The following is a 60,948-nucleotide window of genomic DNA, read 5'->3' as shown; positions in this document are numbered from 1 at the left end:
ACGGGCTTTGGAGTCAGAGGGCATGGGTTCGAACCCCGGCTCTGCCACTTGTCAGCTTTGGGCAAGTCACTTCACTTCTCGGTGCCTCAGTTCCCTCATCTGGAAAATGGGGATGAAGACTGGGAGCCCCACGTGGGACAACCTGATTCCCCTGTGTCTACCCCAGCGCTTAGAACAGCGCTCGGCACATAGTAAGCGCTTAACAAATACCACCATTATTATTATTATTATTAATAAATACGACTGAATGAATGAAGGGATGACTGAATGAAGGGGCGCCCCGCGGCTCGCGCCCCGTCCGCCGCTCGCGCCCCGCCCCCGCCCGCCAGCCAATGGCAGGCGCCGTTCGGCCTCGGGGGCGGGGTCTCCTCGGGGGGGGCGGGGCCAAGGCTTTAAAAGCGCGTGCGGGCCCCGCGCGCCGGGCAGGGGGGCGGGTGTCGCGCGGGGCCCGGGCGCGTGCGGAGGCCGGTGGCGCGTGCGCAGAGAAGGGCGCGCTGTCGGCGGCGCGTGCGGCGGGCGGGCGCGCGGGCGCGCGGGCGCGGAGAAGGCGGCGCTATAGGCGGGGCCGGGCGGGGCGATGCTGCGGGTGCGGTGCCTGCGCGGGGGCAGCCGCGGCGCCGAGGCCGTGCACTACATCGCATCGCGGGTGCGTATCCTCCCCCCGCCCCAGCTTCCCCAAGGCGGCGCGGGCCTGGCTTCCAATGCAATCCCACCCCACCGCTGGGCGACCCAGCCGGGTTTATCCATGCATTCATCCATTCGGTAGTATCTATTGAGCGCCCCCTGCGTGCAGAGCCCGGGACGAAGCGCTTGGACTGAACAAGTCGGCCGCAGATAGAGACGGTGCCTGCCGTTTGACGGGCTGAGCGGGGGAGGGTTGGGTGGGCGCCCACTACGCGCGGAGCGGCCGCCGGGTTGGTGCCCGCGTCTGGGGAGAGCGACCGTGGGCTGACGACGACGGGTGCGGAGCACTGGGCTGAGCGCCGGGGAAGCGCAGTGGCCCAGCAGTGCAGCGGGGCTCGGTGGAAACAGCCCCGGCTTGGGGGTCACGGGGCGTGGGTTCGAGTCCCGGCCCCGCCGCTTGCCAGCTGGGTGACTTTGGGCCGGTCGCTGCACTGCTCTGGGCCTCAGTGGCCTCATCTGGAAAAGGGGGATGAAGCCTGGGAGCCCCACCTGATCACCTTGTATCTATCCCCCAGCGCTTAGAACCGTGCTCTGCACCTAGTAGGCGCTTGACAAATAGCGATATTATCATCATCGCCTTGTATCCCCCCAGCGCTTAGAACGGTGCTCTGCACGTAGTAAGCGCTTAGCAAATATCGACATTAGTATTATTATCACCTTGTATCCCCCCAGCGCTTAGGACGGTGCCCTGCACCTAGTAAGCGATTAACAATTACCGACATTATTAGTACTATCACCTTGTATTTCCCCCCCCCCCCAGCGCTTAGAACAGTGCTTGGCACATAGTAAGCGCTTCATAAATGCCACCATTATGGTGATCATTACTTCTCTGGCCTTCAGTGGCCTCATCTGCTAAACGGGGGATCGAGACCGTGAGCCACCGTCGGGACTGTATCCAACCCAATTTGCTTGTATCCCCCCCGCCCGGCGCTTAGTATAGTGCCTGGCACATAGTAAGCGCCTAACAAATGCCACAGCGATTGTTAAAGCCAATCAGACGTCGGCCAGGGACCGTTCAGTGGGGTCACCAGCGTCTTGGCATAGAGCTCCTGCAGTGGTTTTTTTATAGGGTATCCGGTAAGCGCTTACTACGTTCGGGACACTGTACCGAGCGCGGGTCGGTACAGGGTAGGTGGGTTGGACACCGTCCCTGCCCCTCAGAGGGCTCCCACTCGAAGGAGCAGGGAGAAGAGGAGACCGTAAGCTTATCGAAGGCAGGGAACGTGTCCGCTGATTCTGTTGCACTGTATTCTGCCGAGCGCTTAGCACAGTGCTCTGCATATAACGCTCAATCAGTCAGATATTTACTGAGTGCCTACTACGTGGGCTTGGCTCACAGTAAGCGCTTAACGAATTCCACCATCCTCATCACGTACAGAGCGCTGTACCGAGCGCTTGGGACACGGCGCCAGCAGGCACGTCCCCTGCTCCCAGCGGGCTTGACCGATCGACTAACTGAGGCCCGGAGAAGTCGGGTGGCTCGCCCGTGGTCACGCGGCGAGCGATTGGCCGAGGGAGGATTCGAACCCGGGGCCGGGCTGCGAAGCGAGAAAGCGGCACCCGAAGAGCAAGGCCCGGCTGGTTGTAGGATAGATCGCTCCCTGGGGTCTTGGGCTTTGGAGAGCGGGGGGCCCCCCCCGCCCCGTCCTCCTCGGGGGCGGACGTTGCGTTTCAAGTGGCCCGGGCTAGGGTTTTGGCCGCTCAGCGGGTAAGTGCTTAGTACAGCGCTCTGCACGCAGTAAGCGCTCAATAAATACGATGGAATGAACGGATCTTCGGTTTCTGGCCATCGGGCCAGCCGGCTCTGCCTACGCAGGCCAGCCCGGGATAATAATTGTGGTATTCAAGTGCTTACTATCTGTCAGACACTGTACTGAGCGCTGGGGTAGACAGATCGAGGCAAATCGGCTTGGGCCCGGCCCACCTGGGGCTCCCAGTCTTAATCCCCATTTTCCAGATGAGGTCTCTGAGGTCCAGAGAATAATCATAATAATAATAATGTTGGTATCCGTTAAGCGCTTACTATGTGCCGAGCACCGTTCTGAGCGCTGGGGGAGATACAGGGTGATCAGGTTGTCCCACGGGAGGCTCACAGTTAATCCCCATCTTCCAGATGAGGTAACTGAGGCCCGGAGAAGTGACTTGCCCACAGTCACACAGCTGGCAAGGGGCAGAGCCGGGATTCGAACCCACGACCTCCGACTCCCAAGCGCGGGCTCTTTCCCCTGAGCCGCGCTGCTTCTCACAGAGAAGTGAAGCGACCTGCTGCGGCCGCAGACGAGTGGCGGAGGCGGGATTGGAACCCAGATCCTTCCGACTCCCGGGCCCGGGCTCTCTCCACTAGGCCACGGAGGGCGGGGACTGTGCTTGTCTCATGTATTCGCCCAAGGGCTCTGCGCGCGGTAAGCGCTCAATAAATGCCAAACGTTCCAGTTGATTCTAACCTCGTCGGAGGGCCAGGTGTCTACGGGTTGGGGGGTATTTTCTTAGGGAAGCAGCGCGGCTCGGTGGAAGGAGCGCGGGCTTGGGAGTCAGAGGTCGTGGGTTCGAATCCCGGCTCCGCCACTCGGCAGCTGTTTGCGGGCAAGTCACTTCACTCCTCTGGACCTCAGTTCCCTCCTCTGTCAAATGGGGATGAAGACTGCGAGCCCCCCGCGGGACAACCTGATGACCCTGTATCTCCCCCGGCGCTCAGAACAGTGCTCTGCGCGTAGTGAGCGCTTAACAGATACCAACGTGAATATTATTATTTCCTCCTCTTCTTTTTTTCCGTCTCCAGCTCGGAAGAGCGTTCACCGGCCGGGTGCAACGAACTTTCCAGAGCACCCAGGCGGCTGCAGCCACCCCCGACCCCTGCGCTGCAGCCGACAAGGCCCCGGACCCCGTCCCCAAAGATTGCCCCGTCTCCTCCTACAACGAGTGGGACCCCCTGGAGGAAGTCATCGTGGGGAGGGCCGAGAACGCCTGTGTCCCGCCGTTCACCGTGGAGGTTAAGGTAAGGGCCTCTTTGCGCCGCAGGACGAGACGCGGGGAGGCGGTCTGGGGGAGGAGCGGGACGAGGCGCGGATGCCCTCGATGGCAGGGAACGTCTGTTTACTGTCCGTTGTCCCGGGTGCTCGGCGCAGCGCTTTGCACACGCCAAGCACTCGGTACGATCGAACGGATGAGCCTCACGCCACTTCCGGCTCACGAGCGGCGATCGCGTCCGCTAATTCCGTCGGATGGTACTCTCCCGGGCCCTTAGAGAAGCAGCGTGGCTCAGTGGAAAGAGCCCGGGCTTAGGTTCGAATCCCGAATCCGCCACCTGGCAGCTGGGTGACTGAGGCAAGTCTTCATCCCCATTCTACAGATGAGATGACTGAGACGCAGAGAGGTAAAGGGACTCGTCCGAGGTCACACGGCAGACAAGTGGCGGAGCCGCGTGTGTAATCTCTAATGATGATTGTGGCGTTCGTTAAGCGCTTACTCTGTGCCAGGCACTGTACTAAGCGCTGGGGTGGATGCTGGCAAATGGGTCGGACACGGTCCCGGTCCCGTGTGGGGTTCACGGTCTCAGTCCCCGCTTTACAAGTGAGGTAACTGAAGCACAGAGAAGTGAAGTGACTTGCTCCAGGCCACACAGCAGACGAGTGGTGGAGCCGGGATTAGAACCCAGGTCCTTCCGACTCCTAAACCCGGGCTTTTCCCTTGCATGCCTTGGTTGTTTAGTAGCTGCTATCCCTAAAGGTTGGATGTTGTTCCAAACCCAAGACGATGAAACCCAAGCCGACCTAATCCCGGCCCCACCACTCGTCTGCTCGGTCACCTTGGGCAAATCACTTCACTTCTCCGTGCCTCGGTTACCTCACCCGGAAAGCGAGGATTGAGACTGTGAGTCCCGTGTGCGTCCAACCTGATTAGCTTGTATCTACCCCGGCGCTTAAAACATAGTAAGTACTTAACAGATACCCCCAAAAAAACCCCCCGAAAAGTTTGCCTTTGAGGGAGGCCAGTGGGGAGATGAAGCGTTAACTGCCCTGCTCAGCAAAAGCCGTTCCCTGCCAACTCCTCACGTTTCGGAAAATTTTCCTCCAAAGACTTTGAAATAATAACTGCCGTGATTTTCCAAGCCGCAACCGGCAAATGCCTGCTTGTCGAAGGATAAGCTTTGCCTACACGTAGAGTGGGATATTTGTATGTATTCCAAGCGCTTAGTACAGTGCTCTGCACATAGTAAGCGCTCAATAAATACGAATGAATGAATTACCCTATTTATTTTGTTAATGAGATGTACATCCCCGTGATTCTATTTATTGCTATCGTTTTTGTCCGTCCGTCTCCCCCGATGAGACCGTGAGCCCGTCGGTGGGCGGGGATTGTGTCTATCTGTTGTCGAATTGTACATTCCAAGCGCTTAGTACAGTGCTCTGCACATAGTAAGCGCTCAATAAATACTGCTGAATGAATCCGTTGGGATTTTTAGCTACTCACAGAGCAGATTTTATCAGTAATCCCAATTCTCCCTTTCAACTGTGAGTTCCTTGTGGGCAGGGAGCGTGTTTACCAGCCCTGTTATTTTGTACTCTCCCAACTGCTTAGTACAGTGCTCTGCACACAGTAAGCGCTCTATAAATACCATTGATCTGAACACAGACCGTCTACTTTCCAGGTCCCTTTCTGGGTCTTGAAAGCGAGCCGAGACTCGATAACCTTTCGAGACTATGTTTTATGGCGTGTCTGACGGGTTTTATGTTGGTAAGAGTTGGAAAAAGAAATTTACCCTCAACTTTTTCTTGTTTCTCTGAAGAATTAGCTCGCTTCTCCCTAAATCAGTCACAGTAAAAGCCAGTCCTCGAAGGGGCGGAAATTCTTTTCCCCTACTCGTCTTCCTCCTTCGTACTCTCTGATCTGCCGTTTTGCCCTCCCACACCCAAACCTTTTTTTTTAAAATAGTATTTAAGCACTTACTATAGGCCAGGTGCTGGGGTAGATACCAGTTAATCAGGTTAGACACGGTGGGGATCAGTCTTAATCCCCATTTTCCAGCTGAGGTAACTGAGGCCCAGTGAAGTGACCTGTCCGAGGTCTCACGGCAAACAGGTGGCGAAACCGGGATTAGAGCCCAGGATTAGAATACTTAATATAATAAGGCGGCGAGCACGGACCTTGCCTGTTGATTAAAAAAAACAAATTTAGCCCTGAGAGGAGAGTCGGGGAAGTTCTGTGGACAAAATTTCTGAAAATACCACGCCTCGTTTGCAAAACCTTGTAGCCGTACCGAATTCCTTGGCTGAATATTTCCAGTAATGAAGGTATTTAAATATTTTCATTTAAAAGGATTCTTGATTTGCATATGTGTGTGAGAGAGAAAACGTGGGCGGAATAGAAATGGAGACCTCTAGGGCCTGAGAGTTCTGTTTTGAGGAACAGACTTGGGTGTGGCGAAGGCAGTCTGATTTATACTGACCTGGTTACACCGTTATCTTAATAATTAAGTAGCATATGAACTTTATACTTTTTCGAAAGTAAAATAGGGCTTACGGTTTTTATTGTCTTCACCGTTCATCTCGTTGGGTACGCTCGGAGAAGCAGCCTGGCTCAGCGGAAAGAGCCCGGGCTTGGGAGTCGGAGGTCGTGGGTTCTAATCCCGGCTCCGCCCCGATCAGCTGTGTGACTTTGGGCGAGTCGCTTCACTTCTCTGTGTCTCAGTGACCTCATCGGTAAAATGGAGGGCTGCGAGCCCTAAGTGGGACAACCTGATTCCCTTGGGTCCATCCCAGCACATAGAACGGTGCTTGGCACGTAATCCGTGCTTAACAAATGCCAGCGTTATTATTCCCGTGTTTGAAATCTCCCGCTGACTCTACCGTTGGATCAGTCGAGCCGTGTACATCCTCGGAACTCAGCTGGAAGGAAATTTTTACAAAAGTCACTTAACTTCTCGGTGCCTCGGTTCCCTCATCTGCAAAATGGGGATTAAGACTGCGAGCCTCACGTGGGACAACCTGATGACCCTTGTAAATCTCCCCCAGCGCTTAGACCAGTGCTCTGCACATAGTAAGCGCTTAACAAATACCATCATTTCTGCGGAGAAGCAGCGTGGCTCAGTGGAAAGAGCCCGGGCTTGGGAGTCAGTGGTCATGAGTTTGAATCCCGGCTCTGCCACTTGTCAGCTGTGTGACTATGGGCGAGTCACTTCACTTCTCTGGGCCTCAGTTACCTCATCTGTAAAATGGGGATTGAGACTGTGAGCCCCACGTGGGACAACCTGATTCCCCTGTGTCTACCCCAGCGCTTAGAACAGTGCTTGGCACATAGTAAGCGCTTAACAAATACCAACATTATTATTATTATTGTTAAGGACCTGGGTTCTAATCCTGGCTCCGCCACACGTCTGCTGCGTGACCTTGGGCAAGTCACTTAGTACAGTGCTTGGCACATTGCAAGCAGCGTGGCTCAGCGGCAAGAGCCCGGGCTTGGGAGTCAGAGGTCGTGGGTTCGGATCCCGGCTCCGCCCCTTGTCAGCTGTGTGACTGTGGGCAAGTCACTTAACTCTCTGTGCCTCAGTTCCCTCATCTGTAAAATGGGGATTAACTGTGAGCCTCATGTGGGACAGCCTGATGACCCTGTATCTAGCCCAGCCCTTAGAACAGTGCTCTGCACATAGTAAGCGCTTAACAAATACCAACATTATTATTATTATTGTCAGATGTGTGGCCTTGGGCGAGTCACTTCACTTCTCTGGGCCTCAGTGACCTCATGTGGAGAAATGGGGATGAAGACTGTGAGCCCCACGTGGGACAACCTGATCACCTTGTATCGCCCCCAGCGCTTAGAACAGTGCTTGGCACATAGAGAGCGCTCAACCAACGCCATCGTTATTATTAACAAATACCGCTATTATTACTATTATAAAGCATGTGTTCTGATTCCCAACTGGTAAAATGATAAAGGTCGATTAATATGACTTTTGTCGGTCAGAAGGATTTCTAAAATCTCTAAATAATTATGGAGGATGAGGGTCTGGCCCCTTAAGTATACTTTTGGATAGAAAAAAATGACACTGGACTCTACTGGAAACCTTTGTAATAATAATAATAATGAAGGTGTCTGTTACCCACAGTCACACAGCTGGCAAGTGGCAGAGCCGGGATTTGAACTCATGACCTCTGACTCCAAAGCCCGGGCTCTTTCCACTGAGCCACGCTGCTTCTCTAACTCCCAGGCCCGAGCTACGTAATCGAGCGCTTAAGTGAGCACTCAACAAATACCATTTCTTTAAATGGCTAAAAGGGAGTGCTTTTTTTCTATTTAAAATGCCGGATCCCAGCCTAGGTGAAGGAGGAGTCGATTTTATTCTGACTGCCATCAGCCGTCTGTAAGCAAGGCTCCTTTAATGTCTGAGCATTTTCTAGAAAATTACAAGCTGCTGGTCGTTTGGAGCGCTCACTGTGTGCGAAGCACTGTACGAGGTGTCGGGGAAATCCTAAAACCTTCAGAATCGAAACAGTGCTCTGCCAAATAATAATAATAATGTTGGTATTTAAGCGCTTACTATGTGCCGAGCACCGTTCTAAGCGCTGGGGGAGATACAGGGTCATCAGGTCGTCCCACGTGAGGCTCACAGTCGTAATCCCCACTTTTACAGATGAGGCACAGAGCAGTGAAGTGACTTGCCCACAGTCACACAGCTGCCAAGTGGCGCAGCGGGGATTCGAACCCACGACTTCTGACTCCCAAGCCCGGGCTCTTTCCACTGAGCTACGCCAAAGGGGATGACCAAAATTATGGTATTTTTTAAGCACTTCCTCTGTGCCAACCACAGTACCAAGAAGCAGAGAAGCAGCGTGGCTCAGCGGCAAGAGCTTGGGAGTCGGAGGTCGTGGGTTCTAATCCCGGCTCCGCCACTCAGCTGCGGGACTTTGGGCGAGTCACTCAACTTCTCTGTGCCTCAGTTCCCTCATCTGCAAAATGGGGGTTATGACTGTGAGCCGCCCGGGGGACAACCTGATTACCCTGTATCTACTCCAGCGCTGAGAACAGCGCTCGGCGCGTAGTCGACGCTTAACAAATACCACAGTTATTATCATTATTACCAAGAAGCCGCGTGGCTCAATGGAAAAGAGCCCGGGCTTGGGAGTCGGAGGTCCTGGGTTCTAATCCCGGCTCCGCCACTCGTCAGCTGTGTGACTTTGGGCAGGTCACTTCACTCCTCGGTGCCTCGGTTCCCTCATCTGTGGCTGAAGACTGAGCCCCACGAGGGGCAACCCGATGGACCTTGTATCTACCCCGGCGCTTGGCACGTAGTGAGCGCTTAACAGATACCAACATATATATACACCAAGTGCCGAGATAGAGCCAAGGTTGGGGCACAGTCCCACATGGGGTTCACAGTCGGTGTAGGAGGGAGAACCCTAATTCCGTCCCCATTTTAAAGATAAGGAGACCGAGTCCCAGAGAAGCTGAGGGACTTGCCCGAGATCACACAGCGGGTAAGTGACGAAGTTGGGATTTAGAATCCAGGTCCTCTGACTCCTGTGCTCTTTCCACTAGGCTGCACCGCCTGGGAACCCCAGGGAGTTGGTATGCACCGTTTTGCGGGGAAAGAGTCCTGAAATAAATCTGGGCTCTGAGCAGTGCCACCCAGAAGGACCTGGGTTCTAATCCCTGCTCCGCCACGTGTCTGCCGTGTGACCTTGGGCAAGTCACTTCACGTCTCTGGGCCTCAATTACCTCATCTGTCAAACGGGGATTAAGAGCGTGAGCCCCATGTGGGACGGGGACTGCGTCCACATCCACCTCAGCGCTTAGTACAGTGCCTGGCACCTAGTAAGCGCTTAACGAATACCATCATCGTCAGGGAACGCGTCCAATCCGAGTAGCTTGTATCTCCCCCAGCGCTTAAATAAGCGTTTAACACACACCATTTTACAAAAAAGTCCAAGTCAATAAAAGGGAGTGCGTTTTCCTATTTAAAACGCAATGCGTAGACCTTCGCGCGTAATGTTTATTTCTTAAACGCTGTGTGCCAGACACTGTATTAAGAGCCGAAGAGCGGGTGCTTAACGAGTACTGTCGTTATCATCACCCGCACCCTCGTCTCTTCTTTTTCGCTCGTCTCTCCGCGGAAGACCTCGGCTAATCCCCAAGATGGTGGGAAGGCCAAAGCAGGGGAGCCCAAACTTACCTAGCAGGGAGGGGATCCTTCTCTCTGACCGTATCCCTCGAGAGATGTGCCCGGCATAAGAAGGAGGAGAGGATGAATAGCCCGGGAGAAATCCCCGTGGGCCTGAGGAGAATACGAAGAAGGGTTTATTTTCGTTCACAATAGCTGCCATCGCTTTGCTCCCCCAGCGGCTGGAAGACGGGGGCGGTCGTCGTCGCCCCGTGCGGGGAGCGAGAGATGAGGTAACCAGGACCGCTTGGGGACTGTTGCGAACGGGAGGACGAGCGGTGAAGATCGAGTGGCTTGGAGATGTTTTTGGGGGACTTGGATCGGTGACCTTTGGACTTTTGATATCCCCTCCCGCCCCCCCAGCACTTCCATATATATCGTTAAATTCTGTATCATAAAGTATCTCTATTCACGTCTGGCTCCTCCTCCAGACTGTAAGCTCGTTAATAATGACGGGATTTGTTAAGCACTTACTATGCGTCAAGCCCTGTCGAGGTTGGGCCCGGTCCCCGCCCCACGTGGGGCTCACGGTCTCAATCCCCATCTCCCAGATGAGGTCAGGGAAGTGAAGTGACTCTCACAAGGTCACACAGCAGTCCTGTGGCAGAGCAGGACCTCTGACTCCCAGGCCTGTGCTCTTGCCACTGGGGCGTGCTGCTGATCTGCTTGTTTGGGGCGGGGCACGTGTCCAACAACTCTGGACTCTCCCAAGCGCTCAGCACGGTGCTCTGCGCACAGTAAGCGCTCAATAGATACCACTGATTCATTGATTGTGCCTGTGATTGAACCTACACCTCTCTCGCTCTCTCCAATGTTGGTATTTGTTCATTCGATAGTATTTATCGAGCGCTTACTATGTGCAGAGCACTGTACTAAGCGCTTGGAATGGACAAATCGGCAACAGCTAGAGACAGTCCCCGCCCTTTGACGGGCTTACGGTCTAATGGGGGGAGACGGGCAGACAAGAAGGATGGCAATAAATAGAGTCGAGGGGAAGAACATCTCATTAAAACAATGGCAGATAGAATCAGGGTGACGTACATCTCGTTTAACAAAATAAATAGGGTGATGAAGACATATACGGTTGAGCGGACGAGTACGGTGCTGAGGGGAGGGGACGGGAGAGGGGGAGGAGCGGAGGGAAAGGGGGGAGAAGAGGGTTAGCTGGGGAGAGGTGAAGGCAGGGGTAGAGGGAGCAGAGGGAAAAGGGGAGCTCGGTCTGGGAAGGCCTCTCGGAGGAGGTGAGCTGTAAGTAGGGATTTGAAGAGGGGAAGAGAATCAGATCGTCGGAGGTGAGGAGGGAGGGGGTTCCGGGACCGCGGGAGGACGCGGCCCCGGGGGGCGACGGCGGGATGGGCGAGACCGAGGGACGGCGAGGAGGCGGGCGGCGGAGGAGCGGAGCGTGGGGTGGGCGGTGGAAAGAGAGAAGGGAGGAGAGGTGGGAAGGGGCGAGGTGACGGAGAGCCTCGAAGCCTAGAGGGAGGAGTTTTCGTTTCGTGCGGAGGTCGATAGGCAACCCCTGGAGGTTTTTAAGAAGGGGAGTGAAGTTAAGCGCTTACTATGAGCCGAGGACTGTTCCAAGGGCTGGGGTAGGTACAGGGTAATCAGGTTGTCCCACGTGAGGCTCACGGTCTTCATCCCCATTTTCCAGATGAGGTCCCTGAGGCCCAGAGAAGTGAAGTGACTTGCCCACAGTCACACAGCGGACAAGGGGCAGAGCCGGGATTCGAACCCATGACCTCCAACTCCCAAACCCGGGCTCTTTCCACTGAGCCACGCCGCTTCTCGATTACATTGCCGCTTCCTCAATCGGTGGTATTTACTGAGCACTTACTATGTGCAGAGCGCTGTACTAAGCGCTTGGGAGAGGACGACAGAACAGAGTGGGTCGATAGGTACTCCGCCCACCACGAATTTTATAATAATAATAATAATGGTGGTATTTGTTAAGCACTTACCATGTGCAGAGCACTGTTGTAAGCGCTGGGGGATATGCGGTGATCAGGTTGTCCCACTTGGGGCTCCCAGTTTTAATCCCCATTTTCCAGATGAGGTCCCTGAGGCCCAGAGAAGTGAAGTGACTTACCCAGAGTCACCCAGCTGGCAAGCGGCGGAGCCGGGATTAGAACCCGTGACCTCTGGCTCCCAAGCCCGGACCCTTTCCACTAGGCTTCCCCTCCCGCCGTTACCTCCGGACTGGAAGCTCACTGTGGGCGGGGAATGTGTCTGTTTATGGATCTGTCGTACTCTCCAAAGTGCTTGGTACAGTGCTCTGCACACAGTAAGCGCTCAATAAATACCACTGACTTACTGACTCTTCCCCAGACCCGAAGCATCCCATTCGTTCAGTCGTATTTATGAGCGCTCACTGTGCACCGTACTAAACCCTTGGGAGAGTACAACAGTAAACAGACACATTCCCCACCCACAACGAGCTCTCCTTCAAGACCCTCCTCTTCTAAGGAGCCTCGGGGCCCCCCGACTACCACTGCTGATAATAACTGTGGTATTTATTAAGCACTTACTGTACGCCAGGCACTGTACTAAGCGCTGGAGTGGATACAAGTAAATTGGGTCGGACACAGGCCCTGCTCCACGTGGGGTGCGCGGTCTTAATCCCCATTTTGCAGATGAAGTAACCGAGGCAAAGAGGAAGTCAAATGACTTGCCCAGGGTCACCCGGCAGAAGCGTGGCGGAGCCGGGATTAGAACCCAGGTCCTCCTGACTCCCAGGCCCGGGATCTATCCGTTACCGCCCCCGCTGCCGATCCGCCCGCTTGTCGCCTCGACTTTGCGGGGCTTCAGAACCCGTGGTAGTCAGAGGGAGGCGGCAATCTACAGGAGCAGAGAATCGATCGATCGATAAATCGTATCGACTGAGTGCTCACTGTGGGCAGAGCGCTGTGTCGAGTGCTTGGGAGAGGACAGTATGACGATATAACAGACACGTTTCCTCCCCGCCCTGCCCGAGCAAGCTAACGAGATTAAAAGAAAGCAAGCCCTATCGTCTGCCCTCTTTTTATGGTATTTGTTAAGCGCTTACTATGTGCCAGGCACCGTCCTAAGCGCTGGGGTCGATGCACGGTAATCAGGTGGGACACAGTCCCTGTCCCACGTGGTGCTCACAGTCTCTGCCACTCGTCAGCTGAGTGACTGTGGGCAAGTCCCTTCACTTCTCTGTGCCTCAGTTCCCTCATCTGTCAAATGGGGATGAAGACCGGGAGCCTCACGAGGGACAACCTGAGGACCCTGCATCTCCCCCAGCGCTTAGAACAGTGCTCTGCGCGTAGTAAGCGCTTAACAGATACCAACATCATCATTGTTATCATTAGTCCCCGTTTTCCAGATGAGGGGACTGAGGTACAGAGAAGTGAAGCGACTTGTCCAGGGTCACGAGGCAGGCGACTGCTGGGATTAGAACCCAGATCCTTCTGATTCCCGGGCCCGGGCGGCAGCCACCGGGCCACGCTGCTTCTCCATTACCCATAGCCCGTTGAATCGGTGACTTTAATAATAATAATGTTGATATTTGTTAAGCGCTTACTATGTGCAGAGCTCTGTTCTAAGCGCTGGGGTGGACCCAGGGGAATGAGGTCGCCCCACGGGAGGCTCACAGTTAATCCCCATTTTCCAGATGAGGTAACTGAGGCCCAGAGAAGTGAAGTGACTTGCCCACAGTCACACAGCTGCCAAGTGGCGGAGCCGGGAGTCGAACCCATGACCTCTGACTCCCAAGCCCGGGCTCTTTCCACTGAGCCGCGCTGCTTCATTCGGTCGTATCTATTGAGCGCTTACTGTGTCCTAGGCGCTGGGGAGAGGACAACAGAACAGGAGGCGGGCGAGGCCCCGATTAAGTAGTAGGATCTCTTAAATTGCTGATGATTGAGAATGAGGAAGTCTCATTCTCACGTGGGACAAGCTGATGACCCTGTATCTACCCCAGCACTTAGAAGAGTGCTCTGCACATAGTAAGCGCTTAACAAATACCAACATTATTATTAAAGGCAGCTCCGCCACTTGCCTGCTGGGTGACTTTGGGGGCGTCACTTCTCCGGGCCTCAGTTCTCTCACCCACGACGGTGACTGTGAGGCCCCGGCGGGACGGGAGATGTGTCCCACCTTCATAAACTTGTACCTCCCCCAGAGCTCAGAACAGCGTTTGACACGCAGTTAAGCGCTTAACAGATACCATATATTTTATAAAAAGGTGCTCCGTAAATGCAGCCTGCTCCTTGGATAAAAGCTCCTGATACCTGCTGGCATCCGGAAGAGAAGCAGCGTGGCCTAGTGGATAGAAAGCAGGCCTGGGAGGCAGAGGGACTTGGGTTTTAATCCCGGCTCCGCCACCCGTCCGTCGTGTGACCCTGGGCGAGTCACTTGACTTCTCTGTGCCTCGGTTGCCTCATCTGGAAAATAGAGATTGAGCCGCGAGGCCCACGAGAGACAGGGCCTGCGTCTGACCCGAATACCTCGCATCGTACCCCAACGCTCCGTACGGCGCCTGGCGCGTAGTGAGCGCTTAGCAGTTATTTCATAATACGCTCACCCCACAGCGCTTGGGTTTATATCTTCAAATCCTGTATTCTGCGGCATTTATCTATACTGACGTCTGTCTCCCCCTCTAGACCGTAAGCTCAGTGTAAGCAGGGACCTCTGCTCGTGCTCTCCCGAGCGTTTAGCGTAGCGCGCGCGCGGCAGATGTGCTCGATAAATTTCACTGATCGAGGGATTGATTCGTCAGGAGGACTCTTGGAATCCATCGTGTAGGTGCGTTCGATAAGTGTCGAGGACGGTAAGTGGCTGAATGAATGTACGCTTTTTTAACTGTAGGTCACTTTAGTGTGTTCAGATTCCATTCGAAGAATATGGGAAAGTTACCTCGTGATAATTGTAATAATTGGGGCATTTAAGCGTTTATACTGGGTCTCTAAGCTCTGGGGTAGACAGAAAATAATCAGGTCCCACATGGGGGCACAGTCGAGGAGGAGAGAGAACAGGTAGTGAATCCCCATGTTGCGGATGAGAGAACTGAGGCCCAGAGAAGTGACTCCCCCAAAGTCACCCAGCAGGCAAGTGGCGGAGCTGCCTTTAATAATAATGTTGGTGTTAGTTAAGCGCTTACTGTGTGCAGAGCACTCTTCTAAGTGCTGGGGTAGATACAGGGTCATCGGGTTGTCCCGCGTGAGGCTCACGGTCTTAATCCCCATTTGACAGATGAGGGAACTGAGGCACAGAGAAGTGAAGTGACCTGCCCACAGTCACACAGCTGCCAAGCGGCAGAGCCAGAACCCCGGGCCTCAGACTCCCAGCCCAGGCTCTTTCCACTAAGCCACGCCGCTTCTCATTTCCAGGAATCGATTTCGGGAACTTTGACACTTGTGAAAACTCCTGACTCAAGCAAAACAGCTGTTTGCCCAGCCCCTGACCTGCCTCTTTGCAGCTTACGCGTGCAGGAGATCTAAACCGCCGAACTGGATCCTTGTTCCGGAGAGGTGCTATCCCTGCCTCGGGTCACTGCTCCGGCCCGGGCCGGTGGAATAATAATAATTGTTGTTATTATTATTATTATGGTATTTAAGCCCTTACTTGGTGCCAAGTACTGTTCCAAGCTTTGGGATAGATTGAAGGTAATCAGGTTGTCCCACGTGGGGCTCGCGGGCCCCATTTTGCAGATGAGGTAACCGAGGCACAGAGAAGTGACTTGCCCAAGGTCACACGGCAGACAGGCGGCGGAGCTGGGATTAGAACCCACGTCCCGTGACTCCCAAGCCCGGGATCTTGCCACTAGGCCATGCTGAGCCTCTTATTGAGTGAGTCCCGCGGGCAGGCCGGGCTCCCCCAGTTTAAGGCTCGCTGTCCTAGAGCCTTAAGAGGCCTCGCGGATGTACCGGACTCCCCCGGTTTAAGACTCGTCGTCGACCTAGCCCCTCAGAAAGAAGCCCTGCGGGTGATCTGGGTTCCCCCAGTGTTAGGCAGTGAGAAGCAGCGCGGCTCAGCGGAAGGAGCCCGGGTTTGAGAGGCAGAGGTGGCGGGTTCTAATCCCGGCGCCACCATCCGCCAGCTGTGTGACTTTGGGCCAGTCACTTCACTTCTCTGGGCCTCAGTTACCTCATCTTGGGGACTGAGCCCCATGTGGACCGTGAGCCCGTCATCGGGCGGGGATGGTCTCCATCTGTTGGCGAATTCCAAGCGCTTAGTACAGTGCTCTGCGCATAGTAAGCGCTCAATAAATACTGTTGAATGAATGAATACGGGACAACCTGATAACCTCGTATCTACCCCAGTGCTTAGAACGGTGCTGGGCACATAGTAAGCGCTTAATAAATGCCATCATTATTATTACTGTTGTGAAGAAACCCGTGGACGGTCCGGGCTTCCCCAGTGTAGGAGCAGTAGAATCTGCGAACGGGAAAAGAGTTGAGTGGCTTCAGTTCCTAGATCCCCAAATCGTGAAGCCTGAATACACGCCATTGCCGGGGGGGAGGGGATTTGTTAAACGCTTTCTGCGTGTCAAGCCCTGTTCTAAGCGCTGAGGTGAGTACAGGTCAGTCAGGCCGGGCGTAATCCCTGTCGCCCGAAAGGCTCACAGCCTAAGTGGGAGAACTGACATTGAATCCCCATTTTGCAGCTGAGGAAACTGAGGCCCAGAGGAGCAGAGTGACTCGCCCGAGGTCGCACAGCGGGCAGAGGGCGGAGCCGGATCGGAACCCGGGTCCTCTTGCTCCCAGGCCTGTGCTTTATCCGCTAGGCCACGCTGCTTCCCTGAGTGGCCTGGCCCAAGGGGAGGATCGAATGCGCTCTGGTAGGATATGTTCCCCTTTAGTGATATAATCGTGGTGCTTATTAAACGCTTTGTGCCGAGCACCTTTCTAAGCGCCGGGGTAGAACGGGTTGGACACAGTCCCTGTCCCACATTGGGCTCCCACTCTTAATCGCCACTTTTTACAGGTGAGGGAACGGAGGCCCCGCGAAGTTAAGTGACTTGCCCAAGGTCACACGGCAGCCCAGTTGGCAGAGTTGGGATTAGAACCCGCAACCTTTCCGACTCCCAGACCTGTGTTCCGTCCACCGAGCCGTGTCGCTTCTCGGTTTTGACCCGCTCTCTTCCTCTGCTCGAAGGCCAACACGTACGAAAAGTACTGGTCGTTTTACCAGCAGCATGGAGGGCGTCCTTTCCCCCCGGACCACGTGCGGAAAGCTGTGGCTGAGATCGAAGAGATGTGCGATATATTGAAGATGGAGGGGGTGACCGTCAGGAGGCCCGACCCCGTTGACTGGTCGCTGACCTACAAGACCCCCGATTTCGAGTCTTCGGGTAGGTGGGAAAAATAAAGATGGCATCGGTTATTATTATTAATGATGATGATGATGATGATGATAACGGCGTTGGTTAAGCACTTACTCTGTGCCAGGCACCGGACTAAGCGCTGTGGTGGTTACAGGCGAATCGGGGGGGACCCAGTCCCTGTTCCGTGTGCGGCCCGCCGTCTCAATCCCCGTTTTCCGGATGAGAGAACTGAGGCCCAGAGAAGTAAAGTGACTTGGTCAGGCTCCCTCAGCAGACAAGTGGTGGAGCCAGGATGAGACCCCATGGCCTTCTGACACCCAGGCCAGTGCTCTATCCACTGCACCATCCTGCTATCTCTGTTGGTTAAGCGCTTACTACGTGTCAAGCGCTGGGGGAGATAGAAGCTAATCGGGTTGGACCCAGTCCCCATCCCCCGAGGAGCTCGCGTCTTCGTCTCCGTTTTCCAGTTGAGGGAACCGAGGCCCAGAGGAGTGAAGTGACTTACCCGAGGTCACTCAGCAGACAAGGGGCGGGTTTGGCTGCTCTGCTCCCCGCCCCTGCTGGGATATTTGTCCTCGCCCCCCGTCTAGCCCAGTGGCGGGTGAGGATCTTCCGGAGCAGCCTCCCCCGGGGGCCCCATTGCATCGTTGCAGCCCGGCCTAGTGGTCAGAGCCCGGGCCTGGGAATCTGAAGGACCTGGGTTCTAAATCCCTGCCCCACCCCTCGTCTGCCGGGTGACCTTGGCTGAGTCGCTTCACTTCTCCGGGCCCCCGTTCCCTCTTCTGAAGAACGAGGATGAAGATCGGGAGCCCCGTGTGGGACGGGGACTGTGTCCAACCCGATTCGCTTCTCTCCACCCCGGCACTTAGTTCAGCGCCCGGCACCTAGTGAGCATTTAACGAAGACCACGGTGATTATTATTTTGGGCGTCTCTGTATCTGGCTCGGCGTGTGGTAGCCACTTCGGAGTCCCGGCCGGGATCTGGGGCAGCTGCCTTCGTCGATACCCCCCTCTGACCAAGGCAGAAGCCTGGCCTAGTGGATAGAGCCTGGGCCTGGCAGTCAGAGGGACCTGGGTTCAAAATCCGGCTCCGCCACCTGTCTGCCGTGTGACCTCGGGCAACTCACTTAATCCCTCTGCGTCCGTTACCTCATCTGCAAAAGGGGGGTGAAGACCGCGAGCCCCATGGGGGACGGGGGCTGCGCCTCACCCGATTAGGGTCTTTCCACCCCAGCGCTTAGTACAGTGCCTGCCACAGAGCACTGAGGCCCGGAGAAGTGAAGCGACTTGTCCAAGGTCCCACAGCGGACAAGTAGCTGAGCTGAGGTTAGAACCCAGGCCCTTCTGCCTCCCGTGCCCTGTCCACCAGGCCTCGCTGCTCACGGGGGTAGACGCTAGCTTTTGGAGGGGAGAGAAGACGGAGAATACAGGAAAGGAAACGTTTGAGTGGGAGCCCGGTTTTCTGCTTCACCTAAAGCTTTCTTGTGAGGTCCTTTTTTTTTTTATGGTATTTGTTAAGCACTTACTCTGTGCCAGGCACTGTTCCACCACCTGATGTCCCCGGATCTCAATCAAGCGCTGAGAGGCACACCAGGAAAACCAACCGTGTCTGGGCACGGTCCCCGTTCCCCGTGGCCCTCACAGTCCCAGCCATAAAAAAATCGGTTTTACCGGTGTGCCTTTCAGCACGTGATTGAGATCCAGGGACATCGGGTGGTTTTCTGTCAGTTCAGTGGAATCTTTCGGCAAGCACTCAAGATCACTTTTGATCAGCTGACTTGGGGGCAAACTTCACGTCTTCATTGAATAGCATCGAGCTGGCGCGTGAACTGCCTCAACTGTTCTGTTTGTCCGCGAAAAATCGTTGCGTACCGGGAATACTCAGGAGAGTTAGTGATACAGCCGAGACTCCCAACCAGGCACTCTCACCTTATGCTTCTTATTGCAGTGGGGTTCCCGTGACCAGTAATAAGGATGATATTTGTTAAGCGCTTACTGTGTGCCAGGCACCGTTCTGATGGGCTAATCAGGTGGCACACGGTCCCCGTCCCACGTGGGGCTCCCGGTCTTCATCCCCATTCGACAGATGAGGGGACCGAGGCCCAGAGAAGTGAAATGACTTGCCCAGGGGTCTCTCCACCAGGTCCTTCTGACCACCAGGCCCGGGGTCTCTCCACTGGGCCACACCGCTCCTCTTTAAGGCCGTCCGTCTTTAATTGGAGTTTGCGTTGCCCGGGCAGTTCTAGAAGCTCGACGGTTTTCTGATGGGCGTGGCTGGTCTTCCAGGTCTGTATGCGGCGATGCCCCGAGATATCCTCATAGTGGTCGGGAACGAGATCATCGAAGCTCCCATGGCTTGGCGGTCCCGCTTCTTTGAGTATCGAGCCTACAGATCCATCATCAAGGATTACTTCCACCGCGGGGCCAAATGGACGGCCGCCCCTAAGCCCACCATGGCCGACGAACTCTACGATCAGGTACCTCCTCCTCCGGGTCGAGGGATGAGCGTCCCCTGGCCGCTGGGCTTCCTCCGAGACCTCCGGGGCGTCATCACGCTGGTCCCCCAGGATCAGAAGCGGCGCGGTTTAGTGGTTAGAGAGAGACGGTCATGGGTTCCAATCCCCCCTCCGCCGTGTGTCTGCTGGGTGACCTCGGCAAGTGACTTCTCTGGTCACCTCACCCGGAAAACGGGGATTAGGATTGCGAAAACCCCCTGTGGGACAGGGACGGCGCCCAACCCGATTTGCTTGTATCCAGCCCAGTGCTTAGAACGGTGCCTGGCACGTAGTAAGCGCTAAATAAGTACCACGAGTATTATTATTATCATCATCAACCCACTTACCGCCGTCCGGGAGAGTCTCTGGGGAGCGGACCGTTAGATACGGACAAGAGAATGGGACAGTGATACTCTGTGGTATTCGTCGAGCACCACTATGTGCCGGACACTGTACTAAGCGCCGGGGTGGATCCAAGCAGATCGGGCCGGACACAGGTGGGGCTCACAGTCTCAATCCCCATTTGACAGATGAGGGGACTGAGGCCCGGAGAAGCGAAATGACTTGCCCAGGGTCACACAGCGGCAGTCAAGCAGCGGGACCGGGATGAGAACCCAGGTCCCTCTGGCCACCAGGCCCCGGGCTCTCTCCGTTAGGCCACGCTGCCTCCTGTGTTCATGCCTCTGGTTGGTTCCAGAAACCTCTTTGGCTCTGGTTTCCAGTCAAAACCTTGTGACTGGATTGGATTTTATGGAATTTGAGCCCCTTGCCGTGTTCTCGGGTCTCTCGTCGTAATGATTACCATCCACGGGGCTCTGCCAATGCTAGCTCATTTAGATCTGTGCCCTTTCGACTCTACGTCGCTTGCAAACGTCAACATTTTAGCCCGCGGGGTTTTTTTTTTCCGTGAATCCCGGTGTCAGATTGAAGTGTAACTAAACAGCAGGTTGTGATTCTGGAGCGCAGAGATCTGCGGAACCGAGCGAGCTCGGCGGGGGGTTGCTTGGGTTGGTGTCTCTGCTTGCCTTTGAACTTCTCGGGGATGGCGACGATCTAAACAACCGTCGATGCAGAAACGCCCGCCCCGCTCGTCAATCCCCGCGGGGGGTTTCGGTGGGTTCAGTTTTGAGTCAAAGGAAAGAGAGTCGACGGAGATTTTCAGGCGCTTTTTTTCTTTTATGGTATTGAAGCGCTTACTCCGTGCCAGGCACTGCCGGGGTAGGTACAGATTAATCAAGTTGGACACAATCCATGTCCAACATGGGACTCACAGTCTTATTCCCAGAGAAGCAACGTGGCTCAGTGGCAAGAGCACGCGGCCTGGGGCGTCAGAGGTCACGGCCTCAGATCCCGGCTCTGCCGCTTGTCAGCTGTGTGACTGTGGGCAAGTCACTTAACTTCTCCGTGCCTCAGTGACCTCATCTGTAAAAAGGGGATTAAGACTGTGAGCCTCACGTGGGACAACCTGATCACCTTGTGTCCTCCCGAGCGCTTAGAACACTGCTTTGCACGTAGTAAGCGCTTAACAAGCGCCATTAGTAGCATTATTATTATTCCCCATTTTACAGATGAGGTCACTGAGGCACAGAGAAGTGACTTGCCCGAGGGTTAGAAGCCAGGTCCATCTGACGCCCAAGCCCCGGCTCCATCCGCTAGGCCCCGCTGCTTTTGTTCGATCTGAATCTCAGACGTAGTGATCGCCCATAGAGCTGTTTATTTTTTGCCTGCAGCTGATGTGCGCGTGTGTTTCAACTCTTGTGATCTCTAGGACTACCCTATCCGGTCCGTGGACGACAGACACAGGTTGGCTGCTCAGGGAAAATTTGTGACGACCGAATTTGAGCCGTGTTTCGACGCCGCCGACTTCATTCGAGCTGGAAGAGATATATTTGCCCAAAGGAGCCAGGTAGGGAAACGGGGCCTCAGGTTTTCATTTTCACTCTTCACGTCCAGCCCGGCAATGACGATAACAGTAATTGTGGTAGTTGTTAAGCGCTTGCTACGCGCCAAGCACTGTTCTAAGCGCCGGGGTCGATACAGGATAATGAGGTTGTCCCACGTGGGGCTCCCGGTCTTAATCCCCATTTTACAGATGAGGGAACTGAGGCACGGAGAAGTGAAGTGGCTTGCCCAAGGTCACACAGCAGACAAGTGGCGGAGCCGGGATTAGAACCCATGTCCTCTGACTCCCAAGCCCGGGCTCTCCCCACTAAGCCACGCTGCTTCTCGGTAATAATACGTAGCTTGTCGTGGGCAGGGAAGGTGTCTGATTATTGTTATATTGTAATAATAATAACGGTGGTATTTGTCAAGCGCTTACAGTGTGCAAAGCACTGTTCTAAGCGCTGGGGGGATACGAGGTGATCAGGTTGTCCCACGTGGGGCTCGCAACTTTAATCCCCATTTTACACGGAGGCCCAGAGAAATGAAGGGACGGCCCGAAGTCACACAGCTGGCGAGCGCGGAGCTGGGATTAGAACCCATGACCCCTGACTCCCAAGCCCGGGCTCTTTCCACTGAGTCACGCTGCTTCTCTTGTACTCCCCCACGCGCTTAGAACAGTGCTCCGCACACCGTAAGCGCTCAGTGAATACGACCCAACGGCCTGCTGGCCTCCCTCTCCCCGCAGGTAACCAACTACCTGGGGATCGAGTGGATGCGCAGGCATCTGGCCCCGGATTACCGAGTCCACCTCGTCTCCTTCAAAGATCCCAACCCGATGCACATCGACGCCACCTTCAACATCATCGGGCCCGGGCTGGTCCTGTCCAACCCAGACCGGCCCTGCTACCAGGTGAGCCGGGGCCGGGGAGCCGGGGGAAGGTGCCAAGGACCCGCGGGCCGTTGTCCAACGTGGGCAGGTCTCCCCGCTACCTTTCTAATTCACTGCTGCCAGGGATTTAGGGCTCCCTCTCTCTCTCTCTCTCTCTCTCGTGTGCACGCGCTGTTGCTCCCCCTCTCTGCCCTCTCCCTCTTCCTCTCTCCCCTTCTCTCTCTCCCTGCCCTCTATTTCTCCCTCTCTCTTTCTTTCCTTCTCTCTTTCTTCTCCCCTTTTCTTTTTCTCACTCTTTCTCTTTCTCTATCTCCCTCTCCCGCTCCCCCTCTGTCCCTCTCTCTTTCCCTCTTTCTTTTCCCCTCTTTATCTCCCTGTTTCTTTCACCCCTCTCTTTCTTTCTCTCTATCTCCCTCTTGCCCCTCTCTTTTTTCCCTCTTTCTTCCCCTCTTTATGTCTCTCTTCCCCCCCTCTTTCTTCCCCCTCTCTCTTCCCTCCTCTCTCCCCCCCCCTTTTCTCACTTTCTCCCTTTCCCCCCTCTCTTTTTCCCCCCCCTTCTTCCCCCCTCTCTTTCTTCCTTCCTCTCTCTTCCCCCCCTCTCTCTTTTTCTCTTTCTCACTTTCTCTCTCTCCCTTCCCCCTCTCTTTCTCCCCCGTCTCTTTCTTCCTCCTCTCTCTTTCTTCCCTCCTCTCTCTTCCCCCTCTCTTTTTCTCTTTCACTTTTTCTCTATCTCTCTCTCCCTCTCCCACTCTCTCTTTCCCTCTCACTCTCTCACTCTCCCTTCTCTCTCTTTTTCTCTTTCTTCCCTCTCATGCTCTCTCCCTTTCTCTCTCCACACCCCTTCACTTAAACACTGGCCCTCTGGGAGCTTCTTAGATGCCAAGGACCCTATCGTGTGACGTTTGAGTCACGGCGATGATGGCAAGTGGAAGGGCTGCTTCCTGGGGAGCCCCTTACCACTTTGACTCTGGGGTTTGGGGTTTTTTAATGGTATTTGTTAAGGGCTTATTAGGTGCCAGACACTGATCTAAGCCCTGGGATAAACACAAGCTAATCAGGTTGGACACAGTCCCTTGTCCCCCATGGGGCTCGCAGTCTTCACCCCCGTTTTCCAGACGAGGGCGTTGAGGCCCAGAGAAGCGAAGCGACTTACCCGAGGTCACACACAGCAGACAAGTGGTGGAGTCGGGATTAGAACCCAGGTCCTTCTGACTCCTAGGCCCGGGCCCTAGCCATTAGACCACCTTGCCTCTCTTCTCCCTACCCCCTCGGGCACAGCCCCGCCCCGTAGGGGAGGAGAGAACAACTCCAGCCCAGCTGAAGCGGCAGCAACCGGTTCCTTCTGTGACCTCCTCCTCCTGCTCTCCTTCCCCGGGCGGCCACGTGGCTGGGTGAATGTTCTTCTATTCCCTGTGAGCTACGCTCAGCGTGAACCTCTCAGCAATCTGTGGCGCGTTCCTACTTGTTTCCGGTCGGGGCTTTTCTGGGACCGAGGTCCCCGTTTGTTATCGAGAAGCAGCGCCAGAGGTCGCGGGTTCTAATCCCGGCTCCGCCACTTGTCAGCTGTGTGACTTTGGGCAAGTCACTTCGCTTCTGAGCCTCAGTGACCTCATCTCTAAAATGGGAATGAAGACTGTGAGCCCCAGATGGGACAACCTGATTACGTTGTATCTCCCCCAGCGCTTAGAACAGTGCTCGGCACACAGTAAGCACTTAACGAATACCATCATCATCAGTATTATTATTATTGTCCTGAATCTTTTTTTGGTTTCATTCACCCAAGTAAACGCTGGTGAAAATAAAGCAAGTTCTAGACTGTAATCTCTAGAGGGGGAGACGGACGTTAATGGAAATAATCCATGGTGTTTCTTGAGCGCTTATGGTCTGCAGAGCGCTGTACTAAGCACTTGGGAGAGTACAGGGCAACAGAGTCAGTGGACCCGACCCCTGCCCACAAGGAGCATACGGTCTTGAGGAGGAGACGGACATTAATAGAATTGATCAGTGGTATTTATTGAACGCTTATGATCTGCGGTCTCGCCTATCCCGCCGTCGACCCCCGGACCAAGTCCTCCCACGGTCCTGGAACGCTCTCCCTCCTCACCTCCGACGATCTGATTCTCTTCCCCTCTTCAAATCCCTACTTAAAGCTCACCTCCTCCAAGAGGCCTTCCCAGACTGAGCTCCCCCCTTTTTCCCTCTGCTCCCTCTACCCCCCTTTCACCTCTCCGCAGCTAAACCCTCTTCTCCCCCCTCTCCCTCTCCTCCTCCCCCTCTCCCGTCCCACCCCCTCAGCACCGTACTCGTCCGCTCAACTGTATATATCTTCATCACCCTATTGATTTTGTTTAATGAGATGTACATCGCCCTGATTCTATTTAGTTACCATTGTTTTTATGAGATATTCTTCCCCTCGTCTCTATTTATCGCCATCGTTCTTGTCTGCCCGTCTCCCCCGATTAGACCATCAGCCCGTCAGAGGGCAGGGACTGTCTCTATCTGTTGCCGATGTGTACATTCCAAGCGCTTAGTACAGTGCTCTGCATATAGTAAGCGCTCAATAAATACTATTCAATGAATGAACGAATCTGCAGAGCATTGTACTAAGTGCTTGGGAGAGTATAATGCAAAAGAGTCAGCAGACTCACTCCCTGCCCACAATGAGCTTACATTCTAGAGGAATTACGATCTGGCAGGAAAACGGAGTGGCCCAGTAGCCCTTAGGGTGGCTTGCGGTGTGGTTATGGCTTCCTCTCTAGTGACATCTTCGCAAACGAGACTATCCCGGCTCCTTCTGGGGCTTTATCCGCTTCGCCACGCTCCTTCTCTTCCCGGCCCAAACCAACGGGAGTCACGCGCATTAAACGGCTTATTTGGATCCTCTCGTTTTGCAGATCGAACTCTTCAAGAAAGCAGGCTGGACCGTAGTTACTCCTCCGATGCCGCTGATCCCTGACGGTACTTTCCAGCGGGTCTCTTCGTGAACTTAAAAAAACTCCTCTCGTCTCAATCCAAGAGAGAGCCACCGGGCTGGGTGGTTGAGAAAAGACTCCGTGTGAGGGAAACTGGATCAGGATCAGAACTGTTAGTCAGTCGTGTCTGTGTGCAGAGCACTGTACTAAGCGCTTGGGGCAGTTACTCTCCCCTCCCGTCGAAGCCTGACTGAGGGCCCATCTCCTCCAAGAGGCCTTCCATGACTAAACCCCCCTTTCCTCTTCTCCCACTCCCTTCTGCGTCGCCCTGACTTGCACCTTTATTCACCGCCCCCGCCCCCCAGCTCCACAGCACTTATATCCATATCTGTCATTTATTTATTTCTCTTTATGTCTGGCTCCCGGCCCGTAGCCAGTAAACTCTCTGTGGGCAGAGAATGGGTCTGTTTATCGATGTGTTGTACTCTCCCAAGCGCTCGGTACAGTGATCTGCACACAGTAAGCGCTCGATAAATACGACTGAATGAATGAGAGTACGATAGGACAATAAACAGACACATTCCCTGCCCACAACAAGCTGCCAGTGTAGAGGGGGAGAAGGACATTAGTAGAAATAAATAAATTACAGGTATTTGCACACAGTAAGCACTCAGTAAATACAACTGAACCGACCGTGTAGCTCAGGAATCGAGCGGGGCTTTGCCCTCATGCTCTTTCTTCTCTGTTTTCTGACTTTTTCCCTTTTCCTCACTTCTTTTCCCCATCTTCTTTTCCCCATCTGTTATTCCCTCCCGGCTCCCCTTCTCTCTTCGGAATGAAGGGATGGGGAAAACTAGAGAAGGTAAAGGTAGGAGATGAGAATAGAAAATTAGGACCTGACCGTTTCAAACAGTGAATCGGTCAATACGTCGTACTTATTGAGCGCTTACGGTGTGCAGAGCACTGTGCCGAACTGGTAGACGTGTTCCCTGCCCACGACGAGCTTACGGTCCGGAGGGTGGGTTTATCATTCAGGGAAGGTGAAAGGCAAAACGCATTCAGATCGGGGGGGGGGGGGGGGGGGGGGGGGGGGGGCGGTGGTAGAATGGGATTCTACGAAAAAGATTATGAGAGACGAGAGGCATTTCAGGAGAAGGGGAAGGTAGAGATGACCCACACAAGGTGTCGCTTCTAATTAACGCTCACCCCTGGGGAAGAAAGTTTCGAGTTTTGATTGGGAGTGAAATGGGACCAGTGGATTCATGTTGGTTCTCCTTCTTATGCGTGGAAGGTTGGGTGTTTTTTTTTTGTTGCTTTTATTTTTTTCTTTTAGATCATCCCCTGTGGATGTCATCCAAGTGGCTCTCCATGAATGTCTTAATGCTGGATGAAAAGCGTGTCATGGTGGACGCCAATGAGATCCCAATTCAGAAGATGTTCGAGAAGCTAGGTAAGTCCAACTGAGGAAACCGTTTTTTGACATTATTATGGCATAGCGGATAGAGCACGGGCCTGGGAGTCGGAAGGCCGTGGGTTCTAATCCCTGCTCCGTCCTTCGTCTGCTGTGTGGCCGTGGGCAAGTCACTTCTCCGTGCCTCAGTTTCTCATCGGTAAAATGGGGATTAAGACTGAGCATTTCTGTGTCCAACCCGATTCGCTTTTATCCACCCCAGCGCTTAGTACAGTGCCTAGCACACAGTAAGCGCTTAGGAAATACCACAGTAATTAATATTAAGAAGCTGTGTGGCCTAGTGGAAAGAGCAAGAGCCTGGGAGTCAGAGGACCTGAGTTCTAATCCCAGCTCTGCCAATCGCTGTGTCAGTTGCTTGCTGTGTGACCTTGGGCAAGTTACTGCTCTGCGCCTCGGTTTCCTCAACTGTAAAAAGGGGATTCAGTACCTGTTCTCCCTTCTGTTTAGACCGTGAGCCCCAAGCGGGACAGGGACTGCATCTGACCTAATTAACTTGCATCTACCCCAGCACTTAGAACAGTGTTTAACAGATGGTAAACCCTGGTAATACCATAAAAATTGAATCAATCCTATTTATTGAGCCCTTACTCTGTGCAGAGCACTGTAGTAAGTGCTTGGGAGAGTATCCCGACTCTGCCCCTCGTCAGCTGTGTGACTGTGGGCAAGTCACTTCACTTCTGTGCCTCAGTTCCCTCATCTGTAAAATGGGGATGAAGACTGTGAGCCTCACGTGGGACAACCTCATTCCCCGTATCTACCCCAGCGCTTAGAACAGTGCTCTGCACGTGGTAAGCGCTTAACAAATACCAACATTATTATTATTATTATTATTATTATTATTACACTGTAACAGAGTTGGTAGACCCGGTAGCCTTCTCATGGCGTAGGGGATCGAGCACGGGCCTGGGAGTCAGAAGGTCGTGAATTCTAATCCCAGCTCCCCGCCTTGTCTGCTGTGTGATCTTGGGCAAGTCGCTTCACTTCTCTGTGCCTCAGTTACTTCATCTATTAAATGGGGATTGAGACTGTGAGCCCCCCGTGGGACGGGGACCGTGTCCAACCCTATCTGCTTGTATCCACCCCGATGCTCAGTTCAGTGCCTGGCACGTAGAGAGTGTTTAACGGATACCACAATTATTATTATCATTATTAATACACGAATAAGAACGTTTAAATATAATAAAGGTACATACGGGAGACAAGTTGTGGAGCCGGAACCAGAACCCGGGTCCTTCTGACTCCCAGGCCCAGACTCTTTCCACTAGGCCACGATGCTTCCCCCTGCAGCAGTTCTTCCATTTTGTTCTCCTCAGCTTTGCCTACGTCACTAGCGGTGGGTGTGGGGCAGGTCGTGGCGGGGGTCGGTGAGGACCTGAGCCTCCACTTGAGAAGCAGCGTGGCCTAGAGGGTAGAGCCCGGGCCTGCCCGGGAGTCAGAAGGTCGTGGGTTCTAATCCCGGCTCCGCCACCTGTCTCCCGTGTGACTTTGGGCGGGTTACTTCACTTCTCTGGGCCTCCGTTCCCCCATCTGGGAAATGGTGGTTAAGAGTGTAAGCCCCATGTGGGGCAGGGACTGGGTCCAACCCAGTTTGCTTCTATCCACCCCAGCGCTCAGTACAGCGCCTGGCACATAGTAAGCGTTTAACAAATACCGGCGTTATTATGATAATCGTTACTGACTGCCCATGCTGATCCCAAGAGCCTGGGGGCAGGGCAGCCAGCCTTTCCTTGGCCAGGGCTCGCTCCCTCTCTCAGCCTGCTCGGTGTGGTTGTCCATTTGCCGTCAGTCATGAGTCCTGGGGTGGCAAGTAGAGATACAGATTTTAAGAAGCAGCGTGGCTCAGCGGAAAGAGCCCGGGCTGGGGAGTCAGAGGTCATGGGTTCGAATCCCGGCTCCGCCACTTGCCAGCTGTGTGACTGTGGGCAAGTCATTTCACTTCTCTGGGCCTCAGTTCCCTCCTCTGTGAAAAAATGGGGATGAAGACTGTGAGCCCCACGTGGGGCAACCTGATTACCCTGTATCTACCCCAGCGCTTAGAACAGTGCTCTGCACATAGTAAGCGCTTCACAAATACCAACATCATTAGTATTATTATTATTACCCGCTGTGTGCGACCTTGGGCAAGTCGCATGCCTTGCAGATCTAGCTGGCTGGCTCCAACCCCTCACCGCCTCTGCAGCAGCGTGGCTCAGTGGAAAGAGCATGGGCTTTGGAGTCAGGGCTCATGAGTTCGAATCCCAGCTCTGCCACTTGTCGGCTGTGTGACTGTGGGCAAGTCACTTAACTTCTCTGGGCCTCAGTTCCCTCATCTGTAAAATGGGGATGAAGACTGTGAGCCCCACGTGGGACAACCTGATTCCCCTATGTCTACCCCAGCGCTTAGAACAGTGCTCTGTACATAGTAAGCGCTTAACAAATACCAACATTATTATCTCCTCTTGCCTCCAGGACCCAGCTTTCCCACAGGCACCTTAGGCTCATCTTCCCTCCCACGTCATCTGACTTTTCCATCCCAGGTGTCATCACCACCACCGTCCCCATTTGGGGAGCTCTTTCAGGCTCAGAGTTGTCTGCGACCCCTAACTCATTCAGCTCTCACTCTTTCTTTACTAAATCCCGCTAGGAGTTCCTCCCCATCTCCCCAGAGCCGCCTTTCCCTCTCCCTTTCCCACCACCTAACCCAGACCCGCCGTTAGTGATGTAGGCCGATTTTATGGAATTGGTTAAACGCTTACTGTTCTAAGTGCTGTGGGAGATACGAGTTAATCAGGTGGGACACAGACCCTGTCCCCCACGGGGCTCTCACTCGGAATCCCCCTTTTCCAGACGAGGTAACCGAGGCCCACAGAAGTGAAGTGACTCTCGCCCAGGGTCACGCCCAGCGGACAAGTGGCGGAGCCGGGACGAGAAGCCAGGTTCTTCCGACTCCCAAGCCCGGGCCCCATCCACTGGAGTGCCTGGCCCGTAGAAAGCGCTTAACAGATGCCGGAATTATTATTAAGACAACACACCGGCCCCGGCCCCTAGAGGAGCCTGGAATCCCAGCTCCCTTGCTAGGGATCCGGCACCGAGAGGGAATGATAATAGTGACTGTGGTATCTGGTAAGCGCTTACTATGTGCCAGGCACCGTACTAAACGCCGGGGTGGTTAGAAACAAATCGGGCAGGACGCGGTCCCTGTCCCACGTGGGGCTCACAGTCTCAACCTCCATCTTCTTCTCTCTTCAAATGCCGCCGAGACGTTTCCAACCTTTAGTGACTCCGTGGACACACCCTCTTCCGAATGTCCCACGTTCTGTCACAGTCGTTCTGGGGTGAATCTCCACGGAGTTTTCTTGGTAAAGATACCGAAGCGGTTTACCGTTCCGCAATCCCCATCTTAGAGATGAGGAAACTGAGGCCCAGAGGAGTGAAGTGACATGCTCAGGGTCTCACACACACACGCGCGGATAAGCGTGGCGGAGCGGGATGAGAACCCAGGTTCTCCTGACTCCCAGGCCCGTGCCCCATCCACTAGACCACGCCACCTCTGCCCGGGGTATAACGCTTCCCCTGCTCCCTCTCGCAGGTATCTCTACCATCAAGGTGAATATCCGTCACGCCAATTCGCTGGGCGGTGGTTTCCACTGCTGGACCTGTGACATCCGCCGCCGGGGTGTTTTGACTAGCTACTTCGACTAGCCCCGGGAGCGGCGGCGGAAAAACCCGGGGTGTCCGACGCGGGCTTCGTCGGTCCCCGGAAACCCCCCGCCAGGAGCCGGAGTGCTGTCGTCCGCAGCTCCCCAGACCCGCTTCAATTCACACTCCTCCTCCTCCTCCTTGCCGTCGAGACCCCCGTGCGGGTCTCGGAGCTGCCGGGAGGAAACACATCTCTCATCCAGTCACCTTCCGCTCGCCTCTTAAGCGGGGTAAACCCGATGCCGTGTGTCCCAGGGCCACCGTTTGCCCCTAGAGCCCTTTGGCTGGCCACTAATTTTTAACCATCTACCTCCGTTTTAATTTTCTATCCGAAAGGCAGCTTGATGGGCTAGACCTGCATTTAACTCTCTTCCTTTTCAGTGGTGTTGAATTTATCACTTTATTAAAAAATGAAAAATAATAAAAAAAAATCCAGATCGTAAGTGGAACCGGATGACTTTGGTTTTTTCTAACGGGGTTTTGTTTTTGTGTTTTACTAAGGTGGGCTGGGCAAGTGATGATGATAATATCTGTTAAGCGCTTACTGTGTGCCAAGCACTGGACTAAGAGCTGGGGTAGATACAAGCTACTATCAGGTTGGACACAGTCCCTGTCCCACTTAATAATAATGTTGGTATTTGTTAAGCGCTTACTATGTGCAGAGCACTGTTCTAGCGCTGGGGTAGACACAAGGGAATCAGGTTGTCCCACGTGGGGCTCACAGTGTTAATCCCCATTTTACAGATGAGGTGACTGAGGCACAGAGAAGTTAAGTGACTTGCCCAAAGTCACACAGCTGACAAGTGGCAGAGCTGGGATTCGAACCCATGATCTCTGACTCCAAAGCCCGTGCTCTTTCCACTGAGCCACGCTGCTTCTCTGGGGCTCACGGTCTTCATCCCCCTTTTACCGATGAGTTAACTGAGGCCCAGAGAAGCGAAGCGACTTGCCTAAGGTCACCCAGCAGACGGGTGGCGGAGCCGGGACTAGAGCCCAGATCCTTCTGACTCCCCGGCCTGGGCTCTATCCGTTAGGTCACGCCGCTTCTCTGCAGAGAACGGTCCATTTGAATTGTCACAGCTGCCAGGAAGAGATCGGTCCTACTAAAATCTCATCTCCTCCAATCAATCAATCAGTGGTATTTACTGAGCGCTCACTGTGTGCAGAGCACTGAACTGAGCAGTCGGGAGAGTACAGTACAGCAGAGCTGGCAGACACGTTCCTTCATTCAGTGGTATTTACTGAGCACTTACCGTGTGCAAAGCACTGTACTAAGCACTTGGGATTGTCCCATAGAACAATAAAGAGGCGTATTCCCTGCCCACAGGGAGCTAACGGTCTAGAAGGGGAGAGAGACGTTAAAATACATAAATTATTTGCGCATACGTACGTAAACGTCGTGGAGCTACGCGTGGGACGAATAATAGATCGAAGACACCGGAAGAGGGAGTTGGTGAAAAGAGGGCTTAATTGAAGAACGCCTCTTGGAGGAGTTGTGACCTTATGAATAAAAATAATAATGTTGGTATTTGGTAAAGGCTCACTATGTGCAGAGCACTGTTCTAAGCGCTGGGGGGGGGATACAGGGTGATCAGGTTGTCCCACGTGGGGCTCACAGTCTTAATCCCCATTTTCCAGATGAGGTCACTGAGGCCCGGAGAAGTGAAGTGACTTGCCCAAAGCCACACAGCTGACGAACGGGATTAGAACCCACGACCTCTGACTCCCAAGCCCGGGCTCTTTCCACTGAGCCCCGCTGCTTCTCCATTGTGGCACCCAGAGCACTTTAGCTCTGAGAGCATTTAAGCACCGAGAGCTTTAGGGGTCTGAGAAGACTACAGCACTGAGAGCAGCATTACCCCGAGAGCATTATACACCGAGAGCGCTACGGCTCTGAGAGCACTGGAACGCCGAGAGCACCGTGTCTCCGAGAGCACGGAGCGTTAGGGGTCCGAGAGCGTGACGGTTCTGAGAGAATTATGGTTCTAAGAGCGTTAGCGGCCTGAGAGCGCTATCGTTCTGAGAGTGTAGACGGAGAGCATTTTGGCTCGGAGAGCATTAGTGGGTCGGAGAGCATTATCGTTCTGAGAGCAGTATACACAGAGCATTACGGCTCGGAGAGCATTCTGCACTGAGAACGTAAATGGGTCCGAGAGCATTATACACTGAGAGCATTACGACTCGGAGAGCACGGGGCATTTTGGGTCTGAGAGCGCGATGCACTCAATTATGGCTCGGAGAGCGTTATACCCTGAGGGCACTTTGGCACCGGGTCCATCACGGCTCTGAGCGCACTACGGCTCTGAGGTGTGAAAATATCTCGTCGAGCGGACATTTGGGCCGAGCGAGGGCCGCCGCGTGGATGCGGAGAAAGTGGGCGGCCTCGTGGCGAAGGTCGACCCCTCTCATTCAGTGTCGAGAAGACGCGGCCGCTTTTGCGTCGTCTAACGATTCTCCGACTTTCCCTCCTCCGGGAACAGAGGGGAAAGCCGGCAACCCTCCTCACCGTAAAACAGCCACCCACGTAGACTCTTCCACCGTCAGCTCCTTGTGGGCGGTGGGTGGGGAACGCGTCTCCCAAATCTGTTCTGTTTTGCTCTCCCGAGCGCTCAGTTCAGTGCTCTGCACACAGTAAGCGCTCGATAAATACCACTGATGAATTGGTTGCTCAGCACAATGCTCGGCATGCAGCAGGCGCCCGGTACCGGCTGACCCCGCCTGGTCAACCAGCCCCTCCTTCCTGTGAGCCTGGGGCCTTTGGTCATCTAGCTCCACTTGCCCAGGTATTGTGGCCATCTAACCTCGCCTGCTCGGGGCTTCTGGTCATCTAGCCCTGCCCGCCCCGGGACTTCTCATCACCTAACCCTGCCGGCGTGAGGCCTGGGATCCTCTAGCTCGGCCCGCCCGGGGACCTTCGGTCGTCCAACTCCATCTGCCCGGCGCCTGTGGTCATCCAGGCCCGGCCGCCCGGGGCTTGTGGCCATTTAGATCCACCTCCTGGGGCTTGTGATCATCTAACTCCACCCGCCTGGGGCTTGTGGATATAGAAGCGGCGTGGCTCGGTGGAAAGAGCCCGGGCTTGGGAGTCGGAGGTCGTGGGTTCGAATCGCGGCTCCGCCGCTTGCCAGCCGTGTGACTTCGAGCAAGTCACTTCACTTCTCTGGGCCTCAGTTACCTCATCAGTACAATGGGGATTAAAACTGTGAGCCCCACGTGGGCCAACGTGATTGCCTTGACCCCCGCCAGCGCTCAGAACAGGGCTTTGCACTTAGTAAGCGCTTAACAAATACCACCATTATTATTATTTAGATCCACCTGCCTGGGGCTTGTGGTCATCTAACCCCACCTGCCCGGGGCTTGTGGATATTTAGATCCACCTGCCTGGCTCTCGTGGTCGTCTAGCTCCGCCGGCCGGGGCTGGTGGTCAGCTAACTCTCCCGAGCGCTTAGTACAGTGCCCTGCACACAGGAAGCGCTCAATAAGTACTTTAGAATGAATGGAACGGCGCTCGTCTAGGCAGCGCGCGGGCGCCCCCGGCGGCACAGCCGGGCAGCGCAGGGAGGCGAGAGCGGCGGCGGCGGCGAGGGGGTGCGCATGCGCAGAACCGCATAATACTATTCATTCATTCAACAGTATTTATTGAGCGCTTACTATAAGCAGAGCACTGTACTAAGCGCTTGGAATGTACACATCGGCCACAACAATTAGTAGTAATACTACTAACAATACTACTACTACTAATAATAATGGTACTTGTTTTAAGCACTTCATTCGGTCCATTTTCTATTATAATAAATAATAGTAAAAACAACAATAATAGCATCTATTAAGCGCTTAATATGTAGCTCAGTGGAAAGAGCCCGGGCTTGGGAGTCAGAGGTCATGGGTTCGAATCCCGACTGTGCCCCTTGTCATCTGTGACTGTGGGCAAGTCACTTCACTTCTCTGTGCCTCAGTTCCCTCATCTGTAAAATGGGGGTGAAGATTGTGAGCCTCACGTGGGACGACGTCATTGCCCTGTAACTACCCCAGCGCTCAGAACAGTGCTCTGCACGAAGTAAGCGCTTGACAGATACCAACATTATTATTTCCCGGTATCAGCCCCAGAGCTTAGAACGGTGCTTGGCACATAGCGTTGAACAAACACCAACATGATTATTATTGTTATTCTAGAAGACGCAGCATGGCTCAGTGCTCAGTGGCCTGTGGGCTTAGAAGTCAGAGGTCAGGGGTTCTGATCCCGGCTCGCCCACCTGTCAGCTGTGTGACTTTGGGCAAGTCACTTCACTTCTGGGTGCCTCAGTTCCCTCATCTGTGAAATGGGGATTAAGACCGCGAGCCTCACGTGGGACAACCTGAATTACCTTGTATCTACCCCAGCGCTTAGAACAGTGCTCGGCACATCGTAAGCACTTAACCAATACCAACAGTATTATTAAGCACTGGGTGAAAGACAACTTAATCAGGTTGGACACAGTCCCTGTCCCACCTTGGGCTCCCACTCGTAATCCCCATATTTTTACAGATGAGGTAACTGAGGCACAGTGAAGTGACTTGCCCAAGGTCACACACAGCAGACAAGTGGTGCAGTGGGAATTAAAACCTTCTGACTCCCAGGCCTGGGCTCTCTCCACTGCACCATGCTGCTAAGGAGTGCTATGGAATAGGAGAAACAGAGTGGCCTAGTGGCTAGAGCACGGGCCTGGGAGAAGGACCTGGGTTCTGATCCCGCCTCCGCCACTTGTCTGCTGTGGGACCTCGGGCCTGTCCCTTCACTTCTCTTTATCTCAGTTGCCTCAACTCTAAAATGGGGATTGATTGTGAGCCCCCCGTGTCCCGTCTAATTAGCTTGTATCTACCCCAGCGCTTAGTATAGAGCTTGGCACGTAGTAAGCTCTTCGACACGCATGTATTTTTAAAATATACATCTATATATATATATATATACACTTTTTTTAATGTGCGCGAGCTCTCCGGGCCCGTTTTGCATCGACGCCGCGCTCAGAACAGTGACTGGCACATAGTAAGCACTTCGACAAATCCTGTGGAAAAAGGAAGAAGAGAAAAGGAATCGTGTGCGAGGCTTCCGGCCCTCTGACGTGACGCCGGCGGTGGGGCCGCGCTTGGTACAGTGCCCGGCACGTAGTAAGCGCTTCCACAGGTGCCACAAAAAGAAAAACGAAATAAAAACGAGTGCGTCTCGCCGTCTCGGTCTACATTTCACTCGAATTCTCTTTCTCTAGCAACGCTCTGGGCCAGTCCCTCCCCTCCTCAGAAACCTCCAGCGGTTGCCCCTCAACCTTTGCATGAAGCAAAGGCTCCTCACTGTCGGCTCCAGAGCCGTCCGTCCCCTTGCCCCCTGCTACCTCACCTCCCTCCTCTCCTTCTCCAGCCGGGCCTGCACGCTCGGCTCCTCTGCCCCTAACCTCCTCACTGGGCCTGGTTCTCCCCTGGCCCGCCTCCTCCAGGAGGCCTTCCCGGCCTGAGCCCCCCTTTCCCTCTGCTCCTCCTCCCCTCTCCGCTCCCCCCGACTCCCTCCCTCTGCTCTACCCCCTTCCCCGCCCCGGGGCACTCGCGTCCCTTTGTCCACATTTGTTATTCTATTGACGTTATGAATGATGTGTCGCTCTCTATAATTTGATCGATCGATTCCGACGCATCGACGCTGCCTGTTGGGTTCTGCGGTCTGTCTCGCCCCGTGCGGACGGCGAAGCCCGTCGTTGGGCGGGGATCGGCTCTCCCTGTTGCCCAACTGTACTTTCCGAGGGCGCAGCACAGCGCTCCGCACACGGTAAGGGCTCAAGAAATACGACCGAGGCAATGGACGGAGGAATGAATGAATGACGGCGGGAAGGGGGCGGGGCGAGGGGCGCGCGCTCCCTGGGCCCTGGGCCCTGGGCCCTGGGCCCCGCCCCCGGGCGGTGCCTGCTCCTGAGCGACAGAGCAGAGGCCCCGCCCCTCACCCGCCTTGGGGCCCCCCAGGACACGCCCCTCCAACGCCCTCGTGCCCGCCGCCCCGCCCCCTCCCCCCCCCACATTCCGTCCCGAGCCCCCGCCCCCTTCGGCGCCCGCGTGCCCGAGGCCCCGCCCCCTGTCCCCTTCGGGCCTGCGGCCCCGCCCCCTTTCCCGCCCTCGTGCCCGACGCCCCGCCCCCTCCCCGCCCATTCGGGCCCTAGCCCTCACCCCCTTCAGCCCCTTCGGGCCCTAGGCCCCGCCCCTTCCCGCCCTCGTGCCCTAGGCCCCGCCCCTTCCCTCAGGTTCGGACCCGACGCCCCGCCCCCTTCCTTCGGGCCCTAGGCCCCGCCCCTTCCCCGCCCTCTCGCCCGAGACTCCGCCTCTTTCCCCCTTTCGGTCCCGAAGCCCCGCCCCCTTCCGCGCCCTCTCGCCCGACGCCCCGCCCCCTTAGGCTCCATTCGGGCCCTAGGCCCCGCCCCTTCCCCGCCCCCGGTCCCGAAGCCCCTTCCCTTCCCTTCCCTTCCCTTCCCTTCCCTTCCCTTCCCTTCCCTTCCCTTCCCTTCCCTTCCTTTCCTTCCTTGGAGGGCTGGGCCCCGCCCCCTGGTTTGGGCGGTGGGAGCGGCCTCCGGGCGGCCCCGCCACGCCGCCGGTCCCGCCCTTCCCCCTCCCCTCCCCTCCCCCTCCTCCTCCTCCTCCTCCTCCTCCTCCCCGGCGTCGGTTTTTCTCTCCATTTTCATTGAGCGGGGGCCCCGCAGGGGGCCGACCCCCGCCCCGCCCCGCCCCCGGGGCAGCAGGAGGGGAGGAGCCGAGCCGAGCCGAGCCGAGCCGGCGGGAGGGGGTCGAGGGGGGAGGCTGTACCCCCAACCCTCGCTCCGCTCCGCTCCGGTCCGGTCCGTTCCGTTCCCCGGCGGCCGGGGTGTGGGTCCGAGGCGGATCGCGCGGTGGGCGGCGGCGGGGAGGAGCGTTGCATGCCGCCGGCGTTGGGGGCGGGGGGCGGGAAGGACGGTCCGGCCCCGGTGCCCTCCCCCTCCCCCTCCCCGTCCGCCTCCGCCTCTCCCTCCGCCTCCCCGCGGCCGCTGTCCCTCGTGCAGCCGAGATGACACCCGGTGTCCGGGCGGCGGCGGCGGCGGCGGCGGCGGAGCGGGCCCCGGCCAGGCGGGGCGGCGGCCACCTCTGATCGGCGCCCAGCCCGCCCGGCCCCGGCCCTTGCCCCGGCCCTTGCTCCGGCCCTTGCCCCGGCCCTTGCCTCGGCCCGCGCCCCCGCCGACGGTCCCCGAGCCCCGGCCGACCGGCCGGCCGGCCATGCGGCCCCCGCCCCGGCGGGGCTGACGGGCGGCGGCGGGAGCAGCGCGGCGGGAGCGGGCGGCGGGAGCGGGCGGCGGGAGCGGGCCGGCCCCCAGCATGGGCTGCGCGCCCAGCATCCACATCTCGGACAGCCGGGTGCACTACCGCGGGGCCAAGGAGGCCGAGGAGCCCCCGCCGCCGGGCCCCCCGCCGCCGGACGCCGCCGGAGCCCCCGGAGCCCCCTGCAGAGGCCGGCCTCAGCCCTTGTCCAAGCCCGGGCCCGCCCACCCGGCCCCCGACGCCCGCCACACCCGCAACGCGCACAAGGTAACCCCGGACACGGCCCCGACCCCCACCCCCACCCCCACCCCCACCCTCCTCTCCCCACCTCCCCCTCTCCCCCCGCTCCCTCGCCCCTTCTCTCTCTCCCTCTCTCCCCTTCTCCATCTCCCCTTTCCCCTCCTCTCCTTCCCTCTTTCCCCTTTTCTCTCTCCCTCTCCCTTTCTCTCTCCCTCTCCCTCTCCCCTTCCCTCTCTCCCCTTCCCTCTCTCTCCCCCTTTTCTCTCTCCCTCTCCCCTTCTACCTCTCCCTTTCACCCCCTCTCTCCCTCTTCGCTCACTCCCTCTTTTCCCTTCTCCCCCTCTCTCCCCTTTTCTTTCTCTTCCTCCCTCTCCCCTTCTCTGTCTCTGTCTCCCTGGCCCCCTTCTCTCTCTCTTGTCTCCCTCTCCCCTTCTTTCCTTCTCCCCTTCTCTCCCTCCCCCCTCTCTGTCTCCCTGTCCCCCTTCTCTCTCTCTTGTCTCCTTCTCCCCTTCTTTCCTTCTCCCCTTCTCTCCTTCCCCTCTCTCTCCCTCTCCCCCTTCTCTCTCTCTTGTCTCCCTCTCCCCTTCTTTCCCTCTCCCTTTCTCTCTCTCTCTCTCTCTCTCTCCCCCTCTTCTCTCTGTCTTTCTCCCTCTCCCCTTCTTTCCCTCTCCCCTTCTCTTCTCTCTCCTTCTCTCCCTTCCCCCTCTCTCTCTGTCTCCCTCTCCCCTTCTTTCCCTCTCCCCTTCTCTCTCTCTCTCTCTCTCTCTCCCCTTCGCTCCTTCGCCCCTGCCCCCCGGCCCTTTCCTCATTTGCCCCCCGACCCCCCCACCCCCTCCACCAGATTGTGGTCCCTCCTGCCCTAACCCCTGGCCTTCCTTTCTTTCCCCTGGGACGAGATGGTCAGGGCCGGGGCTGGACACTCGAGGGGACCGGGGGCTCTAGACAAGTTTCCTTCTCTGCTTAGGCCGAAACGCTGAGAAACGCCGTCCTCTCTTTTTTTGATGGTGTTCGTTGAGCGCTTACTGTGTGCCAGCCCTGGGGTAGGCACAACCTAATCAAGTTGGATTCGGTCCACGGCCCACGTGAGACTCACGGGTCCCCATTTTACAGATGAGGGGACTGAGGCCCAGAGAAGGGAAGTGACTGGCCCAAGGTAACCCAGCGGACCGGTGGCCGAGCCGGGATCGGAACCCGGGTCCTTCTGCCTCCCGGGCCCGTGCTCTAGCCACCGGACCACCCCGCTTCTCGAAGAAGAGCGGCTTCGGCCTCCCCGGGCTCCGGTCTAGCGGGGCCCGGGCCTTGACTTGGGCACCCGGAGTGAAATCACGAGACGGGAACCTGCCCTTCTACTCGGTTTCTGTTATTTGTTATCGGCCGTGGGCATCGGCAGCGCGCTGGCAACCGCGCCTTGCGGAGATGCCCCCTCCCGAGGGATTCGCATCAGAACGGTTCTCGGTGGTGATGGTGGCGGTTGGGTAGACGGTGGTGGTGGTGGGTTGACGGCGGCGGTGGTCGCGAGCCCCGGGAGATGAAAGCAGCCATCTGTATTTCGGAAGTGTCTGGAGCGAGCGAGCGAGCGAACGAACGTGCTTCGTGGAATAACAGGTTGATATAAATTGAGCGTGAAATTGGAATGGGCTCGGATTTCCCCCTGTGAGGAGTGCCCTGGTGTTTCGGAAAATTAAAAGGAAAATGTTGGCGAGGTGCTACCCGGGACGTTTTCCGACAGGGCCTTTAGCAACTGAACAGAATAAGAAGAATCCCCCGATGTCTGTCTGCTAATTCTTTGGGATCGGATTCTCCCAGGTGCTCGGTACGGCGCTCTGCTCGTAGCATTCAATAAATACCATCGATTGTTTTGAACCGGGCCCCGTGGGCCAATCACAGGGCTCCCTGACTCCTCCGAATCCCGAAAGGGGAAGGCTGAGAAGTAGTGGCCAGGGCCTGGGAGTCAGGAGGCCGTGGGTTCTAATCCTGGCTCCGCTCCTTGTCGGCTGTGCGACCTAGGGTCAGTCGCTTCACTTCTCTGGGCTTCAGTTACCTCATCTGTCAAACACGGATCGAGACCCTGAGCCCCACATGGGACAGGGACTGTGCCCGACCCAATTTGCTGGTATACCACCCCCTTCATCCTCCCTCCGGTGCTCAGTGCAGTGTCTGGCACGTAGTCAGTGCTTAACAAATAGCACAGTTATTCTTATTGTTATCATTGGTTTTTTGGCGTGTTTTTTGAAAGCATTTGTTAAGTGCTTGCTGTGTGTCAAACACCGTTCTCAGTGCGGGGGGAGGTACAAGTGAATTAGGTGGGACACGGTTCCTGTCCCGCGAGGGGCTCGTAGCCCGAGGAGGAGGGAGAGCAGGCATCTCCATTTCACGGTTGAGGAAACCGAGGCCCGGTAAAGCCACGTGCCCAGGGGCACCCAGCGAGCAGTCGGCAGAGCCGGGATCAGAACCCAGGACCCCCCGAGGCCCGGGCCCGGGCTCTAGCCACCCGCTCTGCGGCTTCTTCCCCCTTTTCACACGCAAAACCAAGCCCTCCACATGTCTGTTTCCTTCCCGGCCCTCCTCTCCCCGGCCCCAACCGTGCTCCCTTGGTATTTTTGAGGGGCGCACAGCGGCGTGAAGAAGTGCCGTGTTGCTTTCCGCGTTGAACCAGAAAAACAGGAATAGAAAAGACGTCATTTCACGGCATTCGGCAGCAGAGAGTTTGGGGCAGAAACCTTAACTTTGGAATTTCCTGGCCCTGCCTATATCTCCGCCTTGAGTCTCATGAGCTGAGGTTTGCTTTATTTCCCTCCCTGCCCCCACGCTGGGCTTTTTTCTGGGATCTTGTTTGTTTAAGAGACGAGGGATAGGAAACAGAGAAAATCAGGAAAAATGTGTTGGAGTTTGATGCAGGAAGCTTCCACTCTATAGCTCTTTGCCTTTGGCTAGAGGGGCTGTAAAAATGGAGAAGAAAATGTTCTACTCTGTTTCCTCAGACCCATAATTTTGAGCCGTCGTCATCTTAAAAATACCATTTTTCTTCAGAATTGGCCGGTGTCATTCCCCTTCGACCTCCCAGTTGGATTTTTATGGCTTTGGTCTGTTTTGTAACATGCTCTCCCCATCCATCGTATTTTTTTTTTTGCCTTGGGAATAGGCAGAGCAATCTTCCACTTTGGCCCAGTGCAGCCGAAAGGATTTATACCGCCTCCAGGCCAACTTCACCTTTGGGGTTCCCCGCTCTTCCCCCACGTCCCCGTCCCCCTACAGCCAACGGAACAGGTTGGCTCTCGCAGATACTTTCAGAGAGACGGATCTCTGTGTAGAAGTGCGGATATCCACGGAAACTGCCTTTTTTAAAAAAATTTTTAAACGTTTCTTGGGCCGCTTCTTTGTAGTGTGGGGCAGTAGGTTAGCTATGATGTGCCTGCGTTTTTGATCCACTTAATTGTGCTTTTTTTTAAAAAAAAGTTTATAACGCAGATACTTTCTACCGGACAGACGGGTTGTCTCTCAAACTACGCGATGCCGTTTCCAAATGAGCGCTTTTATGTTTTCGTGTTTTACACTCGAAAACCTCCTGGGTCATCTCCCGGCGGAAGTTAAGAGTTCAGATTAGAAAGCAGGGCTCGGACCATTTTGCTTGAAAGCCAGTTTATTAGTGCAAAAATGGTGGCTTGGAAGTGGTAGAAGAGAAATCTGGAACTTCTTTCTATTTCTGGGATTTATTCCATAAACATTCACCGCTGGTTTTTAAATAAACAGTGTCACAGAGGAAAGGCCAAACTGGAAATATGAAGTGGGGGAGGGGGTGGGGAAGCTTTAACAGCCATACTGTTGGCCGGACAAATGGCAGAAATAGTGGTGATGTCATGTTGAAGTTGACAGATCTTCCCAGGAGAACCAGCTCTGGGCCATCTTGGTAGTTGGGCAGTGGGTGAATTATTTACCTTTCGGTGTTTTTTTTTTTTTCTCTCTCTCTCTCTCTCTCTCTCTCTCTTTTTTAAGCGGGACCCAATTTTCACGCATTCAACGCCGAATGTGTTCTGGGTGCAAGACTCAGAAACCTCAGTGGACTTGGAAGAGATGGAATGATTGTAATAAAACTAAGCTTTTTACTCAGCCCCGTATGGTTACTGATTGCGGATATTATTCTATTTTCCCAAAAGTCCCTTTCAGCTGATACTATAATAATAATAAAAAGATTGCAATAATAGTAAGCCCACTCTGCTGCAATTTGGCAAATACAGAGTGGAGCTGGATGGAGAAGACCAAAAAAAAAAAAAAAAAGTGGGGCAGTTTCCTTATGAATTTAGCTGAAAAGATTGAAACAAGTTGGGCTGAGAGGGCAAGCAGCGTGGCCTGCTGGCCAGAGCCCGGGCCTGGGAGTCAGGAGGATCTGGGTTCTAATCCCCGCTCCTCCACTTGTCTGCTGTGTGACCTTGAGCAAATCACTTCACTTGTCTGGGCCTCAGTTCCCTCATCCGTAAAGTGGAAATTAAGAACGTGAGCCTCACGTGGGACAGGGACTGTGTCCAACCTGATCATCTTGTACCTACCCCAGCGCTTAGAACAGTGCCTGGCACATAGTAAGTGCTTAACATATACCGCCATCATCACGATTATTATCATTAGAGGGGCTGTTTCTGAAATTGCAAGAAATACTAAGGGTGTAGAAAGGAAGGACAAGGAATTGTCGCTTCCCAGTTTCCCCTAGCCCCCGGAAGCTTGAGGGAATCCCTTTTCTCTAGAGTGTAAGATCGTCGTGGTCAGGGATTGTGTCTGTTTACTGTCCTGCTGTTCTTCTCCCTAGTGCTTAGTACAGTGCTCTGCACACAGTCAGCTCTCAATAAATACGATAGAATGAAAATAAGTGAAATGAAACCCTCTGGTAGGAGACACCCCAGGTTACAACCACCACACAATCCCAGCAACCTAGAGCTCTAGCCATTACTGCTGGGTTCTTGTCCCCCAGATTGGCGCCTCTCCCTGATCCTGTAACCTGCTTGTGGGCAAGGAACGTGTGTGCCAACTCCGTTGTGTTGTCTTCTCCCAAGTGCTTAGTATAGTGCTCTGCGCCCTGGAAGCGCTCAGTAAATACCACCGATGGATTGATTTCAATCCGGGGATGCAGGCTGTTGTTTCCCGCTATGGCCGAAACCTGGGAAGAATGCAGGACTTGACACCTCATCGGTCAATCAATCGAGCGCTCACTGATTGCAGAGCACTGTATTAGACGCTTGGGGGGATAAGCCCCACTTTTCCTCATCTCCCACTCCCTTCTGTGTCGCCCTGACTTCCTCCCTTTGTTCTCCCCCCACCCCTCACAGCCCCTCAGCACTTATATAAATAGAACTGTAATTTCATTTATTTGTATTGACGTCTGTCTCCCCCTCTTAAACTGTGGGAAGGGATCGTCACTCGTTATGGTGGTACTGTACTTTCCCAAGTGCTTAGTACATTATTCTGCCCACAGTAAGCGTTTAATAAATACGATTGAATGAATGAATAAATGGAGTGAATCAGAGTTGGTAGACGTGTTTCCAGCCCACAGTGGGCGTATGGTCTAGAGAGGGAGACCGACGACGTTAATAGAAAGGAACAGATTTCAGATATGCACATAAAGTGCTGTGGGGCTGAGAGAGGGTACAGATCAAGGTACGGGGGTGATGCAGAAGGGAGTGGGAGAAGAGGAAATGAGAGCTTAGTCGGGGAAGTCTTCTCGGAGGAGATGGGCCTTCGATAAGGCTTTGAAGATAGGGAGGGAGATCATCTGTCCGCTATGACGAGGGAGGGCGTTCCAGGCCAGAGGCAGGACGAGGTCGGCAGCGAGATAGATGAGATGGAGGTACAGTGAGTAGGTTGGTGTTAAAGAAGCAAACTGTGAGGACAAGGTTGTAGTAGGAAATCGGGGAGATGAGGTAGGAAGGGGCAAGGGGATCGAGGGCTTAAAAGCCTACGGTAAAGAGTTTCCCTTGATGCGCAGGTGGATGGGCAACCACTGGAGGTTCTTGAGGAGTGCGGAAACACGGACTGAATGTTTTTGTAAAAAATGATCCAGGCAGCAGAGCGAAGGGTGCACTGAAGTAGGAAGAGACAAGAGGCAGGGCGGTCGGCAAGGAGGCCGGTGCAGTAGTCAAGGTGGTGTAGGATTAGAGCGGATCTGAGTGACGCTGTGAAGGTTGAGCCTACGACATTTGGTGACGGATGGAATACGTACAATGAATGTGAGAGGTGACGAGCTTGTGAGGCGGGAAGGATGGTAATACCATCTACAGCGACGGGAAAGTCGTGGGGAGTACAGAGTTTGGGTGGGAAGACAAGGAGCTTTCTTGGACATGTGCAGTTTGAGGTGGCTTATCCAAGTGGAGACGTCCTGAAGACAGGAGGAAATGCGAGACTGCCGAGAAGGAGAGAGAACAGGACTGGAGATGTGGATTTGGGAATCATCTGCAAAGAGGTGGTAGTTTCAGCCACGGGAGCAAATGAGTTCTCTGAGGGAGTGGGTGTATTACTATTATTATTAGTAGTAGTAGTAGTAGTAATAATCTTGAGCACTTACTGTGTGCAAAGTACTAAGCACTAAGAGTACAGTATGACATCAGACAAATTCCCTGCCCACAACAGGCTTTTGAGACGGGAAGGATGGTGGTGCCGTCAACGGTGATGGGAAAGTGAGCGGGAAGTTCAGTTTTAACCATATTAAGTTTGAGGTAATGGGAGGACATCCAAGTAGAGATGTCTTGGAGACAGGAGGAACTGCGAGACTGCGGAGGGGGAGACGGGTCAGGGCTGGAGATGGAGATTGGCGCGTCATCAGCATAGAGATGGTAGCTGAAGCCGTGAGAGCAAATGAGTTTTCCGAGACAGTGGGTGTAGATGGAGAAAAGAAGGGGACCCATAACTGAACCTTGAGGGACCCCCCCCCCCCAGTTAAGGGATGGGAGGCAGAGGAGAAACCCACAAAAGAGACTGAAAATGAGCGGGCAGAGAGATAGAACAAGGACAGGACAGTGTCAGTGCAGCTGAGTTTGGGTAACGTTTCCGGGAGAAGCGGGTCGTCGACAGCGTCAAAGGCAGCAGAGAGGTCGAGGAGGATTAGGATGGAGTAGAGACCATTGGATTTGACAAGAAGGAGGTCATTGAGAGAGTGATTTCTGTGGAGCAAAGGAAACGGAAGCCAGATTGGAGGGGGTAGAGAGAATTGGAGGAGAGGAACTTGAGGCAGTGGGTGGAGACAACTCACTCAAGGATTTTGGAGAGGAATGGTAGGAGGGAGATGGGAAGATAAATGGAGGGAGCCGTGGGGTCAAGGGAGGATTTTTTTAGGATAGGGGAGTTATGGGCATGTTTAAAAGCAGTAGGGAAGAAGCCATTGGAGAGTGAACAGTTGAAGATGGCAGTCAGGGAGGGAAGAAGGGAGGGGGCAAGTGTTTTGATGAGGTGCGAAGGAATAGGGTCAGGTGCATGGGTGGACAGGGCGGATTTTGAGAGAAGGCAGGAGATCCCCTCCCCCCCACCAACCCCCTCCCCTACTTTCCCATCCTTCCCTGCAGTATCCTCAGAGGAGATCTCCTCCCTCCTCGCAAGTGCCACCCCCTCCACCTGCGCCTCGGACCCCATTCCCTCTCACCTTCTTAAAACCGTCGCCCCTGCCCTCCTCCCTTCCTTAACTTCTATTTTTAACCACTCAATCTCCAAGGGCTCCTTCCCCTCTGCCTTCAAACATGCCCACGTCTCCCCCATCCTAAAAAAACCCGCTCTTGACCCCTCTTCCCCCTCCAGTTATCGTCCTATCTCCCTACTACCCTTCCTTTCCAAAATCCTAGAACGAGTCGTCTACAATCGATGCCTAGAATTCCTTAACTCCCATTCTCTCCTAGACCCCCTCCAATCTGGCTTCCGTCCCCTCCACTCTACCGAGACTGCTCTCTCTAAGGTCACCCGTGACCTCCTTCTTGCCAAATCCAATGGCTCCTACTCCATTCTGATCCTCCTTGACCTCTCTGCTGCCTTTGACACTGTCGACCATCCCCTCCTCCTCCATACCTTATCTCACCTTGGCTTCACGGACTCTGTCCTCTCCTGGTTCTCCTCTTACCTCTCTGGCCGATCATTCTCGGTCTCCTACGCTGGAGCCTCCTCCCCCTCCCATCCTTTAACTGTTGGAGTTCCTCAAGGGTCAGTTCTTGGCCCTCTTCTGTTCTCCATTTACACTCACTCCCTCGGTGAACTCATCCGCTCTCACGGCTTTGACTACCATCTCTACGCAGATGACACGCAGATCTACATCTCCGCCCCTGTCCTCTCCCCCTCCCTTCAGGCTCGCATCTCCTCCCGCCTCCGGGACGTCTCCACCTGGATGTCGGCCCGCCACCTAAAACTCAACATGAGCAAGACTGAGCTCCTCATCTTCCCTCCCAAACCCGGTCCGCTCCCAGACTTCTCCATCACCGTGGATGGCACGACCATCCTTCCCGTCCCGCAGGCCCGCAATCTCGGTGTCATCCTTGACTCGTCCCTCTCGTTCACCCCACACATCCTATCCGTCACCAAGACCTGCCGGTTTCACCTCTACAATATCGCCAAGATCCGCCCTTTCCTCTCCACCCAAACAGCTACCTTACTATTACGGGCTCTCGTTATATCCCGGCTAGACTACTGTGTCAGCCTTCTCTCTGACCTCCCTTCCTCCTCTCTCGCCCCGCTCCGGTCTATTCTTCACTCCGCTGCCCGGCTCATCTTCCTGCAGAAACGATCTGGACATGTCACTCCCCTTCTTAAACAACTCCAGTGGTTGCCTATCGACCTCCGCTCCAAACAAAAACTCCTCACTCTAGGCTTCAAGGCTCTCCATCACCTTGCCCCTTCCTACCTCTCCTCCCTTCTCTCTTTCTACCGCCCACCCCGCACGCTCCGCTCCTCCGCCGCCCACCTCCTTGCCGTCCCTCGGTCTCGCCTATCCCGCCGTCGACCCCCGGGTCACGTCCTCCCGCGGTCCTGGAACGCCCTCCCTCCTCACCTCCGCCAAACTGATTCTCTTTCCCTCTTCAAAACCTTACTTAAAAATCACCTCCTCCAAGAGGCGTTCCCAGACTGAGCTCCTCTTCCCCCTCTACTCCCTCTGCCATCCCCCCTTTACCTCTCCGCAGCTTAAGCCTCATTTTCCCCTTTTCCCTCTGCTCCTCCACCTCTCCCTTCCCAACCCCACAGCACCGTACTCGTCCGCTCAACTGTATATATTTTCGTTACCCTATTTATTTTGTTAATGAATTGTACATCGCCTCGATTCTATTTAGTCGCCATCGGTTTTTACGAGATGTTCTTCCCCTTGACGCTGTTTAGTGCCATTGTTCTTGTCTGTCCGTCTCCCCCGATTAGACTGTAAGCCCGTCAAACGGCAGGGACCGTCTCTATCTGTTGCCGACTTGTTCATCCCAAGCGCTTAGTACAGTGCTCTGCACATAGTAAGCGCTCAATAAATACTATTGAATGAATGAATGAATGAGATCTCCTCTAGAGGTAGTGCTGAGAAAGATGGGAGAGTTGAAGAAGGGGCAGGAGAGGGGAGGACCTGGAGAGGGGCAGGGGAGCTTTTCGGGAGATCGTGTCTGAGTGTCAATTTTTGTTGATGAAGTAGGTGGCCAGGGCACTGGGGGCAAGGGATGGGGGAAGCGGGGGGACAGGGGCCCTGAGGAGGGAATTAAATGCCTGGGACAACTGGCGAGGACAATGGGCATGGGGGTCAGTAAGGGAGGAGAAATAGTTTTGGCAGGCAGGGGAGAGGGCAGAGTTAACGCATGCAAGGATAAACTTGTAATGGATGAAATGGACCTGATGTCTAGATTTCTGCCAGTAACGCTCTGTGGCTCTTGCACAGGAGTGAAGGAGGCACCAGGGCTGAGGGTTAGTGGTACAAGATCGAAGGGCTAGGGGAGCGAATGAGTTGAGTTGCATAGAGAAGGTGGTGTTGAGACCGTCAATTTGGCCGTCGAGGGAAGGTAGTTTGGGTATGGAAGCTAACCGGGGCATGATGATTTGAGAAAATTGAATGGGGTCAAAAGATCGGAGGTCTCTGTGGGGTAACAGTCCAGATTTATAGGGAGGAGGGGTGTGGGAGAGAAGGCGGGTGAGAAGGCTGTGATCAGATAAAGGGATTTCAGAGTTGATGAGGGTAGAGTTTGTGCAGAGGCTAGAGATGATGAGATCTAGTGTGTGTCCAAGTTGATGAGTGGGTGAGGTGGGATGGAGTAGGAGGTCCGTGGAGTTGAGGAGTGATAGAAGGCGGACAGCCGAAGGGTCATCAGGAACATCTACGTGGGTGTAGATGGAGAATAGAAAGAGACCTCTAACTGAACCTTTGAGGCCCATCCACAGTTAGGGGGTGGGGGGCAGAGGAGGAGCCGGCGAAAGAGACTGTGAATGAGCGGTCAGAGAGAGAGGAGGAGAACGAGGAGAGGTCGGCATCGGTGAATCCGAGGTTGGAGAATCTTTCCAGGAGAAGGGGGTGGGCGACAGTGTCAGAGGCAGCAGAGGGTCGAGAAGGATTGGGTTGGAGTTAGAGACCTTTGGATTTGACAAGAAGGAGGTCACTGGTGACTTGAGAGAGCAGTGTCTCTGAAGCGAGAGGGATGGAAGCCAGAGTGGAGGAGAGAACTGGAGGAGAGGAACTTGAGATGTAGCGGGTGTAGACACCTTGCTCGAGGATTTTGGAGAGGAATGGTAGGACGGAGATGGGACGATAACTGGAGGGAGCCGTGGGATAAAGGGAGCATTTTGACGGGGGGATTTTCTTTTTTTAAGCTAGTCCGACACGTCTTTTGTCTTTTGCTGTCGAATGGTTTCCGACCCAAAGCGACTTCATGGACACATCTCTCCCAGAACGCCCCAACTCCACGGGCAATCATTCTGGTAGCGTATCCATAGAGTTTTTTGGGTAAAACGACACAAGTGGTTCACCTTCCATGCAATAAACTTGTCTCTGTCCTCGACTCTCTGCCGTGCTGCTGCCCAGCGCAGGTGAGTTTTGACGTGCAGCAGATTGCCTTCCGCTCACTAGCCACTGCCTGAGCTAGAACGGAATGGGTAGATGCGTCCTCCAGAGATTCTCTGTGCCTCAATCAATCAGGCTTATTGAATGCTAACTTTGTGCAGGGCACTGTACTAAGTTTCCTCCGTGAAATGGGGATGAGAGCAGTGTCCCTATCTCTTCGTTTGTGAGCCCCACGTGGAATAAGGACCATTCTGATATGATTATCTTTTTATCTCTCCCAGAGTTTAGGACAGGTTAATAAATGCCGTAAGTTGTTTTGGATGATATTTTTGGATAAGTGGTCCAAAATGGGTTACTAGAGGGAAAGTTAGCTATGAGGGAAAGTTAGCTATGTCAGGAGGTTTGGGAGATTGAGGAGGCTTGAGAAGACCTTTCTGCTTCATTCAGTCGTATTTATTGAGCGCTTACGGTGCGCAGAGCACTGTACTGAGCACTTGAGAGAGAACAAGAAGCAGACACATCCCCTGCCCACGTAGGCAGTAGGTCTGGGAAGGTCCTTAAAGGCCAAAGATTGAGATGTGAGCTCTAGACAAGTTTGCTGTGGGCAGGGAACTTGTCTACCAACTCTGTTCTATTGTACAAGCACTTAGTAATAACAATAATGTTGGTATTTCTTAAGCGCTTACTAGGTGCCGAGCACTGTTCTAAGCGCTGGGGGAGATACAGGGTCATCAGGTTGTCCCACGTGGGGCTCACACACTTTTAATCCCCATTTTCCAGATGAGGGAACTGAGGCACAGAGAAGTGAAGTGACCTGCCCACAGTCACACAGCTGACAAGCGTCAGAGCCGGGAGTCGAACTCATGACCTCTGACTCCAAAGCCCAGGCTCTTTCCACTGAGCCACGCTGCAGAGTGCTCTGCACACAGCACGTGCTCAGTAGAGTCCATTGACTTGATTGATCGATACGATCGATTAGGTAAAAGATTAGCCGGGAGGAGAGCGGACCAGAAAGTTAACCATCTAAAGATTCTCCCAGCAATCCCAGTCTCCAGCCAATCTGGGCTGGCTGGACCTTCTTAAAGTTGGATTTAAAGCAGCAAGGCCTTTGGATCGTTGCCGGAAACCTTAAGCTCGTCGTGGGCAGGGAATGTGTCTGTTTATTGTTGTAATATCCTCTCCCAAGCGCTTAGTCCAGTGTTCTGCCCACAGTAAGCGCGCAGTAAATACGATTGACCGATTGAAACCCTTGGTGCAAGAGGCAAGTCAGGGTGTTGTAATGGAAAGAGCATCACAGGGTGAGAAGCAGCGTGGCTTAGTGGCTAGAGCGCGGGCTTGGGAGTCAGAAGGACCTGGGTTCTAATCCCCGCCCCGCCATCTGTCTGCTGGGTGAGTTTGGGCAAGTCACTTCATTTCTCTGGGCCTCAGTTACCTCATCTGTAAAATAGGATTAAGACTGTGAGCCCCACGTGGAACAGGGACCGTGGCTGACCTGATCTCGTATCTGCCCCAGTGCTCAGTATGGTGGCCGACACATAGTAAGCGCTTAACAGATATTGTTATTATTACTACTACTACTACTCTTATTCTTATTCTGTTAGCTCACAATCCAAGGTGGTAACGTAAACATCCCTAAGGAGTAGCCAGGAACCGTACACTTTTCTTTTTTCCTCCCTACCCACAGGCTAATCTCATCTAGATACGTACATTGTGTATTCCTGGTTGCTGCCTGAATTGTGAACCTAAATTAGTGACAAATTAAATATGTGGATTTAATTGACAAATCAATATGGGTACAAAGGCTATTAAGATCCTTGAGCTGTGGAAGGGCTCCTTGTTTGTGTGGGGAAGAAAATTCACCATCCCCATAATTAAAATAATTTGTACTTCATGCGGAGAAAAAAGAGGCATCGTCAGTTGCCAAGAAAGCTAAACGAAAAGTGTTTGGAGCAAGTAAATATTTTTCTTTGTAGTGTCACATTCGTCGAGCAATAGGAGCAGATTGTTTTTGAAATGTACAGTGAGTCCGGGCAAAAAAAATAAAAATGGAGACCTCGAAACCATTATTGGCATTTCCAGTCAGTCCGTGGGTGGTATTTATTGAGCGCTTACTGAGCACTTGGGAGAGTAAAGTATAACAGAGTTGATACATTCAGACTGAGATGCTACGCTGTGTGCCAGGCGCTGTACTAAGTGCTGAGGTAGATCAAAGCTAATCAGGTTGGAAATGGTCCACGTCCCCCATGGGGCTCCCAGTCTTCATCCCCATTTTCTAGGTGAGCACACTGAGGCACAGTGAAGTGACTTACCCAAGGTCACCCAGCAGACAAGTGGTGGAGCCGGGGTTAGAACCCAGGTCCTTCTGACTCCCAAGCCCGGGCTTTAGTGGGATGGGAACCGTGTCCCACCTGATGAGCTTGGATCAGTGCTCAGTCCCCTGGTTGGCACATAGTAAGCGCTTCACAAAGACCACGAAAGAAGCGCGGATTCCCGGGACGACTCTCGGTGGGGCGTGAGCTGCTGCCTCGGCGGGGGTTGCCAGGGATGCCGTGTGGGGGTTGCCATGACGGCGGGGACGAGGCTGGGGGAGGTGGTCCCCAGAGCAGCCCCCTCCCCCATCCCCCAGACACTCCCCAGGGGCCATAACCACGTCCAAGGAGCCTTCGGAGTTCAGTGCCGTGAACTGTGAGAGCCACTGAGTGGTGTTTAGCAGAAGAACATGTCTGCTACCAACTCGTTGGGAAATTACTTTTCTTATGGTTTTTTGTTTTTTTTTAAGCGTTTACTATGTGGCGGGCACTGTTCTAAGCGCTAGGGTGGCTAGAAGGTAGTCTGGTTGGAGACAGTCCCTGTCCCACATGGCGGCTCACCGTGTGCCAGGCACTGTCCAAGCACTGGGGTAGATCCGGGCTAATCAGGTCGGACACAGTCCCGGTCCCATGTGGGGCTCACAGTCTTCATCCCCAGTCTCCAGATGAGGAAACAGAGCACAGAGAAGTCAAGTAACTCATCCAAGGTCACACAGCAGACATGACGGAGCTTGCACTCTCCCCTGATACTGTGCTTAAAAGATAGTTGTTCGTTCTGTAAAGCATCCTATTGATGAGCAAGCAGCTTGGTCTAGCTTTGAAGCAGTGGGCCTGGTGGCTATTCATTCATTCAGTAGTATTTATTGAGTGCATACTATGTGCAGAGCACTGTACTAAGCGCTCGGAATGTACAAGTCGGCAACAGATAGAGACAATCCTTGCCCAGTGATGGGCTCACCGTCTAAACGGGGGAGACAGAGGGCAGAGCCAAACAGAACAAGACAAAAACGAGACAACATGATCAAGATAAATAGAATCAAGGGGATGTACACCTCATTAACAAAATAAATAGGGTGGGGAGTCAGAGGACCTGGGTTCTAATTCTGGCTCTGCCACCTGTCTGCTGTGTGACCTTGAGCAAGTCACTTCACTTCTCCGGGGCTCGATGCCCTCATTTGTAAAATGGGGATTAAGACTGTGTGCCCCATGTGGGATGGTGACTGTGCCCAACCCAGTTCTTATATCCACCCCAGTGCTTAGTACAGAGCCTGGCACGTAGTAAGTGCTTAACAAATTCCACAGTTATTATTTTATTAATAGCCTCCCCCTCTCTAACCAGTAAGCTCTTTGTGGGCAGGGAACATTTCTGCTTCTTCTGTTGTATTCTACTAAGTGCGTAGTAAGTGCCAAGTATCTGCTGGGTGCCTTGGTCGAGTCACCTCACTTTTCTGGTCCTCATCTGTACAATGGGGATGAAGACTGTGAGCCCTCTGTGGGACAGGGACTGGGTCCCTCCTGATTAGCTTACCCCAGCACTTAGAACAGGGCACTGGCAAATAGTAAGCCTTTAACAAGCACCATTAAAAAAAAATGATTAATTTGTATCTATCCCAGAGCTTAGAACAGGGGTTGGCACATAGTAAGCATTTAAACACCATTAAAAACAAAACAAAAAAAAACCCGATTAATTTATATCGACCTCAGCGCTTAGAACAGTTGCCTTTTGACTCCAAAGCCTATGCCCTTTCCTTTTGGCCACACTGCTTCTCAGTGTACTTTGCAGACGTTAAATTTTATTAATATCTGTCTCCTGTCTCTAAATTGTAAGCTCGTTGTGGGTAGAGAACATATCTGCCAACTCTGTACTCTCCCAAGCACTCAGGTCAGTGTTCTGCAGCGGTAAATTGCTAAATAGGTGAGCAGTTTGGAAGGCAGGCGTGGGCCACGGGTAGCCTGTTTGCTCAGGGAAGAGTAAGAAGATTTGACGAGAGGACCGGTTCATTGTCTTTTAGTTTGCAGATTGCTCAGCACAGTGTAGGATGTAAAATTGGATCTAAATATATTTCAGCGCTGTGACCGCCATAACCCAGATGAGTGGATTATTCCCCCGAGTGATAGTAGGTGCAGAGATTTAATTGGGTGGAAAACCATCGAAGCTTGTGAAGAGACCTCCGAGGTGCATATGAACGGGAGCTTTCGAAGAACAGCAAATATTGGAAACTTGGAAGCAAGCAAAAATGGAAGGTTTTGTGGCCCTGCAGTACAAAGCTTCACTTTTCCCCCAGTAAATGGTCAAAAATCAGGAACACATCCTTCAGCTGTTACCTGTGTGACAGGAATCAGGCGAGCCGGTGCATAGGTTTTAATTAGTAGGAGTCTGAGACCAATTAAATGACAACTGATGTGTCACAGTGAAAGTAGAGGGGAAGTTTGGGCCAGAGCTGGTTTTCTGAAACCGTCCAAGCGTGTTAAAGACTGTGGTCGATTTAAGTGAGAAGAAATCCTTCACTTGGATGAGAGGTCACGTTTTTGTCTCTCCCACAGCTCCCTCGCACCTTTGGCAATGTTGAATCTATCAACATTGAGTCCCTTTTCCACCTTTTTAATTTTCCTTTTTTAAAAAAAAATTGCATTTGTTAAGCGCTCGCCATGTGTCAGGCACTGTACTAGAGAAGGAGCAGCTTCTGTGGAGAAGCAGTGTGGCTTAGTGGAAAGAGCACGGGCTTGAGAGTCAGAGGTTGCGGGTTCTAATTCTGGTTTTGCCACTTATCAAAAGTGTGACTTTGGGCAAGTCACTTAACTTCTCTGTGCCTCAGTTACCTCATCTGTAAAATGGGGAGTAAGACTGTGAGCCGCACGTGGGACAATCTGATTAGCTTGTATCTACCCCAGCGCTTAGAAGAATCTTCGGCACATAGTAAGTGCTTAAATACTGTCATTATTATTACTTATTATTATTATTACTATGTGATGGGGTAGATACAAGTTCATCAGATTGGACTCTGCCCTGGCACTGACTCTTTTAATCCCCATTTTCCAGATGAGGGAACTGAGGCCTAGAGAAGCTTAGGGGCTTTATAAATTTTTTATGGTATTTGTTAAGCACTTACTTTGTGCCAGGTACTGTACTAAGTGCCAGGGTAGTTACAAGCTCATCGGGTTGGACAGAGTGCCTCTCCCACATGGGGCTCACAGCCTTAATCCCCATTTTCCAGATGAGGAAACTGAGGCCTAGAGAAGTGAAGTGACTTGCCCAAAGTCCCACAGCCGACAAGCGGCCGAGCCGGGATGAGAACATAGGCCTGTGCTCGATCCACAAGGCCACGCTGCTCTTAGTCTGTCTCTCCTCGTACTCCTAAGTGAAGCGCTCTCCTCACCAAAACCCATGAGGCCGGGTCAGGGTCGTAGAGTGTCCGCCAGGGTCTCTGACTCCCAGGGCTGCCTCACCGGACCCGTCCCCCTCCCGATGTTCCCCCTCCTCCATGGGGGTTGGGCTTTAGGGGCCGGGCGGGGAGGAGGTCTGCCGGGGAGGGACTTTGAAAAACTAAGAACAGCGGCCCACTGGAGATGTCATCTTTAATCAATCTATCCATCGTGTTTATTGACCACTTACTGTGTGCAGATCACACAGCACTCGGGAGAATAGGGTACCACAGAGTTCGTGGATACGTTCCCTGCCCACGACGAGCTTACAGTCTAGAGGGGAAGACAGGCATTAATTGAAATTCAGAAGTTACAGTAGGGACATGAGTGCTGAGGGAGAAAGAAAGGGAGCAAATCCGAGTGAATGAATGAGTGAATGAATGCAAGGGTGACAAAAAAGAGAGTAGGAGAAGAGGACGTGAGGGCTTAGTCAGGGAAGGCCTCTTGGAGGAGATGGGCTTTTACTAAGGCTCTGAATGGAGGGAGGTGAAGAGGGAGGGCATTCCAGGCCAGAGGCGGGATGTGGGAAAGAGGTCGGCGGCGAGATAAATGTGATCGAGGTACAGTGACTACGTTGGCGTTTGAGGAGCGAGGTGTGCGGGCTGGGTTGTAGTCGGAGGGTAGGGAGGTGAGGTAGGAGGGAGCGAGGGGATCGACTGCTTTAAAACCAATGGTGAGGAGTTTCTGTTTGATGCGGAGGTGGATGGGCAACCGCTCGAGGTTCTTGAGGAATAGGGAATTGTGGACTGAACGGTTTCGTAGAAAAATGAACCCGGCAACAGAGTGAAGTGTGGACCTGAGTCGGGAGAGACAGGAGGCAGGAAGGTCAGCAAGGAGGCTGATGCAGTAATCTTGTTAGGATGTGTGCTTGGATTAATGTGGTAGTGGGTGGGAGAGGAAAGGGCGGATTTTAGCAAGGATGTGCGGGTCAGACTAACAGTTCTTAGTGACGGATTGAATATGTGGGTAGAAGGAGAGAGATGAGTCGAAGACAATGCCAAGGTTTTGGACCTGTGAGGCAGGGAAGAGAGTGGTGCTGTCTACAGTAATTGGAAAATCAGGGGGAGGACGGGGTTTGGGTGGGAAGATAAGGAGTTCTGTTTTGGCCATGTTAAGTGGGAGGGAGGTGTCCAAATGGAGGTGTCCTGCAGGCAAGAGGAAACACCAAATTGCTGAAAAAGCGTCAGACCGCGGGCCGAAAACGAGCCAGAGCTGTTTCCCTTGGATTGGGCTCCGCCCTCTGAATCTTTCAGTGGAGACCTTTCCTCAAGAAAGATTTTTATTTGAAAAGGGTGGGCAAATAAAACCCAGAAGGCCCCTCCCTCCCTGGCCCTTTTGGCTTCTTTGAACCGAAGCCCCCACTCACCCGAAACCCTGCCTCTCCCTTTCATTCAGTTGTATTTATTTAGCACTTACTCTAATAATAATGATGATGACGGTATTTGTTAAGCGCTTCCTATGAACCAAGCACTGTTCCAAAAACTAGGATAGATATAAGACTGCCCCACGTGGGACTCACAGTCTTAATCCCCATTTTTCAGATGAGGTAACTGAAGCACGGAGAAGTTAAATGACCTGCCCAAAGTCACACAGCTGACAAGTGGCAGAACCATAATTAGAACCTCTGACTCCCAAGCCTGGGCTCTTTCCACTGTACTAAGCACTTGAGAGAGTACAGTAAAACAATAAACAGACACATTCCCTGCCCGCAAAGAGCTTATAGTCTAGACGGAGGGAGACAGACGTTAATAGAAATCAGTAAAGGACAGCTATGGACGTAAGTGCTGTGGGGCTGGGAGGGAGGATGAAGAAAGGGAGCAAGTCAGGGTGACGCAGAAGGGAGTGTTCCTCCGCTTCCTCGAGGGTTACCTCACAACTTACACGTCGTGGCTTGTGGTTCAGCGTGTGAACAGTTTCCGGAACTGGGGATGTTCCATTTCAAAGGCATTTGTTAGTATTAAATGTCTGTCTCCCACTCTAGACTTTAAGCTCATTGTGGGCACGGAATGTGTCCACCAGATCTGTTAAACTCACTGTAGACAGGTAATGGGTCTGTTTATTGTTTTGTTGTACTCTCCCAAATGCTTAGTACAGTGCTCGCACACTGTAAGCGCTCAATAAGTACCATTGAGTGAATGGAGTGCTCTGCGCACAGTATGCGCTCAAGTAAATATGATTGACTGATCCTCCCTCTTCCATTTGGTGGTTCAGGCTTCTTGGTGGTGTTCTCTGTTTTCTTTCTACCGTTAATGATTAAATGTCTGTGGGGTTCCCCAGTGTTCTGCCGAAAAATCTGAGGTTTTTTTCTTTTTTTTATTTTTAGCCACAAAAAACTTTTCAGAATTGTCAACTTTTTAGATCGAGGCTGGGGGTGTGAGTTGGAGGGAGATTAGATTCTTCAGTACGTCTGGAGATGGAGGCTGGAGCTCGGGGCTACGAGAAACCATTGATGGGGGTTAGGCTCTCTAAAGACGCCCACCTTCCTCTTGCCTCCTCCTCCACTGGTCATGGGTTCTAATCCCGGCTTTGCCACATGTCTGCTGTATCAACTTGGGCAAGTCCCTCTCTGGGCCTCAGTTGCCCTCATCTGTAAAGTGGGGATTGAGACTGTGAGTCCCGTGTGGGACGGGGACTGTATCCAACCCGATACGCCTATATCCACTCTTGTGCTTAGTACCGTGCCTGGGTCACAAGTAAGCACTTAACAAATACCATAATTATTATTATTAGGCTGGGAGCTTTCCTCTCCTTTTGTGACTGTCGACATTTATTGAGCACCCACTGGGGATACGTCTCCCGCTGCCCGGACGGAAGCTCGGCTTCTTTCGGATGACGACCCCTGAGACTGGGCCAGGAGGTGCAGGGTGGGAAGGATTCCCTAGGAGATCTGAAGCATTGCTGGTAAAATAATAACAATCACAGTGGTATTTGTTAAGTGCTTCTATGTGCCAGGCACCATACTAATCGATGGGGCAGATTGGAGGTTTTCAGGTCAGACCCAATTCCTGCCCAATTCTAAGTATGAGAGAGAACAGGTAATGAATTCCCCATTTGATAGAGAACAGGTAATGAATTCCCCATTTGATAGATGAGGAAGGTGGGGCACAGAGAAGTGAAGCGACTTGCCCAGGGTCACAGAGCAGGCCAGTGATAGAGCTGAGATTAGAACCCAGGTCCTCTGACTTCTCTAGGCCTTTCCGCGTTGCTTCCTTTCATGCAGCTGATTGGGGTTGAAAAATGCAAAAAGCAATCGGTATACCAAATGACTCAACAGGGAGGTACAAGAAGAGAAGGTTATTGCCTTGGGTTATTTGCTAGGCGGAGCACTGTGGCTCTGAGAACATTATGATCTGAGAGTATTAGGGCTCTAAGAGCACTTTATGGGTCTGAGAGTATTATAGACAAAGCACTTTGGCATCGAGTCCATTATGGCTCTGAGAGCACTATGGATCTGAGATGAGAAAATGAAAATATCTGGTTGAGCAGACATTTTGGCCCATGTAAGGGTTTCTTGGTAGATGGGGAGAAACTAGACCCATGGTGAAGGTCGACTCCTTTCATTTAGTGTTGGAAAGGTGGAGGGCGTTTTTGTTTAGTCTAATGATTCTCCAACCCTCCCTCTTCCGGGGACAGAGGAGAAAGCCTGCACCCCTCGTCACCATAAAATGCCCCCACAGCCATTCACGTGCATCAATCATTCATATTTATTGAGCGCTTATTCTAGGGAGAACACTGTAATAAGTGCTTGGGAGAGTATAGCAATACAACAGAATTAGCAGACAAACCCTAGGGGAGTCTTAATTAGATTCCACTACTCTAAGCTTGTTGTGGGCAGGGAGTGTGTCTACCAACTATTCCAATATACTCTCCCAAGTGCTTAATACAGTGCTCTGCACATAAAAAGCTAAATACTACTGATTGATTGAATACCCAGGAGGGAATAATACAGGGTTCTTGTCACTCAGGGGGCTTACAATCTGAAAGTATAGGTAGAGAGAAGGGGGTGGAAACACGCACGTCTGGAGCGATGCAACATTAATCAACCGGGGATATATACTGAGCACTTATTCTTGCGCAGAGCACTGTACTAAGCACTTAGGGGAGAACCACACAACAGAGTTGGAAGTCACATTCCCTGTCCACAAGGAGCTCATAGTCTAGAGAGAGCTCAACAAATCCAGCCACTTCACTTCTCTGGGCCTCAGTTGCCTCATCTGTAAAAAGGGGGTTAAGAGTGTGAACCCCGTGTGGGACAGAGATTCTGTCCAACCTGAATGACTTGTATTCATTCATTCATTCATTCATTCATTCAATCATATTTATTGAGTGCTTATTGTGTGCAGAGCACTGTACTAAGTGCTTGGAAAGTACAATTCAGCAGCAAAAAGAGACAATCCCTGCCCACAATAGGCTCAAAGTCTAGAAGAGGGGAGACAGACATCAAAACAAGTAAACAGGCATCAATCGCATCAATATAAATAAATAGAATTATATATATATATATGCACATCAGAACAAGTAAAACAGACATTAATATAAATAGAATTATAGATATGTACACATATAAACAAGTGCTGTGGGGTGGGGAGGGAGGGTAGAGCAAAGGGAGCGAGTTGGGGTGAGGTGTTGGGGGGACGGGTAGCTGAGGAAAATGGGAGCCCAGTCTGGGAAGGCTTCCTGGAGGAGGTGAGCCTTCAGTAAGATTTTGAAGGGGGGAAGTGTGATTGTTTGGCGGATGTGCGAAGGGAGGGCATTCCAGGCCAGAGGTAGGATGTGGGCCAGGGATCGGCGGCAGGACAGGCGAGAATGAAGCCCAGTGAGAAGGTTAGCACCAGAGGAGCAGAGTGTGCGGGCTGGGATGTAGCAGGAGAGCAGGGAGGTGAGGTAGGAGGAGGCCAGGTGATGGAGAGTTTGGAAGCCAATAGTGAGGAGTTTTTGCATGATACGGAGGTTGATAGGCAACCACTGGAGATTTTTGAGGAGGGGGGTGATGTGCCCAGAGCATTTCTTTAGAAAGATAATCCGGACAGCAGAGTGAAGTATAGACTGAAGTGGGGAGAGGCAGGAGGATGGGAGATCAGAGAGGAGGCTGTTGCAGTCGTCCAGTCGGGATAGGTTGAGTGATTGTACTTACAAGGTAGCAGTTTGGATAGAGAGGAAAGGGCGGATCTTGGCGATGTCATGAAGGTGAGACCGGCAGGTTTTGGTGACGGATGGGATGTGTGGGGTGACTGAGAGAGCAGAGTCAAGGATGACACCGAGGTTGCAGGCTTGTGAGACAGGAAGGATGGTGGTGCCGTCCACAGTGATGGGAAAGTCAGGGAGAGGACAGGGTTTGGGAGGGAAGATAAAGAGCTCAGCCTTGGACATGTTGAGTTTTAGGTGGCGGGAGGACTTCCAGATGGAGATGTCGTGGAAGCAGGAGGAGATGCGAGCCTGGAGGAAGGGAGAGAGAACAGGGGATGAGATATAGATTTGGGTGTCAGGTGTGTAGAGATAATAGTCGAAGCTGTGGGAGCAAATGAGTTCACCAGGGGAGTGAGTGTAGTTGGAGAACAGAAGGGGACCAAGAACTGACCCTTGAGGAACCCCTACAGTTAGGGGTTGGGAGGGGGAGGAGGAGCTCACGAAGGAGACCGAGAATCAACGGCCAGAGGGATAAGAGGTGAACCAGGAGAGGACAGAATCCCTGAAGCCAAGGTGAGATAAAGCGTGGAGGAGAAGGGGATGGCCGACAGTGTCAAAGGCAGCTGAGAGGTCGAGGAGGATTAGGATAGAGTAGGAGCCATTGGATTTGGCAAGAAGGAGGTCATGGGTGACCTTTGAGAGAGCAGTCTCGGTAGAGTGGAGGGGACAGAAGCCAGATTGGAAGGGGTCCAGAAGAGAGTTGGAGAAGAGGAATTCGAGGCAGCGAGTGTAGACGACTCTGGCACTTAAAACAGTGCTTGGCGAAGTAAGTGCTTGGCAAGTTCGATTATCTATTATTATTATTAAACCCAGAAGATAAAACCCAAATGGGTAGGGGATTGTGGCTAGAGAAGAAGCAGAATGTCAGACTCTTTGGGGCTCAGAGTTCAGGGCGCCTCCGCAGTCCTCTGTCTTCCTGGATTTGGGGGACGCTCTGTGTGACTGGGGGCTGCTTTGATCCTCGGCCTAACCTGAGCATGTCGGGAGCAGAGACCCTCGAAGGCGGGAGAGAAGGCGGCAATTTACCCCAGATGCTTTACTCAGCAGCGAGGAACTG

The 60,948-nt window shown here is 53.6% G+C and overlaps 1 protein-coding gene across 1 annotated transcript; it reads left to right on the top strand.

The window, feature by feature from the left end:
• The first annotated feature begins 545 nt into the window (after nucleotides 1–545).
• On the top strand, nucleotides 546–30,904 carry GATM (glycine amidinotransferase). The gene is made up of 9 exons (XM_029066077.1): nucleotides 546–646; nucleotides 3,464–3,679; nucleotides 16,958–17,153; nucleotides 19,413–19,603; nucleotides 21,390–21,527; nucleotides 22,251–22,415; nucleotides 25,289–25,352; nucleotides 26,640–26,756; nucleotides 30,346–30,904. The coding sequence occupies exons 1-9, from the start codon at nucleotides 578–580 to the stop codon at nucleotides 30,456–30,458; spliced, it is 1,269 nt and encodes a 422-aa protein (XP_028921910.1). The 5' UTR covers nucleotides 546–577; the 3' UTR covers nucleotides 30,459–30,904.
• Nucleotides 30,905–60,948: the final 30,044 nt, after the last annotated feature.

The sequence above is a fragment of the Ornithorhynchus anatinus genome, chromosome 5 (assembly GCF_004115215.2).
Source record: "Ornithorhynchus anatinus isolate Pmale09 chromosome 5, mOrnAna1.pri.v4, whole genome shotgun sequence".
Taxonomy (NCBI): Eukaryota; Metazoa; Chordata; class Mammalia; order Monotremata; family Ornithorhynchidae; genus Ornithorhynchus; species Ornithorhynchus anatinus.
The sequence above is the reverse complement of the archived record's forward strand: the minus strand, read 5'-3'. Positions and strand labels throughout refer to the sequence as shown.

Bases quoted from the DNA above. Each gene is read 5' to 3' on its own strand.
- GATM (XM_029066077.1), top strand. From the start codon at position 578: ATGCTGCGGGTGCGGTGCCTGCGCGGGGGCAGCCGCGGCGCCGAGGCC. The intron at 3,680-16,957 runs GTAAGGGCCTCT...CTCTGCTCGAAG, and splicing joins CGTTCACCGTGGAGGTTAAG to GCCAACACGTACGAAAAGTA. The intron at 22,416-25,288 runs GTGAGCCGGGGC...CTCGTTTTGCAG, and splicing joins CAGACCGGCCCTGCTACCAG to ATCGAACTCTTCAAGAAAGC.